At 42.5% G+C, this 72,089-nt stretch overlaps 1 protein-coding gene across 1 annotated transcript; it reads left to right on the top strand.

The window, feature by feature from the left end:
- Positions 1-12,010: 12,010 nt before the first annotated feature.
- LOC310641627 (cytochrome P450 2J2-like) lies at positions 12,011-71,081 on the top strand (the record flags this gene model as incomplete). Its single annotated transcript, XM_083364863.1, has 9 exons — positions 12,011-12,020; positions 14,212-14,316; positions 17,238-17,459; positions 19,174-19,334; positions 20,570-20,746; positions 25,756-25,897; positions 29,823-30,007; positions 31,478-31,619; positions 70,891-71,081. The coding sequence occupies 9 exons, from the start codon at positions 12,011-12,013 to the stop codon at positions 71,079-71,081; spliced, it is 1,335 nt and encodes a 444-aa protein (XP_083220989.1).
- Positions 71,082-72,089: the final 1,008 nt, after the last annotated feature.

The following is a 72,089-nucleotide window of genomic DNA, read 5'->3' as shown; positions in this document are numbered from 1 at the left end:
TATAGGTTCTCCTGCTTGAGCAGGGGGCTGGACTAGAAGACCTCCAAGGTCCCTTCCAGGTTCTATTCTATTCTATTCTATTCTATTCTATTCTATTCTATTCTATTCTATTCTATTCTATTCTATTCTATTCTATTCTATTCTTTTAAATAGTAGAGGGCAGGGGTCTTCAAACTTGGCCCCTTTTATTTCATTTCATTTCATTTATTTGATTTCTATACCGCCCTTCTCCCTAGGGACTCAGGGCGGTTCACAGGGCATATATAAATAGCTATACAAAAATTAAAAGAGAATTAAACCATGCCCAATTAAAATACAGCAATAATAGAATAATAAAAACCAATTAAAAACCCATATTCCCCATCAGGCCAGACCAGCTAACTCAAACAAGTGGATCTTCAACCCGCGACGGAAGGATCGGAGGTCCGATGCCATCCGGAGCTCAACCGGCAGTTTGTTCCATAATGCCGGAGCACCCACAGAGAAGGCCCTCCCCCTGGGGGCCACCAGTCGACATTCCCTGACCGGAGGCACCCTGAGGAGGCCCTCTCTGTGGGCACGCACAGGGCGGAGGGGAGTTGACGCCGGCAGCAGGTGGTCCTCGAGGTATCCCGGACCCATGCCATGTAAGGACTTAAAGATCATAACCAAGACCTTTATGACTTATGGACTTCTTCTTCTTTTCTTCTTCTTCTTCTTCTTCTTCTTCTTCTTATTATTATTATTATCATCATTATTATTATTATTATTGATCATCGCACAGTCAGCCAGATGTTCAGATTGGATTTGGCATTTTTGTCTACCTATCAAGTCCTTACCAAGGACCTGGGATAGGCAGATGTGGATGTTTGATGGTATTACAGATATCGTCGCAGGAGGGAAGCAGTTCCTAGTCAGGCCGCCTTTTGCAATTGACTAATGGCCAATTTGTCAATGCCAATGGTGTTCAAGTGGTACTCTAGTTGTTGTTGTTGTTATTATCATCCTGATGCATTACATCATCCTACAAGAACGTATTTGAAAGCCAACACTAAAGAACTGATAACTGTGAGTTCACATTATGTGCCACTAATCTGTGACTTACAACCACTCATTTAGTGATCATTCAAAATTATAACGGCACTGGAAAAAGTGATTTTCGACTTTTTTATGCTTAAAATCATTGCAGCATCCCCCTGGTCAAAATTCGGATGCTTGGCCACTGGTTCATATTTATGACGGTTGCAGTGTCCTAGGGTCATGTAGATCCCCTTTTGCAACCTTCTGACAAGCCGAGTCAATGTGGGAAAGCAGATTCACTTAACAACCGTGTTACTAAACTAAACAACTGCAGCGATTCACTTATCAACTATGGCAAGACAGGTCATAAAATGGAGCAAAACTCACTTCCGGTTTGCCAAGTCAGCCGACAGAGACATCTGGAGGACAGCTCTCATCTTCCATGTCCAGTTTTGCATCACTGGGGGGGGGTCTTAAAAGGGCCAAAGAGTCACCCTGGAGGGGCGACCAGAAAGAAGGGGCTTTTGCAGAATCACAGGGGAGCTGCAACCCCCCTGTTAGTGCCTGCATTCCCTTTGTACCAGCGGACGAAAGACTGGCCATAGTAATATGGCCAGTTACTAGGCTGCAGACAGCCAAAGTCAAACTTACCATCAGGCAACATTAAAGCAGCGTGGAAGATAGGGGGGGGGTAAAATTCCTCTCTTATACCTTAATCTTCTTCTTTTCACCTAAATAAGCTGCTAAGTACCTTCCCGCCTGTGGAGAGGGAGGGGGGAATTCAACCCTCCCTTCAAATAAGCTGCGAGCAAGCCCAGGGGTGTTTAAAAAAAATGTTGAAAAAAGAAACGGACTAAAAGAAAAGAATTTTCAAAGTACTTGGGGGACACCCAGTGGCTAAACCTGAAATTGCAATCTGACTTTCTCTTTAAAAAAATCAAGAAAATATTTAAGAAAAACAAGTTAAGAGTAACCTTGAACACCAGATGTGAAACTTCACTATGGAAGAGTTTCAAAAACAAATCTATGCTATGTGGGAAATATCTTACCAAATCTATCAGTACCTTTCTACAGCTGGCGATGAAATAAGAGCTTTTGGAAAAGAATTAGCATCTCGAAGAAACAAACTCAAACTGTGACTACAATTAATATTTTATCGGGACAGAACTTAACAGAAGAAATTGAACAAACAAATACATTGGCAGAAGAATTAAATATTCAACAAATACAGACTTTTGAAGATTATAATGGAAAAGAGGTGGAAAAAAAATCTATTCAGACCAGGACAATTATATCAAGAGGTGAAAATAATGAGAAGATTTGGTGCTGTTAACAGATTCCCGAATCCTTCAAAAGTGGAGACTGGAGGGCCACCTCAATATGATATAACAACACAAGAATGCTTTGATGATTCTTAGGCAAAGAAGCGAAAAATGACATGGCAAAGGAAGAAAGCAAGAATAAGATTGAAGAAATATGGACATTCTTAAGAGGCCTGAAATAGATAATACCAAAATAGACAGGATTGTACTTGGATTACGAGAGATTGCTTTGATGAGTAGATAAAAATATTGACTAATTAAAAAAAATAAAAATAAAACACAGATGTATGAATACTGACATTGAAATATTGAGTTCCTTAAATGATATGGATTAAGATGTATATGTGTTAAAAATGATAGAATGTAACTAATATACTTGGATGTAGTGACATGAGAGGATGTATTAAATGTTGAAACAGAAGAAATTTTGGATGGAAGGAACTCTTATACCTGGAGCTTTTTGCCTGGATGTGGAAAAATAAATAAATAAATAAATAAATAAGAATTGGTTCAGTAAATCACATCCCCTTGTAGAACTCATCTAAGTGACTGGACCTTCCAATTTTTTTTCCTTCTCCCAGATGGTGGGAAGTTAACAATGCCATGGCTCATAAATGTGGAGCAGAAACAAGATGTGATTATCTATCAAGAACTTCTTAGGATGGAAGGGAATATTTTGAAACTGAAACCTTTAAATGTTTTAAAGGAAGAAAAGATAGTACAGACTTGGTTTCAGTTTATACAATTACAAGCTAGATGGATAGAAGATCAGAAAATTGGTATAGTAAAAGTTGATGAAAATTTGATAAAGCAAATTAGAGATCAGGGTCAATCGCATATAAAAAGGTTATATAATGCTCTTATAGAGATTGATTCAGAATCGGAGTTAGTTAAAGATTGTATGAAAAAAGGGCTCAGAATATTCAAGAGCCCATAATGATGGATACTTGGGAAAAAATTTGGGTTAGAAATGTAAAATTTACGCAAGCACAAAACCTAAGAGAAAATTTTTACAAGATGTTTTATAGATGGCATTTAGATCCTAAAAAGTTAGCATGTATGTATCCAAATCAACCGCCTAAGTGTTGGAGATGTGGTAGTGAAGAGGCAACTTATTATCATATATGGTGGACATGTAAAAATGTTAAAGCCTTTTGGATAAAAATATGGTGGATTTTTCAGAAAGTTTTTAAGAAAAAAATAAGATTTACTCCGCAGCTATTCTTATTGGGGATTATTTCGGATTGTACTGTTATAGAACCAAAATTAATGTTACACTTAATAACGGCAGCCAGACTTTTGGTGGCACAACATTGGAAGAAAGAAGATTTACCTACAATAGAACAATGGATACTTAAAATAATGGACGTAGCTGAAATGGCAAAAGTTTCAGCATATTTGAAAGAACAGTCACAAGAAAAATATATTTTGGAATGGAAAAGATGGATTGATTATATTCAGAACAAATATGGGACTAAAAAGTTTCAAATAGTGTTGCGCTGAGGGGTTGATCAGGGTTCTGGCCTCAACTCTTAGAGCCCCGTAACAGGGGTGAGAATTTAGAGGGACCCTCGCAAGGGTGAACACCTTGAATAAGGAAGGATCTTGCCCTTTACCACCGACCCAGTATGCCAGACGTTCCGACGGTCACACTTGGGAACTGCGGATAGTTCAGAGGCAGAGTCCTAGGACAGACTGAGGCACCAACACAAGTTTGCTCAAGGTGAGGGAGCACAGAAGTGCCCGGGGTGGATGTTATGCCCCCGAACAGCTCTTGGACACCCTCTTTTTATTAGGCTGTTTCATTTGGGAGGGGTGAAGTACACATGAGGAATTAACATAAAGGAAAACATAACTCATTGCATACATCTGCTAATGAACATATGTGAGGTCAAAGGAAAACATAACTCATTGCATACATCTGCTAATGAACATATGTGAGGTCAAAGGAAACAATAAAACATAGTTTATGCTAACAGAGAACTGATAATGAAGAGGGCAAAGGTCATTACAGGAAACAATAATGCATAGCTATTTTATACAAATGTTGACAAGGGTTGTAAAGCAAGGACAAATACAGGAGACAGGTCTTGTTATAAATGAAGCAGGGGGCATAGGTTTATCACAGGAATGCAGACTTCATAATTATAATTGGGGAAAGGCAGAGGTATTATCTTGAAGCAAGGACAATTGCAGGAAACAGGAAGCCATATCTTGAAGCATGAGCAATTACATGAAACAAGTCTTCTTAGTGTAAAGAGATTTATCACTACAACTCAAGAATGCAAAACTGTATAACTTTTAATATAGAAATTAAAAGGGTCTTTTGGAGTCTGGGATAATTACAAAATAGCATATGAATAATTCTTAACAATTATAGAAGTGTTATTCTAATTACTTTAGTTTTGTTATAAGGGAGTTAAAGGGTGGAAGGTTTGTTAACGTTGTAATAGATATTTAGCATATGTTTGCATAAGATTGCTATATGTAATACCCTGTATTCTGCTTTGGGAAGTACGGGGGGGGGAGAGAAGGGGGGAGGGTTGATGGGGAGGGGGGGTTATTATTAAAATTTTTGTAAAACTTTTCAATAAAAAAAAACAATGCCATGGCCTGCTGTGTCTGGAAGAGTTTGAGTTTGGCTCATCCTGTGCTGAAACAGGGGAACTGTCTTCAAAATGGCTCCTGATAGCAATAGCAAAAGCACTTAGACTGATAAAGCAGAATCAGAATCAGAATCAGCATAGATCTGGAAGGGACCTTGGAGGTCTTCTAGTCCAGCCCTCTGAGGAGACCCTGTGTAATTTCAGACAAGTGGCTGTCCAGTCTCTTCTTAAAATCCTCCAGTGATAAAGCACTCACAACGTCTGAAGGCAAGCTGTTCCACGGGTTAATTGTCCTTGTTGTTAGGAAGTTTCTCCTTAGTTCCAGGTTGCTTCTCTCCTTGATTAGTTTCCATCCATTGTTTCTTGTCCTGCCCTCTGGTGCTTTGCAAAATAAATTGACCCTCTCCTGTTTGTGCCAGCCACTCAAATACTGAAATACTGGTATCATGTCCCCCGCCCTAGCACTTAGACTTATATACCGCTTCACAGTGCTTTACAGCTCTCTCTGAACTGATATGCAGGTTCTGAGGTTTTGCTGGTAAAAAATACAGGAAACCAGAAGTTGCCTTCAAGCTTTATGTTTTTTATTCAGCTGAACAAAAAGACGGGCCCTTGTAAATGAGAGCAGCCCCGAAAGACAAGAAATCCTTGCATTTATTCTTTCTGGTTACACAAGCAAGCCATCCAGCAAAGCTGACACGCATACGATAAAGATATCACCCAGTACATCTTGCATAAGAGAGCAGAAGTAACAAACATGTTCATTCCCTTTTGGGTGTTTCCCTAAAGATATCTTATGTTCTTGCGGGTGGGGTTTAGGTCATTGAGTATTTTCCTTGCTGGCTTTTCATGACCCTGCATCCAGGACTTTGCAAGAGCCCAAAGACAGTAGAGCCATCTGCACATTCACGATTGATATTTCCTATACTGTCCCCTAATTCCGGGTCAACAGAACAGTTTACAGAGTCAGCCTATTGCCCCCAACAATCTGGGTCCTCATTTTACCGACCACGGAAGGTTGGAAGGCTGAGTCAACCTTGAGCCCCATCCGGATCAAACTCTAGGCTGTGGGCAGAGGTTACCTGCAATTCTGCACTTTAATCACTGCACCACCTTGACCCTGATAAGTAGGTACTGGTCATGTTGCCCTGATCAACGTGTTCCCTCCCCTCCTGGGAGAACAGAGTGTGATGTATATGGTACTAATCCATGCTGATCAACGTGTTCCCTCCCCTCCTGGGAGAACAGAGTGCGATGTATATGGTACTAATCCATGCTGCATCCCTGCCCAGCTGATCACAGGCTGTTTTGTCCTATACCCTTTGCTTTCAGCTCCTTTCAATTCACTTATCAGATTTATCCATCCTCCTAACCACAAATGCCATTTCGACTCTTGTAAGGAGGAACGCATTCCTACACAAATTATATATCATACAAGCCTTTATGTTGCAAACATTTCCTGAGTGGGTTATATAAAGCACCTTTTAAAATATAAGCAATAATGCCAGTCACTTCTCTGTGGAAGGCATTGGAGAAAACAGAGTTGATCCACCCAGCTGTCTTGGGAGACATTGAAAGAGGGAAAAGAAAAAAAAAGTGGAAATAATGCAGCAACTCTGGATGTTCTCAATGTTTCTGCTTCTGCTGTTGGGTCTTTCGATTCTGTGCTTTCTGAAACAACTCCAGTTACTCAGAAAATGTCCACCTGGACCTTTGCCACTTCCTTTAATTGGAATCAGCTGGCAGACTGGTTTTAGACTTACTCCTGATCTTCTAATTCAGGTATTTTTTTTCCACTGTGTATTTTGTTTCTTATTTATTTATTTATTTATTATTAATTTAATTTGTATACCGCCCTTCTCCCGAAGGACTCAGGGCGGTGAACAGGGCGGTGAACAGGGTTTCTTGATTATGAAGCTTATTTATTTATTTGTTTGTTTGTTTATTTTTATTTTAATTTATTTATTTATTTATTTATTTATTTATTTATTTATTTAATTTATTTAGCTTATTGAAGAAGACTGCGGTCATTTGACTTCTTTTTTTTTTCTTTTTTTCCCCGGTCATTTGACTTCTGAGCCAGTGATGGAGAAGGTTGTTGAATGCATGATATTTAGAGGATTAAGAATTTGTTTAGTAGAGAAATGGATAATGATATCGGTAGTCCTCATTTAGTGATCACAAGTGGGACTGCCAAGTCTGAAGACCTCTGTTACTTCAGATTCTCTTTCTTTTACAGTCCTCCAAGGGACTGTCATAAATGCAAGGATCAGTCACAAAGTCATGGGTGTCTTAACCTGGGAATTGTTAAACAAAGCAATCTCTATACGAGATCCATCTTTATATGTGATAAAGAAAAGTGCTGATTTTACAAGCTGTCTGCCTCTGGGAAGAAATCTTGCTGTGTATTCAAAGGGAAGCTATTTTTTTAATCCAACATTAATCCATCCATCCATTCATCGTGTTTATATAGAAATATGGAAAGAAGTCTCTTCTCTTTATTTACAACTCCAACAATAAGCTTTTGTTTTATTATAGAGGTAGTCTTCAACTTACAACTATTCGTTTAGTAATTCTTCAAAGTTACAACGGCACTGAAAAAATGGTCTTATGACTGTTTTTCACACTTTTGACCATTTAATTTAATTTAATTTAATTTAATTTAATAACATTTATATACCGCCCTTCTCCCTGAGGACTCAGGGCAGTTCACAGGGCAGAATAAAATAGCAAATACAAACATTAAAAAAAGATAAAACAATTGCCCTAGTTAAAAACAATATAAATACAACGCTAAAACCCCCCAGAAAAATTAAAAAACGAAAGATAAAACAACCCCAACACTCCCCCTCAGGCTAGGCCGGCTTGTACAAACAGAAATGTCTTGAGATCGCGACGAAAGGAGCGAAGATCGGGCGCCGTCCGGAGCTCTACCGGTAGCTGATTCCACAGCTCCGGAGCGCCCACAGAGAAGGATCTCCCCCTGGGGGCCACCAATCGACATTCTCTGATCGGTGGCACCCTGAGGAGGCCCTCTCTGTGGGAACGCACAGGGCGCAGGGAGCTTGATGCCGGCAGCAGATGTTCCCTGAGGTACTCCGGCCCCATGCCATGGAGTGCTTTGAATACCGTTACCAGTACCTTGAATCTCACCCGGAAGACAACTGGCAACCAATGCAGCTCACGGAGCAGAGGTGTAACGTGGGAGTATCGGGAGACTCCCAGCACCACTCTCGCGGCTGCATTCTGTACCAGTTGGAGCTTCCGAGTGGTCCTCAAGGGCAGCCCCATGTAGAGAGCGTTGCAGTAGTCCAGACGAGAGGACACGAGCGCATGAGTGACCGTGCATAGATCATCCCGGCTAAGATAGGGCCGCAACTGACGCACCAGGCGAACCTGTGCGAAGGTCCCCCTAGTCACGGCTCCTATATGATCTTCCAAGGTGAGCCGTGAATCTAGGAGGACCCCCAAGTTGCGAGCCCTATCTACGGGGGGTAATAATTCACCCCCCATAGCTAGAGGTGGAATGTCCGAATAAACCCGGGATGAAGGTATGCAAAGCCACTCAGTCTTGTCGGGGTTGAGTTGGAGTCTGTTCCTCCCCATCCAGACCCGAACCGCCTCCAGGCAACGGGACATCATGTTGAGGGCATCACTGGGGTGGTTTGGGGTCGAAAAGAAAAGTTGGGTATCATCAGCGTACTGATGATACCCAACTCCAAAGCCACGAATGATCTCACCCAGCGGCTTCATGTAGATGTTGAACAGGAGAGGCGAGAGGACCGACCCCTGAGGAACTCCACAAATGAGAGACCTCGCGGTCGACCTCTGCCCCCCTGCCAACACCGACTGCGAACGTCCCAAGAGATAGGAGGAGAACCACTGTAAAACTGTGCCTCCCACTCCCAATCCCCTGAGACGCCGCAGCAAGATACCATGGTCGATGGTATCGAAAGCCGCCGAGAGGTCTAATAGGACTAGGACAGAGGAATGCCCCCTGTCCCGAGCCCTCCAGAGATCATTCACCAGCGCGACCAATGCCGTCTCCGTGCTGTGCCCGGGCCTGAAACCCGATTGGTACGGGTCTAGATAATCCGCTTCATCCAGGACCAGAGGGAGCTGATGCGCCACCACACTCTCAACAACCTTCGCAAGAAAGCGAAGGTTGGAGACAGGACGAAAGTTGTTCAATACAGCCGGGTCCAGGGCAGGCTTCTTGAGGAGAGGCCTCACCACCGCCTCCTTCAAGACGGCGGGGAAGATACCCTCACTCAAAGAAGCCGATATAACTGCCTGGAACCAGCTGCGTGTCCTCTCCCGGGCTGCATAAACCAGCCAGGAAGGGCACGGGTCCAGTAAACATGTGGTGGTGCTCAGCCTCCCCATGATCCTGTCCACTTCCTCCGGAGTCACAGAATCAAACTCCTCCCAGATGATATCGACAAGACCACCCGTGTCCTGATCGTCAGACTCTGCCCAGTCAGAGTCCAAACCGGTCCGAATCCGAGCGATTTTGTCCGACAGATGTTGGTTAAACTCCTCGGCACGTCCCTGCAAGGGATCCTCCCTCACCTCCTGATTTAGGAGGGAGCGAGTCACCCTAAACAGGGCAGCCGGGCGATTATCTGCGGACGCAATAAGGGTGGCGAAGTGGTTGGACCTCGCCTCCCCAATTGCAGCGAGATAAGACCTAATATAGGCTCTTAGTCGCAATCGGTCGGGTTCGGATCGGCTGGACCTCCAACCGCTCTCTAGGCCCCGTCTCCGACGCTTCATCTCCCGGAGCTCCGCAGAAAACCATGGAGCCCGGCGGGATCTGCACCGGGTCAGGGGCCGCAAGGGTACAACTCGGTCAAGGGCCTCAGTGGCCGTCCTTTCCCAGGCTTCCACTAAGGCCTCGGCCGAGCTGTGAGCGAGGGAGGCAGGTGGGGACCCCAGCGCCGCCTGGAACCTCTGGGGATCCATTAAGCGTCTGGGGCGGTACCATTTGAGTGGTTCCAAACACCCACGGCGGGGGGTGGCAAAACGGAAGACCAGCCGCAGGAGATGATGATCGGTCCATGACAGGGGCATAATAATTGGAGAGCCCCCACCAAGATCATCTAACCACCGTCCAGACAAGAAAACAAGGTCAAGGGTGTGGCCTCCTTCATGAGTCGGTCCCGTAATTACTTGCGTCAGGTCCATGGCCGTCATGGAAGCCATGAACTCCCGAGCCAACTCAGATGATCCTCCCAGCGATGGTAGGTTGAAGTCCCCCAAAACTATAAGTTTCGGGAACTCAACCACCAGCCCAGAGAGGACATCAAGCAGCTCAGGCAGGGCTGCTGCTGCGTGACTAGGCGAAAGGTACACCAGCAGCAAGCCCAACTGCGCACCAGGGCCGCATCTCAAAAAGAGAGACTCACACCCGACTGTCTGGGGAACGGTGGCCTCCCGCGGACACAAGGTCTCCCTCACAACAACAGCCACTCCCCCACCCCTACCCTGAGCCCGAGGCCGGTGCAGCACCCGGAAACCTGGTGGGCAAAGATCAACCAGAGGAACACCGCCCTCTGGGCCCAACCAGGTCTCCGTGATGCAAGCCAGGTCAGCCTGCTCACCCTCGACCAAGTCTCGAACGAGAGGAGCCTTATTAACGACCGACCTGGCATTCAAATACACCAGCCGGAGCTCAGGAGGCTGCACATCCTCACTCCCGGGACCTCGGGGCGGAACCAGAGGGTCGGAGTGCCTCACCGCTTGTAAGCAGCGGAGAGGCCTTCCCTGAGACCGATACGGCCCTCTGTTCCTACACCTGCTGCCATTCCCTATCGTCGTGGGAATGGACAATCCCACGACTGGCCCTGGAGCCCCAGAAGCAGCCGACCCCCGCTCCTCCCCTCCGCGATCAGCCTCAGCACTAGCCTGAACAAAGGTAGTTGGACTGCCCCCCTCATCCAAACAACCAAAAAAAGAACCCTCCCTCCTCCCTAACCCCCAAAAAAATTTTGACAAAAAACAAATCAAGGACCTCCTGTTAGGTTTACGTCGGAGGCCCATAACCGTGCCCGGCCATCTCTCAGGATCCCAATAGATGGGACCTTCCTCGAGATTATACTCGGCTGGAAAGGCGGGCCGCCTCCAGGAAGGGGGAGCACCCCTGAGGGCGAGCAAGTCCGTAGAGGAGTACCTAAAACAAGGCATAAAGCAGTCCAGATATAGGCAGTCCATAATCAGTTGATTTAAGGAGGAACCAAACAGAGAGCAAATAGATGTCCCGAGCCTCCACCCAGCCACTGCCACTCAGCTGGGTGTCACCCCAGGACAGGCCAACCACCGCCCTCTCACGACAGTTGGAAAGCCTATACCAGGGGGAATAGTCCGAAACATCCATCCTGGGTACAGCATGTCCCCTAGAGCTCTCACCTCTAGGGGCAGCAGATGTAAGTTCAGGCCACCCTCTCACTGTGGCCAGTACCCAGGGAACTCTGAATCCTTTGGGGCCGATATGTGAATGGCAATAGAGAACAGTCCGAAGGCAGGGATGAGATTGAAGCATCCCCCTTGGTCATGTGATCAAAATTCAGATGCTTGGCCACTGGCTGGTATTTAAGATGCTTGTAGTGTCATGTGATCTTCTTTTGTGACCTTCTGACAAGCAAAGTCAGTGGGGGAAGCCAGATTCACTTAACAACCGAGTTACTAATTTAACAGCGGCAGTGATTCACTTAATGCCTGGGGCAAGAAAGTTTGAAAAGTCACTTAACCACCATCTCACATAGCAACAGAAATGTTGGGCTCCATTGAGATTGCAAATCGAGGGCCCCCTGTATTATGAAAACTGGAATTAGAATGACTTCCAGCATATGCAAACTTTGACTGACAAAAATATTCCCAGGTGATGCAGCTCCAACCCAGCCTGTGGAGAATCCGGTGTGCATCCCAAAGAGGCCAACTTAGAGAGCTCTTGGCACAAACTACAGTCTCCCGTGTTGGGAGGCTTCAAATTGGGCTGCAGGGAAGCTTCTTCCAAGCCATTTGAAAGTAGCCAGTGGTGTGGAAAAGCTTATTTCAGACTGCTGGGCTCTCCATATTGCGTCCATGGTGATGGGTGAATAATAGGGACCAACAGCAAGAAGAGATCAAAACCTCATGTTTCTGGATCCTGCAGAAGAAGATTGAGGACAGTTGTTACCTCGAGAGGAGCCTAAAGTTTCTCCTTCTCTGAAGGTATCCAGGTTGGAGCTCTCTTGACTCATGTGGAAGGATCACTGGAGGTTTTTAAGAAGAGATTGGGCATCCACTTGTCTGAAATGGTATAAGGTCTCCTGCAGGAGGTTAGATTAGAAGACCTCCAAGGTTCCTTCCAACTCTGTTATTCTGTTACTTTCTGAAGACTTCCACATGATCAGCTTCAACATAGGCCAGGGGTCCTCAAACTTGGCCCTTTTGTGACTTGTGGACTTCAACTCCCAGAATTCCACGTGCCTGGCTGAGGAGTTCTGGGAGTTGAAGTCCACAAGTCATAAAAGGGACAAATTTGAAGACCCCTGGCGTAGGCAATCTGGAAATCACTTGACCAGGTAGCTTTTTAGTTTGGAGTAGGAGACAAGGCTAGGATGAGAAGTTGTCCAAAGATGTAGAACTTGTCCAAAGCAATTCTTTTTTTTTCTGGCAGCCCAGAAAGCTGGATTGAAGCAAACTGGGTGACTTTGCCCAGCTCAGTCCCAGAAAATGGACTGCAACGATCTGGTGGAGCAATTTAGTCCTTTCCAGCAATGAGACAGAAAGGGATGGGTGGAAAAAAATGAAACAAAACAGGGAGGTAAAGGAAAGTGAGAAGGGTAAGCAGCAGGAAACATTGGCTGAAAAACAAAAATTGGAGGAGGAACAGGCTGGGAAAGATGATTGTGAGTCAAATACAGAAAGTGAATAGCAGCTCTTCGAAATGATGATCATGGTTTGTTGGTGATGGTGATGATCATTTTTGCACCCTACTTGCTGTGAAAGAAGGAACCAAATGCAGCTAGTTCTCGACTTAACTGGTGTGTACTGGGTTTGTTGCGCAGGAATGAAGACGAGGCGAGTGAGTTCAGCAAAGATCATGGTTTATTGCTTGCAGGATCTGAACTAGAGAACAGGGCTGCAGATGCAGCAATTTATACCCTGGCCCCTAGGTGGCGGCCAATAGGTTTGAAGCAACCTATTGCCGCCTAGGGGCAACCAATAGCAGCGCTGGAGACGGGCTGTCTGAGATGCTAGGAGCCGTTAGCTAGCTCCCTGCTCCAGCAGCCTACCAGCCATTACCACGTGGTGTTAACAAGCAAGCCCAATACATTACATTAACAACCATTTGTTTAGTGACCAACCGCACTGAAAAAAATGACTTATGACTGTTTTTCACACTTAACGACTGTTGCAGCATCCCCTTGGTCACACGATCAAGATTCAGACGCTCAGCAACTGGCAGGTATTTACGATACTTACAGTGTCCGGGATGTTGTGATCCCATTTTGTGATCTTCTGACAAACAAAACGAAGAGCTCAGATTGACTTAACAATCGGGCTACTAACATAACAACTGTAGTCATTCTCTGGACAACTGTGGCAAGAAAGGTCACAAAATGGGGCAAAATTCGCTTAACAACTGTCGTGCTTAGCCACAGAAATTTGAGGCTGATTTATGGTTGTTAAGTTGCATTCTTCATCTGAATGTACCAATAATAATAATAATAATAATAATAATAATAATAATAATAATAATAATAATAATAATAATAATGGTAAAGGTAAAGGTAAGGTAAAGGTTTCCCCGCACATGCGTGCTAGTCGTTTCCGACTCTAGGGGCTAGTGCTCATCTCCGTTTCAAAGCCGAAGAGCCAGCGCTTGTCCGAGGACGTCTCCGTGGTCATGTGGCCGGCATGACTAGATGCCAAAGGCGCACGGAACGCTGTTACCTTCCCACCGTAGTGGTCCCTATTTTTCTACTTGCATTTTTACGTGCTTTCGAACTGCTAGGTTGGCAGAAGCTGGGACGAGTAACAGGTGCTCACTCTGCTATGCGGCACTTGGGATTCGACCCGCCAAACTGCCGACCTTCTGATCGACAAGCTCAGCATCCTAACCCACTGAGCCACTGCATCCCTATAATAATAATAATAATAATAATAATAATAATAATAATAATAATAATAATAATAATAATAATAATAATAATAATAATTCTTTTTCCCCTAACGACAGCTTGCAAAACGTTATGGAAATATTTACACATTACTGGTGTGGAATTTACCCATAATAGTACTGTCAGGTTACAAAGTTGTAAAACATGGATTGGTCAACCATTCTGAAGACCTCGCTGAGCGAGTAGAGACCCCCTTTTTAAGGGCTCTGTCCAAAGGAAAAGGTAAGTTGTGAAATGTACTTCTTTTCCTTTCTGTTTACTTACTGAAGGATATATGCCAGGGGTGTCAAACTCGCCACTTCACGTGACATGTTGCGACATATCGCGACTTTTTCCCCATTGCCGGAGCTGGGGTAGCTGGGGTGGTTTCGGTATCACACGCTGGGGTCGCAGGCCAGCAGTTTGACACCCCATGCCATTCAGCCAGAAAGACTCAAAGAGGCTTTCTAAAAAACAACTGCTTTTTAAAAAAGAGAAAGAAATGAGCAACAAAGATGGGTGGGTTTGTTATTATGACTTAATTTTAAATTTGTACTATGGGCATCGTTTAATCATGTTTTAATAATTTTAACTTTTGTATCTGTTTTTTACGTATTGCCCTGTTAACCGCCCTGAGTCTCTTGAGAGAAGGGCGGTATATAAATTAAATTAATAAATAAATAATAAATAAATTAATTAGGGGGCTGGAGGCTAAAACATATATGTAAAGAACAGATGCATGAATTGGGTATGTTTGGTTTAATGAAGAGAGGGACGAGGGGGGACATGATAACAGTCTTCCAAAATCTCAGAGGTTGCCCCAAAGAAGAGGCAGTCAAGCTATTCTCTGAAGCCAGGACAAGAAGCAATGGATGGAAACTAATCAAGGAGAGAAACAACCTAGAATTAAGGAGAAATTTCCTGACAGTGAAAACAATCAATCAGTGGAACAACCTGCCTCCAGAAGTTTTGGGCGTTCCAACATTGGAGCTTTTTAAGAAGAGATTGGACAGCCTTTTGTGTGAAATAGTACAGTATAGGGCAGGGCTTTTCAACCAGTGGTACGGGTACCACCTGGGATACATGGGCACCTGGCAGGTGGTATGCGACCATCCTAGAAAAGTGGTAGCGGGGGAGGGGAATGAGCTGAACCGGTGGCAGCACCGCACAAGCCTGAGCGAGAGACGGCTGGAGCTGCAGGGCTGTCAGGGTTCAGAGGAAGCGCCACGATCAGCACTTCTTCGGGGCTGTCAGGGCTCAGTGGAAGCTCCAGGATCAGTGTCAGGTTCCAGCTGGAACTCGGCACTGATCCTGGCACTTCTGAGCCCAGAAGAAGCGCCGATCAGCTGGAATGTTGCAGCATCTCCAGGGTCTTGTGATTTACATTCAGATGCTTGGCACCTGATTCATATTTATGATGGTCACAGTGTCCCAGGGTCATGTGAAGGGACCAAAGCCTGCTGCAACCACCTATCAGATGGGGAGGGAATAAAAACCAAACACCCCCACCCCACCCCCGCTGCCAATCCTCAACAGAAATGCTCACAACAATTAAAACCTCGGACAGAAGGAAGAGCTTGGGGGCACTTTTTTCAGTGCCATTGTAACTTCAAACAGTCACGAAGCGAACTGTTGTAAGTTGAGGACTACCTGTACTTTATCTTTTTTTTCCTTTTCTTTTTTTGGTCATCAAGTTTTGGACACCTTGCTAGGCGACTGGTGGTACTCGGATGTTGCCATATCCTAAAAGTGGTACAATGGCTGAAAAGGTTGAAAAGCCTGCAATGGGGGTGGGGTGGGGTGGGGTGTTTGGTTTTTATTCCCTCCCCATTTGCTGGATGGTTGCGGCAGGTTTTGGTCCCTTCACATGACCCTGGGACACTGTGACTGTCATAAATATGAATCAGTTGCCAAGCATCTGAATGTAAATCACAAGACCCTGGAGATGCTGCAACGTTCCAGCTGATTGGCGCTTCTTCTAGGCCAGACATGTCAAACACAAGGCCCGGGGGCCGGATCTGGCCCGCGAAGTGGTTTCATGTGGCCCGCGAAGCCATCCTGGAAACAGTGAGGGAACGGCCCCCTCTGCCTTGTCCCTGGCCCAGAGACCCTCCTTCTGCCAGAGACCCTCAGATCTGTCCCACTCCTGCCCAGGCCCCCATAGGCACCCTTGATGCCAACGATGTAGAGCTGGCCACGCCCACCCGGTAGGCCATACGCACTTTAGCCACGCCCACCCAGCAGACCACGCCCACCCTGGCCATACCCACCCGGCCCCTTGAGGGGCAACCGCAATGCTGATGCAGCCCTCAATGAAATTGAGTTTGACACCCCTGTTCTAGGCTCAGCAGAAGCACCAGGATCAGCACCGAGCTTCAGCTGGAGCCTGGTGCTGATCCTGGCGCTTCCACTGAGCCCTGACAGCCCTGCAGCTCCAGCTGTCTGTCACTCAGGCTTGTGCGGTGCTGCCACCGGTTCAGCTCATTCCCTTCCCCTGTTACTACTTTTCTAGGATGGCCGTGTACCACCTGCCAGGTGCCAATGTACCACAGGTGGTACCCGTACCACTGGTTGAAAAGCCCTGGTATAGGTTGAAAAGCCCTGAGCAGGGTGTTGGACTAGAAGACCTGTAAGGTTCCTTCCAACTGTGTTATTTCATTTTGTTCTGAAACTTGAGAACAGAAAATATAATAAGCCCATAGGGCAACCCCATCTCACTCTCAGCAGTGCCTTGAGAAACAGCCCCAGCTTTCAAATATTTCAAATATTTATATCTGAGAATTTATGGCTTAAAAATTAGCTATGATTTTTAAGCTGGGGCCTGTCTCAGACAACCAAGCTGAAATGAAATATCCAGTTTTAACATTTTGTGTTAAAGGATATTTCCTTAAGGGTTGTGTTTCATTCTGCAACACTCTTCATTCTTGCAAGAGTATACCAGTATGATTTGCTGAATGTGGCCTCTTCTAAGCCGATAATTCCAATAAAGGAGACTATTTGTAGCTCAGGGTTGAAATGATGGGGGTCCTTGGTCCTCTCTGAGCTTGGTTGTGCAGCCACTTGTGTTTAAACAGAGAGCACACCCCACTCCCTACCAGCACTGCTGATGTTACCTAGATAGGGTAATGAAATGTCTGCAAGAAAACAACCAAGGACACCTCAAGCCTATGATTTAATATCTTTGGAACATCTCCTTTTGCGGGTAACAATTTCTCACTTATTTCTGTTTGATTCAGGTATTATTCTTTCCAACGGCCACACCTGGAAGCAACAGAGGCGATTCAGCCTACTCACTATGCGTAAACTTGGAGTGGGGAGGACAGGCGTGGAGCATCAAATACAAGAGGAAGCCAGTCAGCTAGTGGAAACCTTTGCTTATGCAAATGGTAGGTGAGACCAGCAAAAGCTGCCAGCACAAAAGCCAGCTTGCCTAAATCTTTACAAGAAGTCCTTGACCTATTACCATAATTGAGCCTGTAATTATGGTCATAAGATGTGGTAGTCATTAAGCTGGTTACCATATGACTGTACTTGATTTTTATGAGATGCAACTCACTTAACAATTTAGCAGTGGAAATTATGGGCTCAATTAGGATCATAAATCAGGGATACCTGGAAATGCTGGTTTCCAGCAAAATGTCATAAATTGCAGCTTCGCAACCACTGTAAAGACAGGCTGGTTGCTGAGTGCCGAAAATACAGACGTGTGATGGTGGCTGTGTGTGTGCAGCTATCAGAACTTCTTATCCAGCTCATAAGTATGTTTTTAGGTGCTTGTTGTAATTCTGACCAGTTGTTAAGTAACTATAAGTCAGGGACTACCTATACATTTTATTTCTACGGGTAACAGAATGAAATACTTCTATTATTTTGTATTACATTCATTTGACAATCAGTTTCTTCATATTCTGACATATGGCATCCACACCACACCACACAGTCGACCACCATGCAAAAACTAACCCTACCATACACAAAAGGGGTGTCGGAAATGACAGCCACAATTCTCCAACCCTTAGGAATAACGATAGTCCACAAACCCACAGCCGGACTCCAAAGACAAGACACAGAAGAATGAGAGAAAACAGTGTAATCTACAAAATCAACAGTAGTAGTAGTAGTAGTTTTTTCCCTTTGTGTAAATACGGGTGCAAAAAACCCGAGTTGAGTAGTTCTGCTTTCTCCCTGTTGCTTGTCACCTTCTTGCCACTTTCTCCCAATAATGGACCAATCATTTCCTTAACTTTTTTCTTATTTTTTACATGTTGAAAGAAGCTTTTTTTTTGGGTTATATATTGACTTTTGTCGCAAACCTTAGTTCATTTTGAGCCTTAGCTTTCCTCACTTCACCTTTGCAGGCTCGGGCTATTTGCTGATATTCTGCCTTAGTTATGTGCCTCTCTTTCCACTTTTTATCCTTGTCCTTTTTGTCTTTGCCTTTCAAATTATCATTATCATTATGATTGCCACCGGCTAGCAGTCAAATGCCATGATCCCAAATCTTTAATTGCGACCCACAATGACACCAAACAACACCAGTTTGATTGGAGCAACACAAAAATCATCGGCCATGTGACCACTCACCACGCTCGTGAGTTCGTTGAAGCTAGGCACTCCGCAAGCAATTCCATCCACAGAAACATCAAACCTACAGCCAGCCTATGAACCCCTCATGATCCAGATCAACCGCACAGCCAACCAGAGACAGTGCTGACCCACAACCATCCCACGCAAGCCCCCCCATCGTCCTCCCACCAACAGTTCACCTCCCAGTTACCCTAACCTCCCCATCACAAGTCCCATCACCGGCCTCTCCCTGATGACCCACCCCTCACCCACTGATAATTCACATCTTCCAACAACCCTGATCTGAAGCAACCTCCCTATCACAAGGCCCATCTCAAGCCTCCCTCTGATGACTCATCACAAGACCCTCACTTGACACACCCACACCTGAAGCCCTTATAAATAGAAGAGCACTGACACAGGTGTCCCCCCTAAAGTCAGCTGAAGATGTTACTTAGCCCGGTAACAAAACGTTCGCAAACCAACCCACAAGCTCGGAGAACGAAACTTCATCCTCCGTTTCTTAATTTTCAGGTCAACCCTTGGATCCTTTGTTGCCAGTCACCAATGCTTTCTTCAACGTGATAGCCGTCTTGGTATTTGGGTACCGATGTTCCCTTGAAGATGAAAACTTCCAGAAAATAACAGAAGGCCTAGCTTTTAGCTCAGAATTTGTGGGTAGCTTCTTTCACGTTGTGAGTAAACTTTTATTTTCTTACTAGATATGATTCGGATTGGTCTAAAAGCCTATAGTATGGTGGCCTAAAAACCTATGCAGGTCATCCTCAGCGTATGAACACAATTGGGCCCAACATTTCTGTTGTTCAGTAAGACAGCAATTAGCTGAGTCTTGCCCCATTTTTACAATCTTTCTGGCCACAATCGTTAAGTGAATCACACCGCAGGTTGTTAAATTATTAATATGGTTAAGCAAATCTGGCTTCCCCCTGTGCTAGTCAGAAGGTCACAACACGTAATCCAGATGACCCTGGGACACTGCAACCGTCATCAATATGAAACCAGTTGCCAAGCGGCTGAATTCTGATCACGTGAGCACAGGGATGGCGCAATGGTTGTTAAGTGTGAAAAATGGCCACAAGTCACTTTTTGTCAGTGCCGTTATAACTTCGAACAGTCACTAAACAAATAAAGAACTCCTCACCCTCCTGGAGGAGCGGCCTTCAGCAGCTTCGAAAACAGGCAAAATGGGGAATGGATGATGATGATGATGATGATAATAATAATAATAATAATAATAATAATAATAATAATAATAATAATAATAAAGTTGGAAGGGACCTTGGAGGTCATCTAGTCCAACCCCCTGCTAAGGCAGGAATCCCTATACCATTTCAGACAAATGGCTGTCCAGTCTCTTCTTGAAAACTTCCAGTGTTGGAGCATTCACAGGTTCTGGAGGCAGGTTGTTCCACTGGTTAATTGTTCTAACAGTCAGGAAGTTCTAGGCTGCTTCTCTCCTTGATTAGTTTCCATCTGTTGCTTCTTGTCCTGCCTTCAGGCGTTTTGGAGAACAGCTTGACTCCCTCCTCTTTGTAGCAACCCCTCAGATATTGGAAGACTGCTATTATGTCCCCCCTCGTCCTTCTCTTCATTAAGATCTAGATCTAAGACAGGGGTCTCCAACCTTGGTTACTTTAAGACTTGCTGACTTCAACTCCCAGAATACCTCAGCCTTGTGGGAGTTGAGGTCCACAAGTCTTTAAGTGGCCAAGGTTGGAGACCCCTGATCTAAGATCTATCCCTTTGTAGGTGCGAGGTTCCCCTGTGCAAAAAGGAGCAGGGGTTGGTAGCCCAGGAGTCTTGATAGTGTTATTGTCAACGCTCCTAACGTCAGCAAAAAGTTTAATTGCAAGGAGTAGAAAATAGATTGTGTTACGATAACACTGACAGTGACTTTACTCTCTTTTAGCTGTACGAAGTGTTTCCCTGGCTGATGCGACACGTTCCTGGGCCTCATCAAAGGACACTGTCCCACATTAAGTTTATCTATGATCTGGCAAAGGAGGAGATAGAGAAGCACAAGGAAAATCGGTCCTTGCACGAACCTCAGGATTTCATTGATTACTATCTTTTTCAGCTGAAGAGAGTGAGTATCATCCCTCATTGGAACTCTTCCTTTGCTGACTTATGGAACCTAACCGACAGCCCAACCACTTGAACAGTCTACTGCAGTTGCATCGTTCAGCTTACTCTCTCCCCCTCCTCATCCGAACTGTCTTTACAGTAACAGGTAGACCTGGACTTATTGCCACAACTGTGCCCAAAATGTCTGTTCTTAAGTCAAACATTGGTTAAGTGAATTTTGCCCTGTTTTACAAGCTTCCTGGCCACAGTCGTTAACGAAATCACTGCAGCTGTGAAGTTGTGAACTTAAGAAGATTGTGAAGTGAACCCGTCTTCCCCGTTGACTTGGCTGGTCAAGCAGAGTCATTTACGCCCTTTTTATTTTTTTAACCACCGTTGTTAAGCGAATCAGTGCAGTTGTTAAGCGAAGCACTGCAGTTGTTAAGTGAATCCAGCTTCCCCATTGACTTTGCTTGTCAGAAAGTCCTCAAAGATGATCACATGATCCTGGGGGGGGGGGGACACTGTAACCGTCATAAATATATGAGCCAGTTTCCAAGCATCTGAATTTTGGCCGCGTGACCATGGGGATGCTGCAGTTTGGGTCATATGTGTGAAAAGTGGAGAAGCCAAATTCACTTAACAACCACGCTGCTAACATATGAACTGCAGTGATTCACTTAACAGTGGCGGCAAGAAAAGTCGTAAAATTGGGCAAAGCTCACTTAACAAATGTCTCATTTAGCAACATAAACTGGGGGCTCAGTTGCAGTTGTAAATCGAGGACCACCTGTACAGCTGCGTGCCCTGCTATGACTAAAGCATAACAGTTGCAAAGCCGTCATACGTTTTTTTTCTCAGCCTCGTGTTTTATTTGTCTATGATCTATCTGTCCTTCTAGACTGCTGGGTATTGAGGTCACAGTATAAAAATGAAACAGTAAATATTTATTTTTTTTTATTTTAATTCCATTTATATCCCGCCCTTCTCCGAAGACTCAGGGCGGCTTTCAAGCTTAGCAGTAGCCTTCATTCTATGTATATGCCTGCTTATTAGGGCTTTCACACACCCCCAAGCGGCATTATTACAAAGTCAGCTTAATTGCCCCCAACAATCTGGGTCCTCATTTTACCTACCTCGGAAGGATGGAAGGCTGAGTCAACCTTGAGCCTGGTGGGACTCGAACCTGCACTAATTGCAGGCAGCTGGTGTTACTTAAGGAGGCATTAGCCCACTGCTCCACCAAGGCTCTTTATGAAGTTTTATTATGCATTTATTATTATGAAGTTTTCAGGCATGCATTCTTTTGAGTCAATCCTGACTCCTGGTGACCACCTGGATACACTCTTGCGATTTTCCTGGCAAGGTTTGAAAAGTGGTTTGCTGTTACTTCCTTCATAGGGCTGAGAGAAGGTGACTGGCACGTTTTCCCAGCTTCTAGCCTAGCGGCTTAACTATGACATCAAGCGGGTTCTTGATCTTTTACGAGACAGATATAATCAAGTCAAAACCAAGATTATTAAAAACAGGGTGAAATTGCCACCCATTTAAAGCCCGTCTTATGAATAGAATAGAATAGAATAGAATAGAATAGAATAGAATAGAATAGAATAGAATAGAATAGAATGGAATGGAAGGGACCTTGGAGGTCTTCTAGTTCAGCCCCCTCCTCAAAGCAAGAGAACCTATACCATCTCAAACAGGTGAATGTCCAGTCTCTTCTTAAAAATCTCCAGTGATGGAGCGCCCACGATTTCTGGGGGTAAGCTGTTCCACTGGTTGATTGTCATCCTTGTCAGGAAGTTTCTCCTTAATTCCAGGCTGCTTCTCTCTTTGGTCAGTTTCCATCCATTGTTTCTCGTCCTTCCCTCTGGTGCTTTGGTGAACAACCTGTCCCCCTCTGCCTTGTGGCAGCCCCTCAGATACTGGAACACTGCTATCAAGTCTCCCCTATTTCTTCTTTTCTTTAGACTGGCCAAACCCAAGTCCTGCAACCATTCTTAAAATGTTTTAGTCTCCAGGCCTTTGTTCATCTTAGTTGCTCTTCTCTGAATTTTTTTCCAAACTCTCAACATCTTTTTTGTGATGCGGTGACCAAAATTGGCTGCAGTATTCCAGGTGTGGTCTCACTGGGGTTTTATAAAGCGGTACTAGTACTTCATGTGATCTTGATTATATGCCTCTGTTTATACAACCCAGGATTGTGTTAGCTTTTTTGGTAAGTCAAGGACTGCATGTATTGCTGCGCAGAAAACCTACATGGTCATCACCATAAAGTCGCAAGAATTTGAGCTTTTTACTTTGGCTTTTACTTTAAAAAAAAAACAACAACAACAACCCATTTCCCTTTTCCACTTCAAGGAAATCTGACTATTGTCATCACATTCTTGTCAAGGAGGTAAAGAGGTATAAATAATGTATTTATGAAGCCCCACACCGATGGGCAAGATCAAAGAAGCAAGAACTGCATAGATTTTAGTGAGGTTTTGTGAATGCTCATCTGGTAAATACAGACATTCAGAAAACTATAAATGGAATTTCCCAGCATTCTTTTTAGTAAGTCTCTTTGAAGGCTCTGAGATCTTCTTCCCAGGTATCTTGCACCTGGGAAGGCAAAATGTTGATGTTAATGAGATATTGCCTCACCTACTATCTAGTTTCATATCTAACTTCCCTTCCATTCCTCTCCAAGCCTCCTCACAACGTCTTACACCACCTTGTAGTTGTAAATGTCCTCCTAACTAAAAACCAAGGTCTGATGTCCCTTTCTAGACAGGAGAAAAATGTGGCCTCATTCATACTCCTTGATATCTCAGTAGAGTTTGCTACAGCTGACTTTGATTTTTCTTTAGAGTGGCGACTTCAAACGGTCACTAAATGAATGGCTGTAAATCAAGGAATACTGTAATGTCTCCTGTTCCTTGACCTTTTCTAAAGTTAGCTGGGACACCTGGCACCTCTTTTCCAATTTGAATTCTAATCTGCATTGAATTATCCTAAACACCACTTTGCCAGCATGTGTAATTAAGAGATTACTTGGAAACATAATTTTCCTGTAACAATTTTGGTAAACCATTGTCTTCTTCCGGGTTACTTTTAAACTTTTCAGTGTAGCCCACTGACCTTGGGATCTCTCAGAGATCTCCCATCCAAATGCTAAACCCCATCAAGCCTTTTCTGAGATAGCTAGGATCCAATATACTGACACGGTTGAAAATGACTTCATAGAGATTATTCATATGATAGGCAAAATACAGAATACTGAATAATATAATTGGAAACGGCCTTGGAGATTTTCTAGTCTTTTCACTAGACTAGACATCTCCAGTTCCTGAAACTGTTCTTCATATGTTTTAGTCTCCAGGCCTTTAATCGTCTTAGTTGCTCTTCTCTGCACTCTTTTCAAAGTCTCCACATCTTTTTTTATAATGAGGTGACCAAAACTGGATGAAGGAGTCCTGATGTGGTCTTACTAAGGTTTTATAAAGCGGTACTAATACTTCACATGATCTTGAGTCTATCTCTCTATTTATGCAACCACGGATTCCATTTGCTTTTTTTTTTTTGGTGGCAGCTGCACACTGCTGGCTTATATTTAGGATTGTCCACTAGGACCATGGCTCAGTGACGCGGTGGCTCAGTGGGTTAGGATGCTGAGCTTGTCGATCAGAAGGTCGGCAGTTTGGCGGGTCGAATCCTGAGTGCCGCGTAACAGAGTGAGCGCCTGTTACTCGTCCCAGCTTCTGCCCACCTAGCAGTTCGAAAGCACGTAAAAATGCAAGTAGAAAAATAGGGACCACTACGGTGGGAAGGTAACAGCGTTCCGTGCGCCTTTGGCATCTAGTCATGCCGGCCACATGACCACGGAGACGTCCTCGGACAAGCGCTGGCTCTTCGCCTTTGAAATGGAGATGAGCACCGGCCCCTAGAGTCGAAAACGACTAGCACGCATGTGCGGGGGAAGCTTTACTTTTACCTTACTAGGACCGTCTACTAGGACACACCACTGGGATTGTCCTTAAGACAGATTTCAATTGCCAATAGACCAAGAAAAATTTCTTTGTCGCTTTTTCTCAAAGTGGATCCAACGAGGTGATCCACACCACTGCACTGTACAAACCTCCAGTTCCAAGCCTATCAAGAGCTCTAAAGAAAAAGAGTGCAGAGAAGAGCAACTAAGACGATTAAAGGCCTGGAGACTAAAACATATGAAGAACAGTTTCAGGAACTGGAGATGTCTAGTCTAGTGAAAAGACTAGAAAATCTCCAAGGCTGTTTCCAATTATATTATTCAGTATTCTGTATTTTGCCTATCATATGAATAATCTCTATGAAGTCATTTTCAACCGTGTCAGTATATTGGATCCTAGCTATCTCAGAAAAGGCTTGATGGGGTTTAGCATTTGGATGGGAGATCTCTGAGAGATCCCAGGTCAGTGGGCTACACTGAAAAGTTTAAAAATAACCCGGAAGAAGACAATGGTTTACCAAAATTGTTACAGGAAAATTATGTTTCCACGTAATCTCTTAATTACACATGCTGGCAAAGTGGTGTTCAGGATAATTCAATGCAGATTAGAATTCAAATTGGAAAAGAGGTGCCAGGTGTCCCAGCTAGCTTTAGAAAAGGTCAAGGAACAGGAGACATTACAGTATTCCTTGATTTACAGCCGTTCATTTAGTGACCGTTTGAAGTAGCCACGGTACTGAAAAAAAGTGATATGACCGTTTTTCACACTTGCGACCCTTGCAGCATCCCCGTGGACGCATTACAAAGTGTGGGGCTTTGATCATAGGGTCGCATCCACCATTTTGACTTTTCTGCTTTCCTGAAAGGATTAGGTCCAGTTTAGGAAAAGGGATCCTTAGAGGAGCTTCAAAATGATCTTTTTTTCTTTCTTTCTCTCTCCCCATTAATGGGCACTATGGATTACTATCCCAGCTCAAAACTCTTTGCAGACACGCTTCTCTACAACAAAAGTTGATCTATACCTTCCTTCTAATGATGTTTCCTTTCAACAATTTGAACAGAGCAAGGATGATCCCGGCGATACCTATGATGAGGAGAATCTGACCGAGTGCATTGTTGATTTTTTTATAGCTGGGACGGAGACAAGTGCCACCAGTTTGCAATGGGCGCTGCTTTTCATCAGCAATCATCCAGATGTCCAAGGTGAGAGCTACGTCATTAAAGAGGTGAACTTCATTCCATGGGGAGGAACTTAGGTTCTGTAGCCTGGGAGTTGTAATTTCTCTTTGAAGTCATACAGGATGGGTGAGGAACAGCTATTATTATAAGGAAAGTTGGGGAAAAGATGCCCTTAAGCCTTAATCATCCAAGTTAGACCTTTAATGGAATCTATTTCAAGCAGGGTGGGTTTATTATTATTATTTATTTGAGAAGCATTAGAAGACAGAGGGATAACATTGTTATTCTATATATCCAAAGAGCGAAGGGGTATACCACATCTCCTTCTGTCCAGTCAACTGTGATACATATTCTGTGTTACTATGTTTAGTGGAATTTTAGACGTGTCTACTGAAATATAGGTCCTATTGAATTCAGTGAATTCTCACACCTAATCTGGAATAGGATTGAAATCTGTAAATTCAAGTGATATTATATATATATATATATATATATATATATATATATATATATATATATATATATATATATATATATGTGTGTGTGTGTGTGTGTGTGTATGTGTGTATATGTATATATATGTATGTATATATATATATATATATATGTATATATATATACGTATATATATATATATATATATATATATATATATATATATATATATATATATGTTAAATATTTGTTAAGCATTCAGAATACACTTGCTTAGTCCCAGACATGGGACAAATCTTATTTCCTGTTTCAGCCTAGCCCAAGGCCATCTACAGGCAGTAGCCACAGCAGTGGCAGCTCATACAGTATTTGTATAAATTTTTTCGCTTGCTAACAAAGAATAAAGGGAGACCGATATGATCATTTCAAACTTATTTGTTCTCATCAGTCAACCATACCCTTCTGAGATTCGAACCTGGGTTGACTGCGTCTTAAGCAGTTGTTTTAACCCCTAGGCCACAGGCTCTCTCTCTCTCAGAAGGGTATGGCTGACTGATGAGAACAAATAAGTTTGAAATGATCATATCGGTCTCCCTTTATTTTTTGTTAGCAAGCCAAAAAATTTACACAAATACTGTATGAGCTGCCACTGCTGTGGCTACTGCCTGTAGATGGCCTTGGGCTAGGCTGAAACAGGAAATAAAATTTGTCCCATGTCTGAGACTAAGCAAGTGTATTCTGAATGCTTAACAAACATTTAACACATATCTCCCTTGCTTCTTAGCTAACAAAGAGAGAGAGCGAGCCTGTGGCCTGCTTAAGACGCAGTCGGCCCAGGTTCGAATCTCAGAAGGGTATGGCTGACTGATGAGAACAAATAAGTTTGTAATGATCATATCGGTCTCTCTTTATTCTTTGTTAGCAAGCCAAAAAATTTACACTACATATATATATGTAGATCTTTGGTCATTCGGGTTTTTCCCCACGTAGAATTGGAGGTATCAGGGCAATGTTTCGAGGAAATCTCATCCCTCATCCTCAGGCTTCAGCTTCGTTCTTCTGGGAGAAGTGTGTGGTAGTGGCTGTTTTTTATTCCTTTTTAAACTGCCAGAGGGGGTGTGTTCTGTGGGTGGAGGTGTGCTGTGATTGGGTGGGGGGTTAGCTGTGTTCTGATTGGGTGGGAGTGTGTTTTGAATGGGGGCTGTGTTCTGATTGGGTGGGGATGTGTTTTGAGTGGATGGGCTGGTCTCAGCTGCCAGCCTTAGACCTGAACTGGTGAGTTGTGCTGCTTTTGTTTGGCTCCGTGTTTGTGGTGGTGCCATGTTTTTATCGTGGGTGTCAGTTTGCTTATTGTGTGGTTTGGAGGGGTTTAAAGTGGCTGATGTTGCAGCTGTAGTTAGGTTTCTGTTTTGTGGTTGTGTGTCGTTATCGTTGTGGGTTCGGATTTGCTTTTTGAATGGTTGTGTGGTGGTGATGTCATGTGATGTTATCAGGAGTTTGGGTCTGGTATCATTCTTGGTGGTTAGGACTCGTCTGTCAATCAAGGCGGGTTTCCAAATGGCTGGTAGGCCATATATATAAAGGGATACGGTGGCTCAGTGGGTTAGGACGCTGAGTTTGTCGATCAGAAGGTCAGCAGTTTGGCGGGTCGAATCCCGAGTGCCGTGTAACAGAGTGAGCGCCTGTTACTCATCCCAGCTTCTGCCAACCTAGCAGTTCGAAAGCACGTAAAAATGCAAGTAGAAAAATAGGGACCACTATGGTGGGAAGGTAACAGCGTTCCATGCGCCTTTGGCGTCTAGTCATGCCGGCCACATGACCACGGAGATGTCCTCGGACAAGCGCTGGCTCTTCGGCTTTGAAACAGAGATGAGCACCGGCCCCTAGAGTTGGAAACGACAAGCACACATGTGCAGGGGAACCTTTACCTACACACACACACACACATTGCCATACACTACCCCGTAATCACAATTTTCCTTGCTTAATATGTAATGATTGGCAATACTTAATTTATTAACCATGTTTTCTTTTTAGACGAGTGCGTATGTAAGAGAGATGTTTTTAAACATGTGATTTGTATTTGGAAAGGATACCTCTATATATTATCATATCCTCAGAAAGGATTTATTAAAATCAAGTTTAAACATAACTACTCGACAATAATCTGGAAAGAAAAGGTGAACCTAACCTTGTTTTTATGAGTCGTGATGGCCCAGTGGTTAAATGCAGTACTGCAGGCTAATTCGGCCGACTGCCAAAAGTTCGGCAGTTCGAGTCTCACCAGCTCAAGGTCGATTCAGCCTTCCATCCATCTGAGGTCGGTAAAATGAGGACCCAGATTGTTGGGGGGCAATGTGCTGTCTCTGGAAACAGCTTAGAAAGGGCTGTAAAGCCCTGTGAAGCGGTATATAAGTCTAAGTGTTATTGCTATTCCATTTTATCCCCAGTCTGATCTGCACAATGAATTCCACTCTTTTACTGTACTTGTGACTTTTACCAAAATGGCCATGGTTCTTTCCCCAGTATTTTTACATGGTTCTTACTAAAAGATTTTCCCCCCCTCTTAATGTAAAAAGCAAATGAAAATAAAGACAATGGAAAAACATGGGAAAGGGGAAAGAGAACAAAGCAAAGGGGAAAAAAAAGATACAAAAAGCGGTGACGTCCAAATTCTTTCAGTGTGGCAAGATGCATAATATAATCTCATTTTTTATATAAAACAATAAACACTAGCCGTTTCTATAACAGTAACCTACTTGATTGTCAAAAGCCGAAATCAGTTTCATTTTTTTCTCATTTGGAAAAAAAAATATTTAGAAGACTGACAACATCTATAATAATAATAATAATAATAATAATAATAATAATAATAATAATAATAATAATAATAATAATAATAATAATAATAATAATAATAATATAAAGTTGGAAGGGACCTTGGAGGTCAACTAGTCCAACCCCCTGCTCAGGCAGGAAACCCTATACCATTTCAGGCAAATGGCTGTCCAGTCTCTTCTTAAAAACCTCCAGTGTTGGAGCATTCACCACTTCTGGAGGCAGGTTGTTCCACTGATTAATTGTTTTCACTGTCAGGAAGTTTCTCCTTAGTTCTAGGTTGCTTCTCTCCTTGATTAGTTTCCATCCGTTGCTTCTTGTCCTGCCTTCAGGTGCTTTGGAGAATAGCTTGACTCCCGCTTCTTTGTGGCAGCCCCTGAGATATTGGAACACAGCTATCATGTCACCCCTCACCCTTCTCTTCGTTAAACTACACATACCCAATTCCAGCAATCTGTATGATGAAATAAGTGATCTGTATGATGAAATAAGTCATGTAGCTCACACAGTCCCTCTCACCTCATAGCGTTATTGTGGGGAAAACAGGAGAAGGGTGTTCACCACCTTGAGTTATTTGTAAAAATAATAACGTTGGGATACAAATGAGTAAATAAATAAATAAATAAAAGTTGAAGTCATAGCTAAAGAAAGCATTTTGTTCTCTTCTTTTTCTCAGATAAAGTGTACAAGGAGATACAAAATGTTTGTTCCTCGGGCTTAATTTGCTATCGGGATCGAAAGAAACTGCCCTATACCAATGCTGTGATTCATGAGATCCAGCGGATCAATTATGTCTTAAGTTTTGGTATTGCCAGAAGATGCAGGAAGGATGTCACCATCCTTGGTTTTTACATTCCAAAGGTACGGATAATTTATACCATTACAGTCCTGTATCAAAGCGTGCTCTTTTAGATATGTGTTTAGATATTTAATATAATAATACTTTAACAGATACTTAGATCTATCTTTTAGATACTTAGGAATTTCTGATCTGGCACAGAACCAGAAAGATGAGAAATCCTGTTCCTCCTCCTCCCAGAGATCTGAAGAGCAAGAAACTACAGTATGCTAGCTAAAAGGCACCATCAATTTGTATTTTTATCTGGGAATGAAATTTTAGACTCCCAAACCAATGTTTTGAGATATTGCATGATGCAGAGAAGTAAAATTTCAAAAAATGTTGTGGGAACTAACATTTCAGTGTGCTGTACTAAAAAAAAATAATTGCATTCCAAAGTTGAAGAGAAGTTACTGATGCAAAATAAATGCCATATGTTAATGTAAAATTATTTGAATAAAATTCTCTTCAACATATGACAATTTCAGAAACTTATGCCCATTTTCAATGCAGCATTCTGATTTTCCATCTCTTAGGACATGCCCACTTTTCACATGACTCTTGCAGCATCCCCATGGTCACATGTCAAAATTTGGATGCTTAGCAACTAGTTCCTATTTATGACTGTTGCAGTATCCTGGGCTCACGTGAGCACTTTTTGTGACCTTCTGACAAGCAAAGTCAATGGGGGGAAGCCAGATTCATTTTACAACCCTGTTACCAACTTAAATGACTGCAGTGATTCCTTTAACACAGGGGTCTTCAAACATGGGCCTTTTATGACTTGTGGACTTCAACTCCCAGAATGCCTCAGCCAGGCATGCTGGCTGAGGAATTCTGAGAGTTGAAGTCCACAGGTCAGAAAACGGCCAGGTTTGAAGACCCCTGCCTTAACAACTGTGGCAAGAAAAGTTGTGAAATGGGAGAAAACACACTTAACAACTGTCTTGTTTAGCAACAGAAATTTTCGGCTCAATTGTGGTTGTAAGTCAAGGACTACCTGTATACATTGGCTAATAATTCCCTGTGAGCAGAACACTTAAGCTTGCAAGCACGTCAATGTGTCCATGACTATGGCTATGCCAACATGGTATTTGAAGATTGTTGAGAATGTTACTACGGTCTGAATTAGTTTCATGCATACTTGATACCAGAATCAGAAAGATTAGTAGATGGAAATGCTGGTTGTCAGGAAGCAATCTAAAGTATTATTGTACTATTTTTTTTTCTTGGTCAATAAAATAATATTGCCATGACCATTTGACGGGAATGTTGGCTGTCACAAACACTCTGTAATTTTAGTCATATCCCTGAAAAACATTCTGGTTAAGAATAGTATAGTGTGTTGACTTAGAACAGGGCTCTTCAAACTTGGACCTGTTATGACTTGTGGACTTCAACTCCCAGAATTCCTCAGCCAGCGTCATAAAAGGGCCAAGTTTGAAGACCTCTGACTTAGAAGCCTTCTGACTGAGTTGTTTTTTTCCTTACAGGGGTCTATAATTGTACCGGATCTCCGCTCAGTTCTTCTTGATCCCATGCAGTGGGAGACCCCTGAAAAGTTCAACCCCAATCATTTTTTGGACAAAGATGGACATTTTGTGCTGAGGGAAGAATTTCTTCCGTTTGGAGCAGGTAAAAGTATTCTTTTGCTCTAACTATAACCTTAAGTAAGGCCTGGAAGTAGCATAAATAACATCCAGCTGTTTCAAAGCTTCCCTTTGTGGCCATCAGGCAGCCTCTGAGCCCTGTCTTTACGACTCCAGAGCCAACATGTTGCCACATGTTTCTTAGTATCAAACGTATTACAGGTCGTCCTCAATTTACAACTGTTCGTTTAGTGACCGTTCAAAGCAGGGCTTTTTTTCCTCATAGAACGCTCAGAACGGAGTTCTGGCACCTTTTTTGGATGGAACCTTGTAGGGTAGGCAAGGCGGGCTGTATGACGTGTGTGAGTTCCGGCACCTTTTTTTCTTTTACAAAAAAAGCACTGGTTCAAAGGGACATCACTGAAAAAGAGTGACTTAACGACTGGTTTTCACACTCACAACTGTTGCAGTGTCCCTGTGGTTGTGCCATCAAAATTCAAGCGCTTGGCTACCGGTGTGTATTCATACAGTTGCGGTGCCCCAGGGTCACGTGATCACCATGTGTAACCTTCCCAGCTGGCTTCTGACAAGCAAAATCAACGGGGAAGCCAGATTTACGGAACAACTGCAAGATTCACTCCACAACCGCTTAACAACCGTGGCCAAAAAAAAAAAAGTGACAAAATGGGGCACAAGTCGCTTAGGCGTCTGACTTAGCAATGGAAGTTTTGGACTCAGTCACGGTCCTAAGGCGAGGAGTATCTGTATCGACAGAGACAACTGCTCAGAACAAAATATCAGTTAATTTCTTACTTGCCGCTGTCCTCTGTTTCCTATTCACAGGAGCACGTATTTGTCTGGGGGAACAGATGGCGAGGATGGAGATTTTCCTTGTCTTTACCAGCTTGCTGAGGAATTTCCAGTTTCAGCTGCCTAAAGGAGTTAAACGATTCAGAGAAGAACCTATAAGTGGGCTTACAGTGCATCCCCATTCTTTTAAAGTCTGTGCTATTCCCCGCCACAATTCATTGTAAATATCCAAATAATGACTGTTGCTTATTTATTACCGTGAAATTCTAAATCTTTGATTGGTCTTAGAATAGAATAGAGCTGGAAGGGACCTTGAATGTCTTCTAATCCACCCCCTACCCCCCCCCTGCTCCAGCAGGAGAACCTACACCATCTCAGACAGGTGATTGTCTAATAACTACGTTAATATGAGACAGCTGGCTACAACATCCTTCCATTCCCTAAACTCCAGGCACTGGAGTCAGGAATATCCTAATTAAAAGGTAAAGGTAAAGGTTCCCCCGCACATGCGTGCTAGTCATTTCCAACTCTAGGGGCCGGTTCCCATCTCCGTTTCAAAGCCGAAGAGCCAGCGCTTGTCCGAGGACGTCTCCGTGGTCATGTGGCCGGCATGACTAGACGCCAAAGGCGCACGGAACGCTGTTACCTTCCCACCGTAGTGGTCCCTATTTTTCTACTTGCATTTTTACGTGCTTTCGAACTGCTAGGTTGGCAGAAGCTGGGACGAGTAACAGGCGCTCACTCTGCTACGTGGCACTCGGGATTCGACCCGCCAAACTGCTGACGATCTTATCGACAAGCTCAGTGTCCTAACCCACTGAGCCACCGCATCCCTAATTAGTCAATCCCAGAATCATTGTGCAGAAGATGGGAGTCTGGCATCTCCCTTCTTGTGTCTTGATGTTTTCCTTTGGAGTGAAAAGTAATTGAAAAAAAAGCCCCCACCCATAGTAATATGATGGGGTTGAGTTGTATTCAATCCTCCAGATCTGTTTTGACCTTCCTTGTGGCTGCTACAAGATGACAGTGGAAATGGCCACAAAGATAGAGTGCCTAAAGATACCCTTTGGGAAATTGTCACCTAGGTCATGGTTTTACTAAAGGTGCTTTTTCAAAAAACAATTGGACTTTTTTGGGGGGGGGATTTTTCCTTGAAGACATTTTGCTTCTCATCCAAGAAGCTTCTTTAGTTCTGACTCGGTGGTGGAGGATGGAAGGATTTATATTCTTTGTAGTCATCTGGTCCTTAGCACTCTTTCTGAGAGTCATTGAGGCCAGCTGGGGGTTCATCTGTGCCCTCAGGGTCACCTGAATAGTGCAAATGGGTGCACAAAGAAAATCCAGTTGCCTTTTGAAAGAGCACCTTTGGGAAATTGTTCTCGCCAGAGATAGGGGAATGGTTCATCGTGCTTGGATGATATGACTAACCAGGGAGAGTTAGTTCAATCCCCTAAAGCAGGGGTGTCAAACTGCCGGCCCGTGGGCCGGACACATCACACGGAAGCTGCACCTACCCCATTGCTGGCAATGGCAAAACCGTCCTGATATGTTGCGCGACGTCACGTGACATCGCGAGTTTGATGTGTCTGCCCTAAGGTCTTGTGGCTCTGCAGAGCTAAATGTAACTCCATCAGAGGTAATGAGCTGGGTCAACTGAACTAGTGTTTGCATCCCTACCATCTTCCCTTGGCCAGCTGGCCATGATATGCAAACAGGGCTGTAAGGTTCAATTGAATCAATGTCGCTGAGAGTGCTTCCAGAGGACCAGTTACATAGTGGAGTCAACAGGACTGCCTTCCGATCAGGGCTTAATTTCTGACCATTCCACTCTCCCAGCTTATGTCCATGCTGCAAATAAACGTTGTGACTTATTTGCCCACCAGGTACCTCAGGAAGGATGTTGTGTCCTGTCTGTCATTTCATAATCACAATTGTGATTGTTTTTAAGCTAATTTTCTTCAGGTGAAGAAGGTACTTTCTCATTGATCATGTCAACATGACCAGCACCTACCTATCAGAGTCAAGGTGGTGCAGTGATTAAAAAGTGCAGTATTGCAGGTAAACTCTGCCCACAGTCTGGAGTTCGATCCTGATGGGGCTTAGAGAGGGCTGTAAAACACTGAAGCGTTATATAAGTTTAAGTGCTATTGCTTGTGAAGGAAAGAAGGAAAGGAGGAAAGGAAAGAAAGGAAGGAAGGAAGGAAGGAAGGAAGGAAGGAAGGAAAGAAGCAAGCAAGCCATAGTGGCGCAGTTATTACAATGCAGTATTGCAGGCTGACTCTGCTTACTTCCAGGAGTTTGATCCTGACCAACTCAAGGTTGACTCAGCCTTCCGTCCTTCCGACGTTGGTAAAACGAGGACCCAGATTGCTGAGGGCAATATGCTGACTCTGTAAACCACTTAGAGAGGGCTGTAAAGTGGTATATAAGTTTAAGTGCTATTGCTTGTAAAGAAAGGAAGGAAGGAAGGAAGGAAGGAAGGAAGGAAGGAAGGAAGGAAGGAAGGAAGCAAGCAAGCAAGCAAGCAAGCAAGCAAGCAAGCAAGCAAGCAAGCCATAGTGGCAGTTATTACAATGCAGTATGGCAGGCTGACTCTGCTCACTGCCAGGAGTTCGTTCCTGACTGGCTCAAGATTGTCTCAGCCTTCCGTCCTTCTGAGGTTGGTAAAATGATGGCCCAGATTTCTGAGGGCAATATGCTGACTCTATAAACTGCTTAGAGGGCTGTAAAGCCCTCTGAAGCAGTATATAAGTCTAAGCGCTATTCCTATATAGCACAATTCTAGAAATGTTCCTTGTAATTCCAAGTCAGTGGCACCTGCATATAGCCACACATTCTTCCTGTTGCATGAATGAAGTCAAACGTAACATGTCATTAGGATTGTTGCTGACAAAGGATTGATTTCCAGAATACCTGTCTTTCAAGTACACCATTGCAGTCAAAACTGAACCAGGATTCAGGGCACACTGATCATTTAGTAGCAAGGAATTCTTCAAAGAATGTTATATATATATTCATTATACTAAGCTGAGATGAAAGCATCAGCATTTTATTTATTTCATTTTATTTTAAATGCTTCGTCCTCCATATTACTATGTTCAGGGTGATTAATTAAAGCCAGCTTTAATATTAAATTTTGAACCAAACAACAACCTGGGTTTTCACATAATGTATCCAAAATAGGATAATTTGAACCTGGTAATTTGCGCCTCAAGTAAGAACTCTGGATTGATTTGGTCGATAATGCCATTGGTTTGTTTCTTGCCTGTCCATGGTATTTTTCAAGAGTCTTCACCAAGGAGCGTAGGCATCCTGAAAGATCCAACCAAATTATTTTTGGTGAGGAATACATTAGAATGGGAACAAACTATCTGTGGGGCGATGGGTGTGAATCTGAGTCACAGAGCTTATCTGCGATGAGTAATTAAAGGAAGAGGTTGAGATGTTCCACAAGATTTTGGATTGTTATATGTCAAGGAATTGCTCAGCAGGTGTCAAATGAAGTCAGAGACACTGGCACAAACTTGTAATTTTATATACATCAATATATTTAACATCTGTATTTACAGCAGACAAGATAGTCAGAAACACAGAAACATCCTGAGGTAAATCTTAACAGCATACAGAGCCCACAGAAGAAAAAGGTGGAAAAAAAGGGAAACTCCCCCTTGGCACTCACAGCAACCAATCATAGCATAGATTGCCTCATGCAGGAGACAGCACTCTCCAACCAATCAACTATTGTTCTGTGTTCTGGCCCGTTATACAGGTAGTCCTTGATTTACAACAGCTCATTTATTGACCATTCAAAGTTAGAACAATGTTAAAAAATGTGACTTATGACCATTAGTCACAGTTACGACCTTTGCAGCATTCCCATGATCATGTGATCAAAATTCAGATGCTTGGCAAAGTGGTTCATACTTATGACCACTGCTGTGTCCCAAGAGGTCATGTGATTCCCCTCTTGCGACCTTCTGACAAGCAAAGTCAATGGGGAGGCCAGATTCACTTAACAACTGTGGTGCTAACTTATCAACTGCAATGATTCACTTAACAACAGTGGCAAGAAATGTAAAATGGGGCAAAACTCACTTAACAAATGTCTCACTTAACAATAGAAATTTTGGGCTCAATTGTGGTCATAATTCGAGGACTGCCTGTTCAAATTTAATATCCTAACATTATGGAATATGGCACAATGCTCTCTACATGGGGCTGCCCTTGAAGTGCACCCGGGGGCTTCAGCTGGTAGAGAATGCGGCCGCGTGGGTGCTTATGGGAGTTTCTCGATACTCCCATGTTACACCACTCCTGTGTGAGCTGCATTGGCTTCCAGTTGCCCTCCGGGTGCGATTCAAGGTGCTGGTAATTACCTTTAAAGCCCTACATGGCTTAGGCCTGGGGTACTTGCGAGACCACCTGCTGCTATTGTCAACCTCCCATCGCCCGGTTCGCTCCCACAGAGTCGGCCTCCTCAGGGTTCCGTCGGCTAAGCAATGCCAGCTGGCGACCCCCAGGGGAAGAGCCTTCTCTGTGGGCGCACCGACCCTCTGGAATGAACTGCCTCCGGACTTGTGGACGGCCCCTGACCTTCGGTCCTTCCGCCGTGACCTGAAGACATGGATGTTCCAACAATCGGGCCTGGACTGACTATAGTTTTAAATTTGGTTTTATTGGGCTAATTGTTATGTATTTATTACATTTATGGTTTAATTCTTTTTAAATTTTGTATTTTATGTTTTTTAACTTTTTATTGTTGTGAGCCACCCTGAGTCCTTAGGGAGAAGGGCGGCATATAAATTTAATAAATTCAATTCAATTCAATTCAAAGGTGGAATGGAGAAGAAAGACCACAGGTTAAACTTTTTTTTAAAAAAAGGAAAAAAACAAAAACAAAATAGAGATTGAGGTGGAAAAGATGAAAAAGTGACGAGGAGCTGAAGGGTGAAATGAGGCACAGAAATGGAAAAACAAGAGAGTGAACTTATGGAAAAAAAATTGGAATCACGCAACATGTTTTACCCGTTCCAATAAAAACCTAGAAGCTGCATTTGCGTAACATGTCAACTTGAGCTGTGTCAATCTTAGCTTTTTTCTGCTAAGGGTGCTGTGCAAAACGATCCCTTTGGTTGGGGTTTAAGGATTTAAAGTCTTGAAAAAAAGGTTAATTCAGTAACCTGGTTAAGTGTGGTATGTGAATGGAGCAACATTAATGGATTCTCCAGCCATAGCAGTCTGAAAAAAACTGAAGATTTAATCAGGTATGGTTTAAGGTTTAAGGCTTATGATTTAATCCTTTGTCATTTCTTTCTTGTTTAGTTTGTCATTTAAAAAAATGTCAATGAAAACTCCATCGTCAAAACCAAAAGTATCTAAAAAAAAAGTTAAATCCATGGCAACTTAACCAAAGTTTGTTAATCTGAAAAGTTTCATCCGAAGGGTTTCCCTACGCACCCCAATTACTTTTTTTTAATATATTTTGACTGATGAAGTTACTTTGATGAGTAACAAAACATCTCAGAATAACAAACTTTGGTCCATTTAGCTTTTTAAAGATACTTTTGGCCTGGATGATTGAGTTTTCATTGACATGCTGCTATATATTTTGGAGAGAAATCCCTGCAGTTGATGTGGCAAGAATTGGTACATTCCAACGATTCTCTGACTCTGCCTATTTTTTTTTATTTTTTTTAATTTTGACTGATGAAGTTACATGGATGAGTAGCGAAACGTCTCAGCTTAACAAACTTTGGTCCAGTTGTCATGATTTAACCTTTTTTTTAGATATATATATTTTTTTAAAAAAACTTTTTTGTGTAGGGTCTTTATTTAAATCATTAAAATGCAATGTTTCTTATCATTGCAATTTAAATAGGTGTCCTATTATTGTATAATTATTTCTGGGATGCTGGGAAAACATCAAGTGCATTCAAATTAACATAAAAGTAGCTCTTATCGAGTTGCATGACATGAGTCAACTCTTTAATGCTATGCTTTGTCAAAATAGATCTCGCTCAGAAATAACAAAGGAAGTACACAACTTAATGAAAGAGTTCAGGTACCCTATATACAGTAGACAACCTCCACAGACACAACCACAGGTTTCTGCTATCCAAAATATGCTAACCAGCATTTCTGGATAGCTTAGATAGTTTCCCACAACATTAGAAATTAGATTTTAGGGAACAGATGGAAGCTGCCTTTCACAAACCAACAAATGGCAGGAATAGCCAATACTCCAGAAGATAGGCTTAAGATACCGAAGGATCTGGACAGACTTGAACACTGGGCACTATCTAACAAAATGAAATTCAATGGTGAAAAAAGTAAGGTTCTACATTTAGGCAGGAAAAATCAAATGCACAGGTATAGTATAGGTGGTACCTTGCTCAATAGTAGTAACTGTGAGAGGGATCACGGAGTCTTAGTAGACAATCACTTCAATATGAGCCAGCAGTGTGCTGCAGCTGCCAAAAAAGCCAACACTTCATCCTTGAGAAAGGAATCATCTCCCTTATGAGGGAGACGGTTACAGAGAAATGAACGTTGGAGAAGACCTTGAGATGCGCGCCAACCGTGCCAGTCACCCGCACATCATACCACCTGTGGAGTGGCTGAATTTCAAATGGACATTTATGACTGTGGTGGGAGGAGGAATATTGCTTGCTTAACCATACCGTTTGCACGGGATTTTCCCCAGATCTCGCCTTGACTTCCCTACTGTCACTAACCCCTAATTAACATATCCTTTTGAGACGATGTCTGTTTCAAGAGTTCTGCTCTGCTATTTTGTAAACAATGGGCCATGCCCACCCGGCACCCGATGATACATAAGTGGGTTTTGGGTTGCAGTTTGGGCACTCGGTCTCTAAAAGGTTCGCCATCACTGGCCTAGACATTGGTATTTTAACATAGATCTTTTTAAACATTTATATTTTATTGTGTTTTACTAGTCTGGGTGAAATGTTAATATATGGTATGTATGGTATGCCATATACACTAAATAAATAAATCGGTTATAATTTAAATTTTCCTTCCATTGGATACTAATAACCAGAGGTCTGAGATTCTTGTTCCTTAAATTAAGTGTTTTGAGTCCAGAATACAAGGAAGAAAGATTGATGACTAGAATAGTTGGTCAGTCTGCCTATTTGGATGCCTGAGATCAGTGTTTCTCAATCTTGAAAATGTGTGGATTTCAAGATGGTGTTTCTATCACTATCTTTCCTAAAAGCGTACAATTGTCCATTAGGATTCCCATCATAATAAGGCAACAGTTCTGCTATTTTGTAAACAAAGTCAATGTGCTTAGGCACTTTATAGACAAACTAGACACCCATTTCTTATTATGTCATCCTTCTTTCCACATACAGGTATTCCTCAACTTACGACCACAACTGAAATTTTGGTCTCCGTTATGGTCATAAGTTGAGGACTACCAGTATAAGGTCTGCAAAACTAGGGACAAACTCCTTGTAGAAACCAGCAAAGCCCAGATAAGTTATTTTTAAGATTTTCTGCCTCTATAGATAGAGTGTGTTTAAAAGATGATATGGAAGAAAAACAGGTATTACTAGACAAGATTGACACTGATCTGAAAGTGGTTTAAAAAAATGACAGGCTTTAAGAATGACATGGAAAAAGATACTACACTGAACATTCAAAAGAAGCTGGCTGATGTCTTAAAAATTAAATGGGACATGCAAAGAAAAACAACAACAGACGGATCCAGCTAATCTTATGTTGGATATAGAAAAGATCCTTGTTAAAGCTTTGAAGAATTTTGTGAGAAGGGACAAGTCAAGGGACAAGAAGGAACAGTGAAAAGAAACCAAGTTTTAGGACATTATTTGAAGATTATTCTGTTTGGAGAGAAGAAATTAGTGAGTACAACTAATTGCTAACATTGCAAAATGGGTCTGTACAATGTGCTTATGTGTTATCAGGGTTTCCTTCTGACTGTTATGTATTGAGATAAATTGCTTGTAAACTGTTGTGCAATGGTTAACGGCCGTTACTTTTAAACTCCAGACTGCTTGTCTCTGGAGTTGTTAGTTTGCATTTTAGGTGGGAATTACCATTTTAATCTCATTGGCTGCCGACTAGCAGCAGTCCGTATAAATAGAAGCTAAGCAGCAGTTGGGGCTGCTTCTGTTGTTACTGAATAAATGTGTTGCTGTTTCACCATTCTGCCTCGTCAATGCCTCACCGAACCAGGAACATAACAGTTGTGATGAAGGTGGGATGTGCTGCTTAAAGAAGAGAGCCAGAAGCCACTAGGGGGTGAAGCCAGGCATCAGAGCCCTGGCAAGAACTACGTTCCCCCCTCTGTTTGCCAGCAAGCCATACTGGAGACAACCATGCCCCAAGGATCCGTCCTAGGGCCAGAACAGAAACACAGCAGCACAAGGCATAACGAGGACGAAGAAAACCCACCATGTCCAAGGTCGGCAAATTGGTGGAATTCAATGTGGCGCATCCCAAGAGATGGAGTTCTTACATCTCCCACGTTGAGAACTATCTGTGAGCTAACCAAGTTAGCGAAGACAGCTTGAAGGCCACAATGGTCCTGTGCATGTGTGTCCAGGCGACGTTTGATATAGCCGAAAACCTAGTTGGTACGGCTACACTCAAGTCAGTCACCTACACAGATCTTAAGAAGAAGCTCAAGGACCATTTTGAGTCAAAACTCTCTGTCATTGCATGGAGGCATGTGTTCGAGCAGTGGCAGCAGCAGTCAGGAGAGTCTGCCGCCGAGTTCATAGCCACTCTACGACAGGTGTTCTGGCTTTGCAACTTTGCAGATCTCGAAGAAAGACTGAGAGACCGATTGGTTTGTGGGTTGAGGAACTGAGATCTCCAGCAGAAGTTATTTGCAAAAGAGACTCTCATGTTCCAAGATGCCCTGAAGGAGGTGATGGTTGCTGAAGCCGCCGGAGGAGCCGTCAAGGCCTTACGGCCCTCCAAGAACATTCCCAGCCCAGAAACTGTCCACCACGAGGACACCAAAAGAACAGAAGACTCCGATATGGACCTTGAGGTCGATTGGTTTCAGAAGCAACCAGAGAGGAACCAGCAGCCATTTGAGAAAGCAGTTCCCTTCACTCGATGTGCGGGCTATGGAGGCTGAAATAGACACTCAGAGTGCAGGTTCTGCACAGCATTGTGCCGGGCATGTGGCAAGCAAGGCCACATTGCCGCCATCTGCAGAGGTTGCCAGTGGGACATACTGCAAGAAGAAGTATTCAGGAAAGATACCGGGGCCCTGGAGCAACACAGAGTCGGCTATTGCTCCAGCCAAAGGAGAGTTTTCAGAAGCTTAGGCTAAAGGTCAAGCTTCAGGGAGTTCCATGCAACATGGAACTGGACACAGGATCAGCCCTATCTATAGTTTCCCAAGGAACTTTTAATCACATCTGCAGTCACAGCAGCAAACGAATTAAACTCAGGCCGTCTAACCTGTTGCTGATGGACTTCCAAAACTCCCACATATCAGTTAAAGGGGAAGCTATGCTCAATGTGCAGTTCAAGGGGTTTGAGGGTCCATTGGATGCGTGGTTGTCGAGGGCCACCGCACAAGCCTCATCAGCCTTGACTGGTTTGATGCCTTAGGCATCCAAGTGACTGGCATTCACAGAACACAAGCAGCGGACCTGTTGGCAGTTTGCCAGGAATTTGCTGATGTGTTCAGCCCAAACTTAGGGAAGTACACCTAAGTACTTCACCTTGCCCTCCACCTTGATCCTTCAATTACCCCAATACGGATCAAGACTCTTAGAGTGCCTTTTGCCATCAAACCCAAAATCAATGCAAAGCTAGACAAGCTGGTGCAACAAGGGGTGTTTCAGCCAGTAGATAGTAGAATGTGGGAGAGCCCCATAGTCACGCCACTTAAAGGCAATGGTGAGGTGCATGGATTATAAGTGCACTATTAACAGAGCACTATAACAACATGTATATCTGGTGCCTGTAGTCAGCCACATTTTGGCATCACTACAGAGAGGTTGCGTATTTGCCAAATTTGATTTGGCACAAGCCTACCAGCAACTATCCATGGATGATGTCACAGCAGAAGCTCAGACCACTGTCACCCACAGAGGAGCTTTCAGGGTTAGGTGCCTGCAGTTCGGGGTCAGTGTAGCCCCAGGGCTTTTCCAGGGAGTGATGGAGCGCATACTCAAGAACATTCCAGGTGTGTGCCCCTACTTCGATGATGTCCTCATAGCTGGGGAGTCAGTGGAGATTTTGGCTGAATGGCTCAAAGCCGTCCTTCAGCATTTCTGTGAAGCGGGGCTGAAGCTAAAAAGAGAAAAGTGCAAGATTGGGGTATATTCAACTGAATTCCTTGGTTTCCACATAGATGCCACAGGCATTCATCCGGTGGATTCCAAGCTCAGAGCAATCCAGCAGGCTCCCAGTTTTAAGTCTAAGGGGGAGCTTCAGGCCTTCCTAGGACTTTTGAATTTTTACCATGCCTTTCTTCCACACAAGGCCACAGTGGCAGAGCCATTACAGGCTCTTGGACAAAAAGGCACAGTGGCAGTGAACGAGCGTCCATGAGAAAAGTTTCTCGGCAGTCAAATCACTGCTGTCTTCAAACTCAGTACTCACCCATTTTGGTGAAAAGCTTATCTGCATCGCTTGTGATGCATCTCCGTATGGGGTAGGGGCCATGTTGAGCCATTTAATGGCTGACAGGAGGCAGGTTCCCATCACTTATTATTCTAGGACTCTTTCTTCAGCGGAACACAATTACGCACAAATAGACAAGGAGGCACTGGCCATAGTGGCCGGTGTAAAGAAGTTTCATGATTACTTGTATGGCCACCATTTCACGGTCTTCACTTCTGGGTTTGTTCACAATGAACAAACAGACACTTCAGATTCTATCTCCATGAATGCTGAGGTGGTCTATCTTCCTTTCAGCCTATAATTATAGGCTGATTCACAAACCAGGCAGGGAAATGGGCCATGCAGATGGCCTCAGCAGGCTGCCCCTGCCACACTTAGACCCAGACCCCACTCTGGCTGCACGCATCCTGGTTATCCAGGATTTGCCAGAGTCTCCCCTTCACCGAACCGGGAACATAACAATGACTCAACCAGATAATTTTCATAGATGAATATGTACTTTTGAATGGTTAAGAATCTGATAAAGGAAATGGGTATGCAAGTTTTTAAATCTCAAAACGGTTTGTTCTTCCCAGCTTGGAATGAGACACATCAATTTAATGCTTTAAAACAGCTCACCTCATTTTTCTGTTTGAACAAAAGTTCCACCTTCAAGGGTTGGTTATATTTAGACGATTATTTATTAATTTGGACTTCATCCATACTACTGAAGTTTAAAGTCCCTCCTTCTCCTCCTCCTCCTCCTCCTCTTACGCTGGATAATATCACATGCACTGCTTGGTCTTTGCATACAAAGGTAGTTCTCAACTTACAACCATCCATTTAGTGAACGTTCAAAGGTATTATTGTTTCTTTCACTTACGGTACTTAAAAAGTTCGAGTATTCAGTCTCTTTATTTTTCTATGCCTCAGAAGGGGTGTAGAAGCAGCATTAACAATAATAGCCATATTTCCTAGCCATTTAAATGAAGAAATGCGGTTGTTTTCGCACTTTGGTTTCATTCATTATCATTGTAGAACCTCTAACTTGTATGATAAAATCGAATAACTTAAAAGATTGTGAAATTCACAGTGTTAGTCACATTATCAGTATCTTTCATGACCACACCTTTTTAAAATTCCAATCTGGAAGAAGTAATTCCTACCTGAACTAGGAGGAAGATGGGTGGTTAAGAAGTTTGATATATGACATCAGTTTGATATATCAACAGGACTGTTTATTTACACACATATGTATATACACATACATACGTATCTTATATATACATGTAATATCTATATCTATATTTACATCTCTCTCTCTCTATATGTGTGTGTGTGTATTATACTATACTATACTATACTATACTAATATATATTATATTATATTATATTATATTATATTAATTATATTATATTATATTATATTATATTATATTATATTATATTATATTATATTATATTATATTATATTATATTATATTATATTATATTAGCACACACACATGTACACACACACATACATATTCACAGAACTTACACACATATGTACAAATAGTTCTATGGAAACAATGAACAGAAATAGGAGGTTAAACTTAAAAGACAGGAGATTCAGAGTAAAAAGGAAGAGGAATTTCTTGATAGTAAGACTTGTTGATCAGTGGAATAGCTGGCCCTAAACAGGGGAGGATCCCTACTATCTTGAAATTTGCAAAAAAGGAATTTGTTTATTACCTATAATTCAGTAAATATAGGAGCAGGGAGTTGGGACAAGAAGTCTTCAAAGTCCCTTCCAAATGATACCATCTACAATTCTTTGAGTTTCTTCTCATGATGTTTTCACCCGGGAGCATTTGTGTGTCATATCACATGTGTGCCAGTTTTGGTTGGATGTTGGATTGATGAGGTAACACAATGCTGTATTTATTGGAAGCATCAAAGTAAAGCACCCCTTCAGATCTTCACAAAAGTCTATTATTGCCACAGCGCTTTTGGTAACCGACTTTTCCTCTTTACTTTACATCTAATTAATGAAGCATCTCCCTCTTGTATCATCAGTGTGAGACTATCAGAAAAAAGGAACAAAGAATGAAAATAAATTGATCTTACATATCTCAGCTGATAACAGTCAACCACAATACCTGCTTACAAAAGTATCTTTGGCCTTGATTTTGAACTCACAACGAAGAGAGTTTTATCTGGGAGAGATAACAGTGGTTGTGCTCGCAACATTTTTGTATTAGGCCTCTCTGTCATCTCAACCAGCGGATAGCACTTTCCATAAAACCTAAAAAAAGATAACCAGCATCTGCATAACCAAACCATCATTCTCTCTCTTCCCACATTTTTACGCTCCACCTCAATTTAAATCCTGCTCTAGCTACTCCAGATATCTGATAAAGACAGTGGCAGCTCTGAAAGTCTATGCCTTTTAATTGCATTCGTTGGTCAGAAAAAGTGCTACCTGACGCCTGATATTTTACAGACAAGAAAGTATGACCAAATCTTTAACCACTGCTTGACATATGAGACAACCTTGATTGTGGAAAATGAGGCTGTGGATGTAGACCAAATCTATTTATGGCACAGTTTTTGGTTTATGTGACTTGGGAAACCTACACTATGAAGAATGTAGGCAGCTTCCTCAGCTAAATTCGGAGATATATTTCACGAGGATCTCAAGGGGATGCCAACAAAATTCTGGATGCTACTTGAGCATAGGAAATATCAGAAAAAAATGTGGTCAGTTAGATGGAAAATTAATCCTCTCTGCACAAGTAGAAATGGTCCATACACCTAGAAAGGCTACATCAGAATCCAACTACCACGATAGTGTTAGCAACCTTTCAAAATCCAGAATATGTCCAGAGAAAGAAAACGAGTAAAAAGGAGAAATCAAGCAGAAATAAATAAATAGAAGAAGTAAAAAAAAGAAATTAAGAAGAAACCAGTAAAGAAAAAGAAACACCAGGGTAAGCAGGGATCAACACTAGGATTAATAATAGAGCCTTGGTGGAGCAGTGGGCTAATGCCTCCTTAAGTAACACCAGCTGCCTGCAATTAGTGCAGGTTCGAGTCCCACCAGGCTCAAGGTTGACTCAGCCTTCCATCCTTCCGAGGTAGGTAAAACGAGGACCCAGATTGTTGGGGGCAATAATCTGACTTTGTAATAATGCCAATTGGGGTGTGTATGAAAGCCCTAATAAGCAGGCATATACATAGAATGAAGGCTACTGCTAAGCTTGTAAGCTGCCCTGAGTCTTCGGAGAAGGGCGGGATATAAATGGAATTAAAATAAAATAAATAAAAATAATATCAGACTGACGATTAAGCAGTAAATAATATCCCAATCAAGGAACTATCAACTTAGACAACTAAATAGTAAACAACAAGGAACTACCAAGAAGAAAACAACGCTGCCGCCAACACTGAGAGGGCAACCCGTTTATATAAACAGAGTACAAATCCTTTCTCCCTTCTAGCGTTGATGACGTTACCTAGTTGGGTAAAACATGTTCAAGAAAACCATGAAGCTCAGAGAGCACCAAGAACCCTACAAAAAGACGAAACTCTCCTATTCGTGGCACTGTCGGTTCTCATGGTTCAAAGAAACCAGATTAACTATATTTCATTTAAATATAGTCTTCTTTTAAATTGAATCCCATTTCCTTTGATCTTATAATCAGACGCTTCCTGTGGCATGGGCACTTAGGATGCTGAAGCTGTTTTGCATCTCATTATGCGATGCGATATGAAATTGCTTGCAGTGGTGATACCAAAGGAATTGTAGGAAATAACGAAGATGACCTTGAAGGAGACATGTGGGAATCTTTAACCAGGCAAAAGGCTACAACACATTTCAAGCCTAGAAGGAGATAACATTCAAAAGAGGCTCTTGTAAAACACCTCTTTAATTCACCAAACTTTGAGAACCCAGTGGTGGGATTCAGCCAGTTCGCACCACTTCAGCAGAACCGGTAGCTAATATTTTGTTGCCCAGGCCCAGAATGGACTTCTGGAAGTGGCATCCACACTTCACATATCTGAATCCCACGACTGCCTATACCATTTCAGACAAATGGCTGTCCAGTCTCTTCTTAAAAACTTCCAGTATTGGACCATTCACAGCTTCTGGAGGCAGGTTGTTCCACTGATTAATTGTTCTGACTGTCAGGAAATTTCTCCTTAGTTCTAGGTTGCTTCTCTCCTTGATTAGTTTCCATCCATTGCTTCTTGTCCTGCCTTCAGGTGCTTTGGAGAATAGCTTGACTCCCTCCTCTCTGTGGCAGCCCCTGAGATATTGGAACACTGCTATCGTGTCACCCCTCGTCCTTCTCTTCATTAAACTAGACATACCCAGTTCCAGTTACCATTCCTTATATGTTTTAGTCTCCAATCCCTAATCATCTTTGTTGCTCTTTTCTGTACTCTTTCTACATCTTTGTTGCTCTTCTCTGTACTCTTTTTAGAGTCTCAGCATCTTTTTTATATTGTGGTGACCAAAACTGGATGCAGTATTCCTAGTGTGGCCTTACCAAGGCATTGTAAAGTGATATTAACAGTTCACGTGATCTTGATTCTATCCCTCTGCCAATGTGTTGGCTTTTTTGGCAGCTGCAGCATACTGCTGGCTTATATTTAAGTGATTGTCTACTAGGACTCCAAGATCCCTCTCATGGTTGCTACTATTGAGAAAAGTACTCCTATACTATACCTGTGCATTTGGTTTTTCTTGTCTAAATGTAGAACCTTACTTTTTTTCACCACTGAATTTCATTTTGTTAGATAGCGCCCAGTGTTCAAGTCTGTCAAGTTCCTCCTGTATCTTAAGCCTATCTTCTGGAGTGTTGGCTATTCCTGCCAGCTTGATGTCATCTGCAAATTTAATGAGTTCCCCATCTATCCCCTCATCCAAATCATTGATGAAGATGTTGAAGAGCACTGGGCCCAGAAGAGAGCCCTTGGGCACCCTACTACATCCTTCCTTCCACGTAGATGCAGTTCCATTGAGGACCACATGTTGAGTATGGCCAGTCAGCCAGCTACGAATCCATCTTGTAGTCATGCTGTCTAACCCACATTTTTCTATCTTGTCAAGTAGTAGCTTGTGGTCTACTTTATCAAATGCCTTACCGAAATCCAAGTAAATTATATCCACAGCATTCCTCTGGTCCACTAATTTTGTCACCTGGTGAAAGAATGCATTTGCATTTGTCTGGCATGCAAGATAAATGCAATGACATTTGTCTTGCATTAGACTTGCAAGATTCTGTTATGATAAAAAAAGGCAATGTCTTTCATGTCTGACTCTAGGGGGCTGTGCTCATCTCTGTTTCCTAGCCAAGGAAGCTAGAATCATCCGAAGATGCTTTCATAGTCATGTGGCCAGCATGGCTATACATCTGAGGTACAGAGAATGCTGCTACCTCCCATTAAAGTGGTACTTATTTATCTACTTGCATTTGCATGCTTTCGAACTGCTAGGTTGCCAGGACCTGGGGCAAGAATGGGAGCTCACCCAGTCATGTGGTGCTTGGGTCTCAAACTGCCAACCTTTTGGTCAGCAAACCCTCCATCTAAACTGCTAGACCACCGCGCCCCACTCTGTTGTGATAGCCAGTCTCAATAAAAGTAGTTTCAACTATCCTGTGAAATTGATTTCCTGGTCTGGTCTGATGGAGGAGATGACCAGGCTGAGACTGAGGGAATTGTCAAATGTATCATCAGTTATGAGTCCCTGTGCACCCCAAAAGATCTAAGTTTAGCTCACTATGAATTCCTTTCATAACTCCTGCTATTTTCTTTTGGCCATTAGTAGTTCAGATTCTTGTAGAGAACTTAGGTAAAAGGTAAAGGTTCCCCCGCACATGTGTGCTAGTAGTTTCTGACTCTAGCGGCCGGTGCTCATCTCCATTTCAAAGCCAAAGAGCCAGCGCTTGTCCGAGGATGTCTCCATGGTCATGTGGCCGGCATGACTACACGCCAAGGGCGCATGGAACGCTATTACCTTCCCACCGTAGTGGTCCCTATTTTTCTACTTGCATTTTTACGTGCTTTCGAACTGCTAGGTTGGCAGAAGCTGTGACGAGTAACAGGCGCTCACTCTGTTACGCGGCACTCAGGATTCAACCTGCCAAACTGCCGACCTTAGCTTGCAATAAATCTTTATACTCATTTGAACTTTCTGAATCTTCTGTTTTCCCTGGCGCTTGACATCCCCCTAGTGAGGTTGATGGTTCTCAGCTCATCTGATTCTTTCATACTTGAAGATCACAAGTCCACTAACACAGTGGTCTTTAACCAAGAGGGATTGGTCACCTAGCTGGCATTTTGGTCCATTTGCTGATCAGATGACACAAGTGTTTTGGGCTTGGTAAACGTAGCATCACGTCACTCTTCCAACTGTACCTGGCATGTGAAATCATGTCGTCAAATTCTCTTCCCTTCAATTATGCAAATTATGCAAAGATCATCCAAGCATCCACGCTGTTGATCTTATTCTATTATAACAGGTTTGGAGGCAAGCCATTCCTTTCATAACTGAATATGGTGTAAGAAGTGTTATTTACATTTTTAACAAAGGGAGTATAAAAGGCTGAAAAACAGAGTCACTCTCTCTCAGGAAGACAAAATCTACTGGGGATAGAGATCCAGCTTAGCCAGCTTGAGGTAGAACAAGTGAGATTAAAAAAAAACAATGGAGGAAGTTGGGAAATGGTTGTTTGCTTTGTTCCTGACTGGGGTAATGTTGTATTTCCTGAAACAACTGTGGTCCCGCAGAAATTATCCTCCTGGGCCCTTTCCACTTCCATTCATTGGAGTCGCATGGCAGACTGGAATCCGAGTAACTCCGACACTTTTAACTAAGGTACTGTGTCTCTAAACCAGTGATTTAAATCATGATGTTATTTAGCAAAGAGAATATTATTTTCCTGCCAGGTCAGTAAAATTTTCTGGAAGCTACTGGTGGGAACTTGCTTAGCAGAAATGCTTCTTGTTTCATTCTCCAGATACTGAACCAATGTGATAAAATGGCTCCATATCCTTTAATCATGATTTAATCATGATTATCTTCCCACCGGTATTTAATGACCCTTCTGCTACTCTACCTGTCTAGCAATAATCAGTTATTTTCTTATAAAGTAACAAAATGACTGCCTGCATATTTCACTATGATTAACGTATATATTCAAATGGAAGTAAGTTGTGTGTAAACATGTGTAAACTAATTTTGTTCAATTTTATCCTGCCATTACGATTTTATAGTTTAATAATTTGGTTTAACAAGTTGGTTTTCTATTTTTATGTTGGTTAGCTGGGCAGAGTTATTTGATTAATCTATCATCTCTCTCTCTCTCTCACTGAATGAATGAATGAATGAATGAATGAATGAATGAATGAATGAATTACTATTAAAGTATTAAAAACAAGTAAAGCCCGATAGCACTATTCAAGGCTGTTCCTTTCATTCTGTTTAGTAATCCTTCAACCATAACTAGAACAGCATTACATGATGTTGCATTCAGATTAAAAGCCTAAAGAGATTATAACACTTTTCATGTAACTTAATTCTTCATTTGCCCCTCACTATTCCAGTATTTCTCTCAGAAATTACAGAAATAAATTTGCATTATCCTTAAATTGTGGACCAGTGCAAAGATTCTTTCTATAGGAACTGATTTTAGGGGTTTTAAAAGTTCTTTAACATGTACAAGAAATAAGCAGATAAAAATCAAGTACAGAATACAAAATACAAGTGGATAAATAGCAAATCTGAAATTTCATGACACTAATATATCCAAATTTCATTATCAGAGGTTTATAGCATTTTTATACCCATTTGCCTGTGAAAATGCAGTATCCCTATTGAATTTCTTTTAGAAAAATATTTGGTTAACATTATTCAAATGATTAAAATCAGAAGTAGTAAACAATCTGCTCTACCAATTCTATTAATTATACAGTGTTAAAATATAAACTTTAAAAGCAAATTTGGGGTATGACACAATTCCATGCTTAATATTATGAAAGTTTCCATTCAAACTTAAATTCTGAGTTGGATTCACTTTTTGAATTCAAAATTAGAATTAATAGAATAACTAATTTGGAAGGGATCTTGGAGGTCATCTAGTCCAACCCCCTGCTCAGGCAAGAAACCCTATATCATTTCAGACAAGTGGCTGTCCAACCTCTTCTTAAAAACCTCAAGTGTTGGAGCACCCACAACCTCTGGAGGCAAGTCATTCCACTGATTAATTGTTCTCACTGTCAGGGAATTTCTCCTTAGTTCTAGGTCGTTTCTCCCCTTGATTAGTTTCCATCAAGCTAGTGTAGGCATTGGGGCATATGCCTACAATTTGATTAGCTATTTTTCTAAAAAAGGGAATTAAAGGTCTTTTCCAATAAAAGGAATGTAAACTCCTTGCTTCCTGTAGCATATACAGTGATAATTTAAGCTATTTTGAAAGAGTGTATGATTTGATAAAATTTAATGCAAATATCTCAGATTGCAATAGGATGACATCATCAGGCTAGGAACATCAACAGTAAAAGAAAGATGTAATTTTCTGATGGCTTATCTATAGCAGCCTGTCCTGTCTATCTTGATTTCTTCCTTAATAATTTCTTGATTGTTTCTTCCCTGATTGTTTATACGGTGCTATTTACTGCAAGTAAACATTCAGGCATAAGGAAACAATAGGGTGCCATTATAGGTAATCTCAATTACAGCCATTTATTTATTTTATTTATTGAACTTATATACCGCCCTTCTCCCAGGGCAGTTCACAAGGCAATTAAAAATAACACTACAATACAAAAAAGTTAATAACAATTAAAATAATTAAATTATCCTTGAGTAAAATATAAAACCCCTGTAACTCTAATTAAAACCCAATTACAATAAGTTAAAAATTAAAATTCTCAGTCCTGGCTGGAAAGCTCAAAGAGCCAGGTCTTCAGGTCCCGGTGGAACGAACGAAAATCAGGGGCAGTCCTGAGCTCTATGGGTAACTGGTTCCAAAGGGCACAATTTAGTGATTGTTCGAAGTGAACAATCTGAAAAAAGTGAGACTGGTCCTTGCACATACGACCATCATAGCATCTCCACAGTCACACCAAAATTTTAGTGCTTGGTAACTCATGTGTATTTATGACAATTGCAATGTCCCGAGTCATTGATCGGCATTTATACATTCCCAGCCAGTTTCCGACAAGCAAAGTCAATGGGCACAGCTGGATTGGCTTAATGACTGCACGGTTCACTTAACAGGCCAGGAGAGTGGGGGCATGCCTCACCTCAGGGGGGGGGGAAAGTGTTCCAGAGAGTGGGGGTAATGGCAAAGAAGGTCCTCTTCCTGGGCCCCACCAATTGTAATTCTTTAACTGATGGTATCTGTAATGTATTGGCATTGTATGTATAATTCACTTGCTTATGTTAAACTGTTGCTTAATGGTTGACCTACTTCCTGTATATTGTAATGGTTACTGAGCTGAGCTAGACTTGCTGTCTCCAGGCAGTTAAGTGTAGCCCCAGAGATTTCCCAGGGAGTGATGGAGCATATGCTCAAGGATGTTCCGGGGGTCTGCCCCTACTTCGATGATGTACTCATTGCCAAGGAGTCTACAGAGGTCCTGGCTGAACGGCTTAGAGCCATCCTTCAGCAGTTCCACGCAGCGGGACTCAAATTAAAAAAAGTGAAATGTAAGATTGGGATTCTGAATGCCTGGGATTCTGTATCAATGCTGATGGCATCCATCCTGCAGAGTCAAAGCTAAAGGTGATTCAGCTGGCACCAAGCCCTAGGTCCAAAGGGGAGCTCCAAGCTTTCTTGGGCCTTCTAAATTTTTATCACGCATTCCTCCCCAATAAGGCTGCAGTGGCAGAGCTGTTACACCGGCTCTTAGACAAAAACACTCAGTGAAAGTGGACAAATGTCCAAGAAAGGAGTTTTCAGGCAGTAAAATCATTGTTGTCTTCAAACATGGTGCTCACGCACTTTAGTGAAAATCTGCCAGTTTGCATTGCATGTGATGCATCCCCATATGGGGTTGGGGTAGTGTTGAGCCATTTGTTGGCTGATGGAATACAGTCTCCCATTGCTTATAATTCGAGGAACCTGTCTTTGGCTGAGTGCAATTGCACGCAGATTGACAAGGAGGCCTTGGCCATTGTGGCCGGGGTTAAAAAGTTCCATGACTATTTGTATGGCCACCAATTCATGGTCTTCACTGACCACAAGCCCTTGCTAGGATTATTCACTACAGACAGGCAAAGACCTCAGATTCTGTCTCCCAGAATGTTGAGGTGGTCTATATTCCTTTCAGCCTACAGCTACAGGCTGGTTCACAAACTGGGCAAAGACATTGGTCACACAGACAACCTTAGCAGATTGCCTGTGCCACATGTGGAGCCAGATCCGGCTCCGGCTGCACACATTTTAGTCATACGGGATTTGCCAGAGTTACCTCTCCATGCTGGGGACATAGCTGCGGAGACAGCAGCTGACAAAACCCTTAGCTTCACACAGGATGGCTTGACAATAGCCCGGGACCGGAATTCCAAATTTTTTTTATGTGAAAAAATGAGCTGTCAGCTCATAAGGGGTGTATCCTTTGGGGCAGTAGAGTTATAGTCCCCAGCTCACTCTGGCCCAAGGTTCTTCCGTCTCTGCATGAAGGCCATCTGGGAAGGCACTGGCGAGGAGCTACCTCTGGTGGCCAGGGCTAGATAAAGCTATCGAGGCCTAAGTACTCAGGTGTTACACATGTCAACAATCCAGACTGGAGATGCCACAGGCCCCTGTCCACCGATGGGAGGAAACACACACACCGTGGTCAAGAATCCACATTGATTTTGCAGGGCCCTTTCAGGGACAGCTGTTCTTCATAGTGGTTGATAGCCACTCTAAATGGTTGGAGGTGGTTCCAATTTCCACTATGACTACTGCTAGGACCATCTAGGTCAGGGGTCTTCAAACTTGTCCCTTTTATGACTTGTGGACTTCAACTCCCAGAATTCCTCAGCCAGCATGCTTGGCTGAGGAATTCTGGGAGTTGAAGTCCACAAGTCATAAAAGGGACAAGTTTGAAGACCCCTGATCTAGGTGCTGCAGAGACTCTTTGCAACACATGGGCTTTCAGACATCTTAGTCTCCGACAACGGGACCCAGTTCACCACTTCAAAATTCCAGGCCTTCTTCAGGGCCAATCTCATAAGGCATGCCACGTCGGCTCCCTTTCACCCATCATCAAATGGTCAGGCAGAACGCATGACCAAGGAATCCCTGAAATGAATTGTCTCAGGGGATTGGCACCACAGGCTGACTGATTTTCTATTATGCCAGAACACAACACCCTGCACAGCCATGGGCAAAAGCCCAGACTAGCTTCGTTGGGGCAGAAAATTGATCACTAACCTGGATAGGCTGCACCCTGACAGAGTTGCAGCAGACACTTCACGCCCAAAGGCACCAAGAAGTTTACAAGTGGGTGACCGGGAGTGAGCCCAGAATTATGGGCAAGGGGCTTGTGGGTGGCAGCAAAGATTGTTAAGGTGTCAGGACCACTCTCTTACGAGATGGTCCTTGAAGATGGGTGCATTATTCGTCAGCACATTGATCAGCTGCATCAGCAGTTAGCAGATCAGTCGCTGGCTCGGGACTCCCAAGTGGGTCAGACTCAGGGCCTGGAGGACAGTGGTAGAAGAATCCCCTCCTGACACACAAACTGTATCCCAGGACCTGGGCAGGCAAACCGAACTGAGAAGCAGCCCTGTAGACTTCGCTGCCCAATCGGACTTTGGGGTGGGCCGACTGGAAATGGCCAGCCAAAGGGACTCGAGTCACTTCGACTCAACTGAACCCCAGAGTCCTGGTTTATCCAGCCTGGCAGGCAAGCAGGTAGACCGGGAGATCCCTGTAACCCCCAGATGTTCTGAATGGTCACGAAGGCTGCCTAAGTATCTGCAAGATTATGTAAAACAAATGAGAGTTTGTGCTATCCAGGGGGAAGGGGTGTAATGTATTGGCATTGTATGTTAAACTGTTGCTTAATGGTTGACCTACTTTCTGTATGTTGTAACAGTTACTGAGCTGAGCTAGACTTGCTGTCTCCAGGCAGTTAAGTAGGTTTGGGGCAGGAAACTGCTTCTTCAAATCTACTGGTCACCGCCTAGAGGCCAACTGTATAAATAGCTGCACAGTAGGTATTAGCTTGCTTCTGTTATGTTCTGACTGAGAATAAACTTGTTGCTGTTTGAACACTTCATCTCGCTTAATGCCTTCAAGAACTGAATACATAACAGTATCCATAACCTATCCCCTACCCCCCAACCAGGTAGGACAGGCTAATGTAATGGGGAAAATATGGTTCTGCAGGTAACCTGGCCTCCTGCTAGGTAGACATTTTGCACACCTCTGATCAGATTCTGCAGCTCTGGAAAAGACTTCATTTGTGCAGTGATTTGTAATCAGCAACCAGGACTGAATGCAGTGGTGGGATTCAAATATGTGGACAACTGGTTCTCTGTATGGATGCCAATGCCAATACATTACACCCCTTCCCCCTGGATAGCACAAACTCTCATTTGTTTTACATAATCTTGCAGATACTTAGGCAGCCTTCGTGACCATTCAGAACATCTGGGGGTTACAGGGATCTCCCGGTCTACCTGCTTGCCTGCCAGGCTGGATAAACCAGGACTCTGGAAGTCCATTCTGGGCCTGGGCAACAAAAAATTAGCTTCCGGTTCTGCCAAAGTGGTGCAAACCGGCTGAATCTCACCACTGACTGAATGTAATATTTTCATTTTCTGTTTTGATTCAAATCACAGCTGGCTAAGCGATATGGAAACATCTACACAATATGGTCGGGACACATGGCTATAGTGGTCTTCTCTGGATTTCAGGCAGTCAAAGAAGCCCTTATTCAAACTGAAGATTTTGCTGAGCGGCAAATGACTCCCTTTTTTAAAGAGGCCTTTAAAAACAAGGGTAAGTTTTCGTGATGCTTAAGGGGTAATTTATCCGGTAAAACAGAGAATTCTATACTGTTCTGTTCTGCTCTGCTCTAGTGCATGAGAAGAAAGGAAATCTGTAAATGTGGGGACCTTGGTGCTCTCTGAGCTTGCTTGTTTTGTTGCAGCACTGCCTACTATCACTGATGATTTTACTTAGTTAGGGTAATGACACGTCTGCAAGAAAATAAGCAATCTCAGAGAGCACCAAGGACCCCTCATGTCAATCCTGAGCTACAAATATTCTCCTTCATTAATCTCTCTAAATGTATCAGATATTCTAAAGTTATTTCTCCAGGATTAGAATTGGGATTTAATTCATTTCTAAAAGGTGTCATTTTAAACATTGAAATTATCTCATCCAGGCTGCTGGTTATAAACCTCTGGTGTTCTCTTGTCCAAGGTTTTTTAATTTTTCCCCCCGGTTGTGCAAGCTATTAGTTTAAAAAAAAAATGGAATTCATTATTGAGGGGCAAAGCTCTAATAATGGAAAACTGGTTGTGTTCAAGTGAACTTTGAGTCTCTTTTAGAAAACCACCAGATTCCAGAAGAAACAGTTTGGAGAACGCTGCTATAGTCTGTCAGTTGACACCGAAAGATTATGAGAGATAACTTGATCTGTTCCGAAACATAATTCTGATGTAACCTAGTAACGAGGCCACTGCATTATGCTCTTTCTGCACCTTTACAGTAGGGCAAAGAAGTACAGGTAGTCCTTGACTTACGACCACAACTGAGCCCCAAATTTCTGTTGCTAAGTGAGACATTGCCCCATTTACGATCTTTCCTGCCACATTTGTTAAAAGAATCACTGCAGCTGTTAAGCGATTAACACGGGGTTGTTAAGTGGATCTGGCCATCCCATTGACAGAAGTTTGAAAAAAGGGGATCATCACATGACCCCAGGACACTGCGACCATCTTAAATATGAGTCAATTGCGAAGTGTCTGAATTTTGATCACATGACCACGGTGACGCTGCAACGGTCATAAGCGTGAAAGCCCCCTTTCCCCCAGTGCCTTTGTAACTTCAAATGGTCACTAAACGAATGGCTGTAAGACAAGGACTACCTGTAGTTGGATTTTATGCTAGTGGTAAAATATCCAACAGTTGCTCTCTCTCCTACATGGGATGTTAGGAAGCACTTAAATTATCTTTATTGAAGAAGACACAGAATCAAACCATCAGATAAACAGATTTGAGCCAGAGTGTTGGATCAGGGTCTTCCTTTGCAAATCTTTGCAGATTGGGGTAGATGATATATATTGTAAAATAAATAAATAAGAGAAAGAAAGAAAGAAAGAAAGAAAGAAAGAAAGAAAGAAAGAAAGAAAGAAAGAGAGAGAGAGAGAAAGAGAGAGAGAGAGGGAGGGAGGGAGAGGGAGAGAGGAACACTGAGAAATCAAATTCTCATCACTCTGTGATCACAAAGAGGGGATCAATCTATTCTCCAAAGCATCAGAAAGCAGGATAAGAAGCAAACTCATTTTCGGGGAGGGGAAAAATGAAATAGTGTTGTAGACTTTTGGTTTCTCTGCCGCTGTTCAGTATAAACCATGAGATTTCAGAGCAGATCTAGTCTTATTCTGGCAGTCCCACTTATACCGGGCAGAAGCTGATTTTGCATAACTGATCCTGGTTTTTTGCTGGAAAAAAACAAGGGATCTCCGAGATGGCCAAGTAGAAGTTGCATGAGAACACACTTCCTCTAAGTCAGGGGAATTCTGAGACTTGAAGTCCACAAGTCTTGAAGTTGCCAAGGTTGCAAACTCCTTGATCTAAGCTACCTAACAATATTTTAGTGATAATTTTTGTGAACATGGCATGGGTCCGGATTACCTACGGCAGCACCTGCTGCCGGCATCAACCTCCCTCTGTCCAGTGCGCTCCCACAGAGAGGGCCTCCTCAGGGTGCCTCTGATCAGAGAATGTCGATTGGTGGCCCCCAGGGGGAGGGCGTTCTCTGTGGGCGCGCCAGACCTATGGAACCGCTTGCTGGTTGAGCTCCGGATGGCCCCCAACCTTTGCTCCTTCCGGCGCGATTTAAAAACCTATCTATTTGAACAATCTGGCCTGGTCTGATGGGTTTAGGGTTGGATCTAATTTTAACATAGTTTTAATTATTGTATTATATTGGGCATAATTATTTAATTCTTTTTAGCTTCTTTTTTAACTTTTGTATTTATATTCTGATATTCATTGCCCTGTACACCGCCCTGAGTCCTTCGGGAGAAGGGCGGTATAAAAATTTAATAAATAATAAATAATAATAATTAATAAATAATAACATAATGACTCACTGATTTCTGACGGCTTCAGGTATTATATTTTCAAATGGTCAAAACTGGAAGCACCAAAGACGGTTTGGCCTAATTACTATGCGAAAACTTGGACTTGGGAAAAAAGGCATGGAGAATCGAATAGAAGAGGAGGCCCATCGGTTGGTGAAAATCTTTGCACGTGCAAAAGGTATGTTGTTTACAATCTCTGTATGCTTGCTTCAGAATGATATATCTGGTGTTTCATTAATACAGAATACAGAATAACAGAGTTGGAAGGGACCTTGGAGGTCTTCTAGTCCAAACCTTGGCTCAAGCAGGAGACTCTATACCACTCCAGACAAGTGGCTGTCCTGTTTCTTCTTAAAAGCCTCCAGTGTTGGAACACTTTTGGAGGCAAGTCATTTCACTGATTAATTGTTCTCACTGTCAGGAAATTCCTCCTTAGTTCCAGGTTGCTTTATCCTTTATTAGTTTTCTTCTGTTGCCTCTTGTCCTGCCTTCAGGTGCTTTGGAGGACAGGTTGACCCCCTCTTCTTTGTGGCAGCCCCTCAAATATTGGAAGACTGCTTTCAGGTCTTCCCTAGTCCTTGTTTTCATTAGACTAGACAGAGCCTCGGTGGAGCAGTGGGCTAATGCCTCCTTAAGTAACACCAGCTGCCTGCAATTAGTGCAGGTTCGCATCCCACCAGGCTCAAGGTTGACTCAGCCTTCCGTCCTTCCGAGGTAGGTAAAATGAGGAGCCAGATTGTTGGGGGCAATTAAGCTGACTTTGTAATAATGCCGCTTGGGGTGTGTGTGTGAAAGCCCTAACAAGCAGGCATATACATAGAATGAAGGCTACTGCTAAGCTTGTAAGCCGCCCTGAGTCTTCAGAGAAGGGCGGGATATGAATGGAATTAAAATAAATAAAAATAAAAATAAATAAATACCCAGTTCCTACAACCATTCTTCATATGTTTTAGCCTCCAATCCCCTAATCATTTTGGTTGCTCTTCTCTGCACTCTTTCCAGAGTATCAACATCTTTTTTATGTTGAGGCTTTGTATCAAAGTTTTTTTTTAAAAAAAAATCAAGGTTCATCCTTTCCATGTTCCTACTGTCCACATGAACTGTGTCCCAACTGAATTCAAGGCCTACAACAGGGGAATCTCTTATTCTACGTACCAGACCAAGACAAGAGTCAACAATTTCACTGTATCACTCCCTATTTTGATAACCTAACTGTCCCGTGGCCCATTTTTTCCCAGCCTTTTGATGAAAGAGCCCTCTGTCGGGTCTCCTACAAACCGTATGGTTAAAAATAAGTGTTGCTTGATGGATTCCCAATGGCAGGTAGTCCTTGATTTGCAACCATTTGTTTAGTAAGTATTCAAAGTTATAATGGCACTGGAAAAAAATGACTTACAACCAGCCTTCACGCTTAACAACAGTCACAACCTCCCCATGGTCATGTGATCAAAATTGGGAGGCTTGGCAACCAATATGCATCTATGACGGTTGCAGTGTCCCAGGGTCACATGATCATCATTGGTGGCCTTCCCATCGGGCTTCTGACAAGCAGCATCAATGGTGGAAACTGGATTGTGGCAACAATTGTGGCAAAATCGGCTGAGAGTCACTTAACAACTGCCTTGCTTAGCAACGGGAATTCTGATCACAGCTGTGTACAATTGTCTACAGGTACGACCTGTACCGCCTGACTTTTGTCCTGAAATCCCACTGATAATATAAATAGTTAAAATTAGAATAATATCAGTCTGATGGTGATTTTTTTTTATTTCCAGGACAGCCACTGGATCCTTCTTTGCCTGTCACCACTGCAATCTCCAATTTGATTTGCTATATGGTTTTTGGATACAGATTTTCTGCCAAAGATGAAAAATTCCAGAAAATGTTAATAAACTTAAATTGCTATATGAAATTTGGAGGCAGCTTTATTTACCTGGTGAGTTGTCTTCTAGAGACCCTGACTCTATCCTCCATCCTCTTGCTGATCATTTTTATTATAGAGATTCATTTATCAATGTAAGCAAAAGAGGCCAGGGTTTTAAAAAGGAGTTTCAGCTGTGGAAGGCAGCTACAAGGTATCAGGAAGGCAGCTTTTTCAAGAACTCGCTGAGCCCTCCATGCACACCTCTTCAGGACTCATCAATTTCCTGACAGTTAGAGCAATTTATCAGAAATAGGGATCTATGGCAATTTTCCACAGCAACTTACCATGGGACAACTCGCTGTGGGACAAGTGTTACACTAATATCAAAGAAATGTAAAATGTAAAAAGATGTTGAGACTCTAGAAAGAGTGCAGAGAAGAGCAACAAAGATGATCAGGGGACTGGAGGCTAAAACATATGAGGAGCAGTTGATGGAATTGGTATGTCTAGTTTCATGAAGAGAAGGGCGAGGGGTGACATGATAGCAGTCTTCCAATATCTCAGGGGCTGCCCCAAAGAAGAGGGAGTCAAGCTATTCTCCGAAGCACCTGAAGGCAGGACAAGAAGCAACGGATGGAAACTCATCAAGGAGAGAAGCAACCTAGAACTAAGGAGAAACTTCCTGACAGTTAGAACAATCAATCAGTGGAACAACCTGCCTCCAGAAGCTGTGAATGCTCCAATTCTGGAAGTTTTTAAGAAGAGACTGGACAGCCATTTGACTGAAATGGTATAGCGTTTCCTGCCTGAGCAGAGAGTTGCACTAGACCTCTAAGGACCCTTCCAACTTTATTGTTGTTGTTATTGTTATTATTATAAATGCTGGAATAGAATCATTAAAGAGATGATGCAAAAGGAGGGACAGAAGGAAATGTGAATGACAAAAAATAAAATATTTTTTATTTTTTAAAATAATTAAATTGAATTGTTAAATTGTCCAGTGGCAAGTTGTGCATGGTGAGTTGTCCCGCGGCAAATTGGCCGTGGTGAATTGGCTGCAGCAAATTGTCCCATTCCTTAGAAATTGTGGATGCTCCATCAGTGGAAGTTTTAAAGAAGAGACTGGAAAACCATTTGTTTGAAAATGGTATAGGTTCTCCTGCTTGAGCAAGGGGTTGGACTAGAAGACCTCCAAGGTCTCTTGCAACTTTGTTATTCTGTTATTCAATAACTTACCTGAATGGGAAAGAAGATAAGCCAGCAAAATATTTCCAGAAAAGATCATAACTTGGGTTTTGGGAGGCACCATAGCCTACCCACCTATCGTATGTCTAATCATTCAAGTTTATTCTTTAGCCTTTGAATACAGTCCTATAAAGTGAAAGTTGCAGTTCTCTATTGTGGATTCAAAATCTGAGTGTGACCTTCCAGACAAACTATAAAAGACGAACTAGTCAAATTAGGTAAAATATGTATCTCTGATCAGAATAACAGAAGTTGGAAAGTACCTTGATGTCTTCTAGTCCAACTCCCTGCTCATGACCCTATACAATTCCAGACACGTGGTTATCCAATCTCTTTCGAGCGCTTGGTTCTGAAAGCAAGTTGTTCCGCTGGTTAATTATTCTCACGGTCAGGAAATTTCTCCTTAGTTCTAGGTTGCTTCTCTCCTTGATTAGTTCCCACCCGTTGCTTCTTGTCTTGCCTTCCGGCGCTTTGGAAGATAGGTTGACCCCCCCACACACACAGCCCCTGAGATCTTTGAGCACTGCTGTCATTCAGTTCTGCCTGCTGGCATCCAGAAGTGGTTTACCAAATATATTACATAGCCTGAAGACTTATGAATTCATCAGACACTATCAGCGCTTTTTTTGTAAAAGAAAAAGGTGCCGGAACTCACACACGTCATACAACCCACCTTGCCTCCCCTACAAGGTTCCATCCAAAAAAGGTGCCGGAACTCCGTTCTGAGCGTTCTATGAGAAAAAAAAGCCCTGGACAGTATTATCAAAGTGGTAAACTCAAATAATCGGCTGATGACATCATTGTGATAGGATTTCCCCACCCACCCCTCTTTCCTTTAGCTGTATGAATTGTTTCCATGGTTGATGAAACATCTTCCTGGGCGTCACCAGAGAGTGTTCCGTGCTTTGAACGATGTCATCTCATTTGCCAAGGAAGAGATAGAGAAGCACAGAGAACTTCAGTCACTGCACGACCCACAGGATTTCATTGATTACTACCTTCTTCAGATGGACAAAGTAAGTGTCCGGCATTCTGGAAAGAAATTTTTTGTGGGTCTTCAGAACTCAGAATGGCATCCTACTTTGCTAAGGACAGCATACTGAGTAATCTTGCTGCACTGTTCACATGTACAGGTACTCCTTGACATACCACAGTTTGCTTAGTGACTGAAATTACAACGGCACGGAAAAAAAGTGACTTGTGACCATTTTTCCCCCTTTAACCATTGCAACAGCCCCATGGTCATGTGATCAAAATTCAGATGCTTGGCAACTGACTTGTACTTATGACAGTTGCAGTGTTCCGGGGTCACGTAATATTGTGACCTTCTGGCAAGCGAAGTTAATGGGGAATCCAGATTCACTTAATAGTCATGTCACTAACTTAACAACTCCTAGTGATTCACTTAACAACTGAGGCAAAGGAAGGTTGTACAATGGGGCAAAACTCACTTAACAACTGTCTCGCTTAACAACGTAAATTTTGGGCTGAACTGTAGCCATGCCTTCCTACACCTACTGTTGCTTGAAGCAGGTTGCCAGAAAGCTGCAGGCCTGTGTTGATTAATTAAGTAGACATTTTGTCTCCAAATACCAATTCGCTGAGAAATCAGATGAAATGGGTGCAATTAAACAGGGATATCTGCGGTGCCAGCAAGAGATTTCATTTATTTATTCAATTTACATGCTGCCCATCTTACCTAGGCTTACAATCTATAAAACGCTACTATGAAACATTAAAACAATGAATAGTAAAGCTAAATTTGGTTTAAAATGGACAAAGCTGGGAAGCAAGGGTGCAAGATGCATACAGGGGGAGGGGGAGAGGGGGGTATCTTATGTTAGTCCAGGGGTAGGCAACCTTGGCTCTTTTATGACTCGTGGACTTCAACTCCCAGAATTCCTGAGCCACCCTGGCTCAGCTTGGAAACCTCTCCCTTTTTCCTCAGCATGGCTGGCTCAGGAATTCTGGGAGTTGAAGTCCAGGAGTCATAAAAGAGCCAAGGTTGCCTAGCCCTGTGTTAGTCCATTAGAATGTCCTGCCTTATTGGGGCCCCAGGCCAGTTGGCAGAGCCCGGTCTTCAGGCCCTTTTTTGAAACCCATTTTTATACGCATCCGATAATATTTGCATTTAGATTGCTCCTAATCACTTTCCCCTATGTAAGAGAATGAAATGTTCTAGTGTACTGTAGTTTTTTCGTACCTTGAGTTTTGAAGAATGTGATGGGAATTTTCTAGCATGTGAAAGTCATCAAGCTGAGGTGACTCAGTCTAATGTATTCTGCTCAAGGATGCTAGTGTGATGTAATACAGGCGGTCCTCGACTTACAGCCATTTGTTGAGTGACAATTTGAAGTTACAACAGCACTGAAAAAAGTGATTTATGACTTTTCCCCCCACACATACAACCATTACAGCATCCCCGTGGTCACATGATCAAAATTCAGACGCGGGGCAACTGGTTCATATCTATGACGGTCGCAGTGTCTCCCTGGGGGTCACGGGATCCTCTTTTGCGGCTTCCTGACAAGCAAAGCCCACGGGGAAACCAGATTCACTTAACAACCCCGTCCCTAATTTAACAACTGCAAAGTCGATGGGGAGGAAGACGGATTTGCTTAAGGAGTACGTGATTCACTTAAGAGCTACGGCGGTTTGCTTAACAACTGTGACAAACCCCCTTTTTTAAAGTCGGGTTTCGACTTATTTTACAACCACCTTGCTTATCAGTGGAAATCCTGGTCCCAGTTGTGGCTGTATGTTGAGGACTAAACTGTTAAAGATGTCTTCTACACAGGGAGGACCTTCCTCCAGCACAGCTGTCAGTACGTGATGAATTGGGATTGTTAAGTTGATTTCATATTTTCTATTATCTACAACAGACCAAAGGTGCTCCTGAGTCTGCTTATGATGAAGAGAACCTAGCTCAGTGCATTGTTGATTTTTTTATCGCAGGGACAGAGACCACGGCCACCACCTTGCAGTGGGCACTGCTACTCATGGTGGCTTACCCGGAGATCCAAGGTGAGACTCATATATTACAAGGGCATGGAAGGCCTGTCTCGATCCTGAAACTGAGGGTTGCTTTTATTTCAGCGGTAGATTCCAAGATTTCCTGTTTTTTAAATGGATGAGGAATAATTGTTCATCTCTAACAAGGAACTATACAGAGGATATTCAAACCCCGCAAAAAATGCTACTTAATGGAACTGAAGGCAAGGCAAGGGAGGGATTAAAGATGGTTAACTAAATTAAATATCTAGAACTAAGGAGGAATTTCCTGTTAGAACAACTAACCAGTGGAACAACCTGCCTCCAGAAGCTGTGAATGCTCCAACACTGGAAGTTTTTAAGAAGAGAATGGACAGCCATTTGTCTGAAATGGTATAGGGTTTCCTGCCTGAGCAGAGGGTTAGACTAGAAGACCTCTAAGGTCCCTTCCAGCTCTATTCTATTCTATTCTATTCTATTCTATTCTATTCTATTCTATTCTATTCTATTCTATTCTATTCTATTCTATTCTATTCTATTCTATTCTATTCTATAATATAATATAATATAATATAATATATTGGGGAAGCTTTAAAGGGAGCTATTGTGCAAGACAGAGTGAGCGCCTGTTACTCGTCCCAGCTTCTGCCAACCTAGCAGTTCGAAAGCACATAAAAATGCAAGTAGAAAAATAGGGACCACTACGGTGGGAAGGTAACAGCGTTCCATGGGCCTTTGGCGTATAGTCATGCCGGCCACATGACCACGGAGATGTCCTCGGACAAGTGCTGGCTCTTCGGCTTTGAAACGGAGATGACCACTGGCCCCTAGAGTCGGAAACGACTAGCACACATGTGCGGGGGAGTCTTTATCTTTACCTTACCTATTGTGCAAGACAAATCATCAAAAATCAATATAGTCTTTGACCTTGACTGCTCTATGACATCGTTTTTCCACTTGCCCTTCTGTTTCTCAAAGAAAAAAAAACACACTATAAAATGGGATTTGGTTATGATTAAACAGGCTCTGCAGCATTTTGGACTGGAAAGTCATTTGGTATAGGATATAGGGTCTCGTGCCTGAGCAGGGGGTTGATGATCTCCAAGATCCCTTCCAACCTTGTTATTCTATTCTATTCTATTCTATTCTATTCTATTCTATTCTATTCTATTCTATTCTATTCTATTCTATTCTATTCTATTCTATTCTATTCTATTCTATTCCTATTCTATTCTATTCTATTCTATTCTATTCTATTCTATTCTATTCTATTCTATTCTATTCTATTCTATTCTATTCTATATATTTGATATGAATATGTATTTTTTTCCTGTTATTTTCCCCTCCTACATCAGATTTTTCTCTCGTTCTTATAACAATTGGGCTACCCAGTCTGAGCGGTTCATCTGAGCTGTCAAAATCCAAATCCTTACAGGATGGACATCACTGTACTCTTTGCTGCCATCTATTGGTTGTCTGGATTTTTCAGCTCAAATATATGGCGGCCCTTCATAAGAGTAAACACGCAGAACATGGATCCTAGAATTCTTTCCAAGTCATGACATCAGTTCCGTGGCAACTCAAACATCATGTGATCATGTGACTGTGCCTTTTCTTTGCTGGTTTCCAACATTTTTTTGCAAAAAAAAAAAGGATTTAGGAATTGAAGTCCACCTATATAAAAACTCCTCAAGGGTAGGCCAAAAAATGGTGCTTTTTCGAAGAGCAACTGGTCTTTCTTTGTTTTTCCTTGAAGATGTTTCATTTCTCATCCAAGAAATTTCTTCAGTCACAACTGAAGAAGCCTCTTGGATGAGAAGTGAAACATCTTCAAGGAAAAATAAAGAAAGTCTAATTGCCTTTTGGAATAGTACCTTTGGATCAACTATGACCTGGATGATTGAGAATTTCCATAGACAGATCCACCACCTTATGCTTTGTCATCATAGATCGGTTCTGACTCAGGTTCTTTGTGAATTAAGTTCCATGTTCTTCATTGACGGCATCAATTGTAGTGGAGTATCTGAGATAATTTAAGATGAGATTGGACAATCATTTGTCTGAAATGGTATAGAGCAGGGATCTCAAACTCAATTTCATTGAGGGCCGCATCAGCATTGCGGTTGCCCTCAAGGGGCCGGGTGGGTATGGCCAGGGTGGGCGTGGCCTACTGGGTGGGCGTGGCTAGAGTGCATATGGCCTACTGGGTGGGCGTGGCCAGCTCTACATCATTGGCATCAAGGGTGCCTATGGGGGCCTGGGCAGGAGTGGGACAGATCTGAGGGTCTCTGGCAGAAGGAGGGTCTCTGGGCCAGGGCCAAGGCAGTGGGGGCCGTTCCCTCACTGTTTCCAGGATGGCTTCGCGGGCCGCATGAAACCACTTCGCGGGCCGGATCCGGCCCCCGGGCCTTGTGTTTGACATGTCTGGTATAGAGACTCCTGCCTGAGTAGAGGGTTGGACTGGAAGACTTCCAAGGCCCTTTTAAGTTCTGTTTCTCTGTTATTCTGTTATAATTTTTCTTTTCTATTATGCCCTTCAGAGAAAGTCCGCAAGGAAATAGAAGATACACTGGATCCCACCCATTCAATCTGCTATCAAGATCGGGTGAAACTCCCATATACCTATGCTGTGATTCACGAGGTTCTCCGTTTGAAATATGTGTTAATTGTTGGTGTCCCCAGGCAAAGTGCCAGAGACGTGAACCTCTATGGATATCACATTCCAAAGGTACGGAAGTTGATACAAGAACAATGAACATACCAGAGAAGACTTCCATTAATAAGGAATTTAGTGCAATGGACATGTTGAAAGTTGAACACCCCACCCCCTTTTTTTAAAAAAAATCTGACAGTCAAGAAATTGATGTATTGAATGCAAGTCATGATTCAGTTGCTGGGAAACATAAGACAAAAATTTGGCCTCTTTTTTCAATAACTTGAAAAAACTTTATTGCAGTCATTAACCAGCAAAATTTTTCAGTAATATACTCAGACATTTTAGTGATCAAGATTAGCTGAAACCTGCTTCATTATTTGATGAGAGTGGTATTAGATTAATTTAACTTGGTTATTGACTTCATCCATTTTCTGTGCTTTACAATTGCTTTCACCACAAGTGACAAAACAGGCTAGGTTTCCGTGCCACTCTAAGAATCCCCAAATCTAACCAAAGTTAAGACAGACTAGTTACTGTGGTGTGAATGTGGCTAATAAACCTGTAGCTGATCTGGTTAAATGCCTTGTATGAACACAGTTAATGAGATGCCCTTCATAGGAGAGTTCCAGTTACCTGCAGGTTGCTACTCCTGCGTTCCTCCTTTGCACAAAAACATCATTTTTTTCCCATGTAAAAATGGTGAATAATGGATTTTCAGCTGACTTTCAAGGAACAAACCTTCAAATGGGAATGGGAATGCAGGAACTGGTTTAGCTTACATTTTAATCAAGTTGGCAGTAGGAGATAGTATTATCTTTTTTTATATAATTAGGGGAAAATTGCTAGGAAGAGAACCAGTTTGATCTAGTGGTGAAGGCACTAGGTTAGACATTTGGAAAGTATGAGCTCTACTGCCACCTTGGACATGAAAGCCAGCTGGATGACTTTGGGCCAATCACCAGGAGTCTGTGAATTTTAGTCCCACCTTAGGCATGAAAGCTGCCTCAATGGCTTTGGGGCAATCACCAGGAGTCTGTGAATTGTAGTCCCACCTTAGGCATGAAAGCTGCCTCAATGGCCTTGGGCCAATCACCAGGAGTCTGTGAATTTTAGTCCCACCTTAGGCATGAAAGCTGCCTCAATGGCTTTGGGCCAATCACCAGGAGACTGTGAATTCTAGTCCCACCTTAAGCATGAAAGCTGCCTCAATGGCTTTAGGCCAATCACCAGGAGACTGTGAATTCTAGCCCCACCTTAGGAATCAAAGTCAGCTGGGCAACTTTGATACAGTCATTCTTTCTCAGCTCAACCCACCTCACAGGGAAAATAGGAGGAAAAAGGAGTATTTTATATGTTTGCAACCTTCAATTATTTATAAGAATAAATAAATAAAGGTGGGATAGAAATAAATAAATTAGGAGGCTCTAGAAACCTCATCAGCTGTATACTGAAAAGCATTTCTTCCTCCTTCAGGGGACTTTGGTTGTTACAGATCTGAACTCAGTTCTTTGTGATCCCAAGAGATGGGAGACTCCTCAACAATTCAACCCACACCATTTTTTGGACAAGGATGGGCATTTTGTACCAAGGGAAGAATTTTTGCCATTTGGAGCAGGTAAATCTGAAGCACATTTGCCAGAATACTTAGATAGATAGATAAATAGATAGAATGTTAATATATAGAGATACAATGTGTGTGTGTGTGTGTGTGTATAGATAGATAGATAGATAGATATAATGTTTATTTATATAGAATGTTTATATATATAGACATAGATATAGATAGATAGGTAGATAGATAGATAGATAGATATAGATATAGATATAAATATAAATATAGATATAGATAGATATAGATAGGTAGATAGATAGATAGATAGATAAATAGATAGATAGAATGTTTATATATCTATATCTATATCTATATCTAAATATAGATATATAGATATAGATATAGATATAGATATAGATATAGCCAGGGCTTTTTTTTCTCATAGAACGCTCAGAACGGAGTTCCGGCAACTTTTTTGGATAGAACCTTGTAGGGTAGGCAAGGTGGGTTGTATGACACATGTAAGTTCCAGCACATTTTTCTTTAACAAAAAAAGCACTGGATATAGATATAGATATAGATAAGAAATAGATAGATAGATAGATAGATAGATAGATAGATAGATAGATAGATGATAGATAGATAGATAGATAGATAGATAGATAGATAGATAGATAGATAGATACTGTAGATAACTTTTATTGTCATTTTTTCCTGTGGTCACAACGACACACATTAAAAATGAAATTTAGTTGCTTCCTCTCAAACCGTACACATACATAACACACATTTAATATAAATTTCAAGTGTTGTGCTGAGATAACAGTAATAAGGAGAGGCTGCATAAGACCTTAACCATGGGTAAGTGACACTCTACGTTCATCCAAGTCCCTATCGATATGCTTTCTTCCTGGTCTTCTGACCAATGTCTGTTTGATTTCTCCAGTTTTGTCTATAATTTTACATATACACACTTAGTCCTTGACTTATGACCACAACTGGGACCCAAATTTCTATAGCTAAGCAAGACAGTTGGTAAGCAGGTTCTGCCCCATTTTACGGCCTTTCTTGCCACAACTGTTAAGTGAATCACTGCAGCTGTTAACTTCGTAACAAGGTTGATAAGCAAATCTGGCTTCCCCATTGATTTTGCTAGTCAGAAAGATGATCACATGACCGTCATAAGTACATGCCAGTTGCCAAGTGTCTGAATTTTGATCACATGACCACAGGGATGCTGCAACGGTTCTAAGTGTGAAAAATGTCTATAAGTCGCCTTTTCAGCGTTGTAACTTTGAACATTCACTAAATCGAATGGTTACAAGTCAAGGACTGCCTTGTAAGCAGGACGGTGCACTTGCGAAAAGAGAAGTGTGGGCTATCAATCCAATATACTGTATAGATAAACAGAACTTAAGAAATAGCAATAGCACTTAGATTTATATAGCGCTTCACAGTGCTTTCCAACCCTCTCTAGGCAGTTTACAGAATCGGCATATTTGCCCCCCAACAATCTGGGTCCTCTATGATTCTCTAATTGGAAACATGATGCTGCAACTCAATTGGCGGGCATTAAGAGGTTGCCAATCACTAATTCTTCTTGTCTTCTGTGCTCTTCTGTTTATGATAGATATTTTCCCCAAAAGGATTTGATTAATAAGCAAAGATAACCCCAGGAATGATATGGTTTACTTGTCTAATTTAAACATCTAGTTTAATGAAAAGAAGGAGCAGGGGTGACATGATAGCAGTCTTCCAATATCTCAGGGGCTGCAACAAAGAAGAGGCGGGGTTGTCAACCTATTCTCCAAAGCACCTGAAGGCAGGACAAGAATCAACGGATGGAAACTAATCAAGGAGAGAACCAGTCTAGAAAGAAGGAGAAATTTCCTGACAGGGAGAACAATTAAACAGTTGCCTCCAGAAGTTGTGGGTGCTCCATCATTGGAAATTTTTAAGAAGAAGTAGTATAGGGTTTCCTGCTGGAGCATTATGCAGAAGACCTCCATGTTTCCTTCCAACTCTGTTATTCTATTACTTTTGCCAGTCTGTGACCTCTGAAACTTTTTGAAACTTCAAGGTATGGGCATAACTATCGGTGTCCAAGGAAAATATAGAAGATAGTGGTTCCAACAGTAGAAATTTAGAGCAGACCACTTTAAATGATGAGATCCAGCCACAAATCAAATTCCTTGGTTAGGACTGAAAGCAGAAGCATTGACTGAATAACTGTCAATCACTTCTAACCACTTCTCTTTTCTTTATCTTTGCACTGCAGGGCCTCGGGTGTGCCTGGGTGAGCAAATGGCCAGGATGGAGCTCTTCCTTTTCTTGACCATCCTGTTGAGGTCCTTTAAGTTTCAGCTGCCAGAAGGAGCCAAAGAACTCAGTCTGGAACCCATTATGGGATTATCGTTGCACCCTCATCCTTACAAACTTTGTGCTGTTCCTCACTGTAGGACCCCGTAAAATCAAGATAATTGCTGTAAATTTGCATGTTTGGCCTTTTACCTCTAGGCTGAAATTCTACTCTGAGAGCATGGCTCAGATTTGCTTGTCCTAGAAGTTTCTCAGAACATTAAAAAGTTTGTTTTAGTTTCATGCTGTTCTTTCTCCTGAAAGAGACGAGAATGGTATACAAAACATGGTAAATACAATCTGCTGTAAAACTATTACAGTTAAATCATAAACAATGCAAAATTGTACAGTACAAACAAAAAAAAGGAACAGAACAATGGAAATTCTCCGATTTAGTAAATGGGCCATTGGTCCCCCTGGGGCCATCGTTGCTCTTCTAGTACACAGGCGAAAACAATGTTTTTAATGATGTTTAAAACAAGACAGAAGTAATCCTCACCTTACGAGCACAATTGATCCCAAAATTTCTGTTGCTAAGTGAGACATCTGTGAGTTTTGCCCCATTTTACGTCCTTTCTTGCCAAGGTTGTTAAGTAATCTCTGCAGTGGTTAAGTCAATAATGTGGTTAAGTGAATCTGGCTTCCCTGTTGACTTTACTTGTCAGAAGGTCGCAAAAGGGGGTAAGGTAAGATAAGGCAAGGCAAGGCAAGGCAAGGCAAGACAAGACAACACAAGACAAGCTTTATTGTCATTGTTTTACTGTGGGCACAACGGCACACATCAAAAATGAAATTTAGTTGCCCGCTCTCAAAGTGGAACACATACATGAAACACACCTAATCACACTATATACACAGATGTATAGACCCATGACCCGGGGACGCTGCAAACGTCATAAATATGAACCAAGTTGCCAAGCGTCCAAATTTTGATCACATGACCATGAGGATGTTGTAACGGTTGTAAGTGTAAACTACAGACATACGTCACTTTTTTTCAGTGCTGTCGTAACTTCAAATGGTCACTAAATGAACAGTTGTAAGTCAAGGGCTACCTGTATTCCTGAAGACCGCTTGCCTTCATCCAGAAGAGGAATCCACAACTATGGCTTGGTGTCC

This window comes from Vipera ursinii (genome assembly GCF_947247035.1).
Source record: "Vipera ursinii genome assembly, chromosome: 5".
Taxonomy (NCBI): Eukaryota; Metazoa; Chordata; class Lepidosauria; order Squamata; family Viperidae; genus Vipera; species Vipera ursinii.
Note: the sequence above shows the minus strand (reverse complement) of the source record. Positions and strands in the feature narration are given on the sequence as shown.